The sequence below is a fragment of the Lycium ferocissimum genome, chromosome 12 (genome assembly GCF_029784015.1).
Source record: "Lycium ferocissimum isolate CSIRO_LF1 chromosome 12, AGI_CSIRO_Lferr_CH_V1, whole genome shotgun sequence".
NCBI classification, from domain to species: Eukaryota; Viridiplantae; Streptophyta; class Magnoliopsida; order Solanales; family Solanaceae; genus Lycium; species Lycium ferocissimum.
In genome coordinates this window covers 50,574,479-50,646,567 of record NC_081353.1, presented here as the reverse complement: position 1 = coordinate 50,646,567, position 72,089 = coordinate 50,574,479, and the positions used below count along the sequence as shown (strand labels likewise).

Here is a 72,089-nt window from a genome sequence, read left to right as displayed (position 1 = left end):
TGTTTGATGAAGACCACTATGTGTATATGAAGCGGTTTGAAAGTGATTTTGTAATGTTATCCCTTTATGTGGATGATATAGTATTAGCTGGAAATAGCCTTAATTTCATAAACAATATAAAGAGTTGGTTGTCCCTCAATTTTGAAATGAAGGACATGGGTGAAGCAGATTACTTCCTTGGGGTTAAAATCCATAGATATCGCTCTAAGAATCTAATAGTTCTATCATAAGAGTCATATATATAAAAGGTTCTTAAGCGGTTTAGGATGAAAGACTGCAAACCAATAGATACTCTTGTAGCTAAAGGTGAAAGTTTGAGCCTTGAAATGTGTCCCACAACTCAAAGTGAAAAAGAAGCCATGAAGAGGGTCCTATATTCAAGTGAAATTGGGAGTTTAATATACGTAATGTTGTGTATACGTCTCGACATTTGTTATGCAGTTGATCTTGTAAGCCGTTATCAGTCCAATCCAGGACAAACACATTGGAAGCTGTATAGAGAATCTTGAGATACTTGAGGGGCACTGCTGATTATAAATTATGTTACCAAGGGAGTGACTTACAATTGGTAGGTTACTCTGATGCTGACTGCTGATTATAAAGTCCACTTCTGGCTATATATTCTTGCTTAATAATGGTACCATTTCGTGGAGTAGCAAGAACCAAACATGCTTAGATTTGTCAACTATGGAAGCAGAGTTTGTCACATGTTCTGCAGCAGTACAAGAAGCTGTGTGGATAAAGAGATTCATGGAACATTTAGGGATCATTGACAAGCCAATGGATCCAGTGAAACTCTTTTGTGATAACCAAGCAGCCATAGCTTATACAAAAGATCCTAAGTATCATAGTAAGACTAAGCACATAGATACAAAGTATAACTTTGTTAGAGACATCATAGCACATAAGGAAATCACTCTACAGTACATTTCAACAAAAATGGTGGCTGATCACTTGACGAAACCAATACCTAAGGATGTGTTTATTGAGCATGTGAAATCTCTAGGCTTGCACAAATTGTAGAGTGTTGTATTTCCTTATTTGAATACTTTGAATACAACACCTATTTTTCTTTTTTGGAAGAATACGTATATTTGTTTTGTTTCCTGAATATTCCAATCATATTTGTTAATTGGCACATTCACCATATTAGAGTATGTCGTACAGGATGATAAGGTTGGCTTTCTCACACGAGCAACCGCCTTGGGCGCTAATGGGGAACGAGCCAAGATAAGACATTCGTGTTTCTTACAACTAAAAGGTCAGTTAACGAATGTCATACTGCATATAAGAACACATCATTTAATGTCGCCCTAGTGGATGAGTAGGATGAGATCCTAAAGAAATGTCAAACATAAGGATCAAATTATGGATTCCCACCATCCGTAATACATGTAGCCAGATGTGAGATCTCTTCTAGAAGCCATGAGAGGTTAGCATAGTGGTAGCACTCAGGTAAGGTAAACGGTTTACCTGGACCAAGATCTGTACGGTGTAAGAAAAGAAAATTGACATACACTCTGGTAATCAGAGTTACACCGTAGCATGCATTTCATACTGCATGTGCTTTATAACCACAAATTGGGGGGTAAGTGAATGAATCCTGCTTCACTACTGTGTGAGACCCAGAAAGGAATTAAATCCTTTCGTTGGTGCCCTTATGACTTTGACAATATCATGAGGTGATCAATTAGTGTATGCTACTTTAGTATGTAGTATGTATCCAAAGGTTGTAATAATACGACCTAAAGGAGTAATGCTAGGAAAGCAGCTAATCTTGATCTTAATGATATGTGGGCGAAAGGAAGATATGGCAAATATATACATATTTTGCTTGTGTCTTAGACCGGTCCATTATGAAGCCTACTTTAGATGGCATCACAAGTTTGGGAACAAGACATATTTGAATGGAGAACGACACGGGGGTTAGAGAAGTCGTATATATATAGAGATGTCTAGGGCATCTGAGACACTTTATATAACATGATATGATATCATAAGAGATAAAAGGGTAGTAGGCTTTTATACTGATCCTGAAAAGGATTTCTAGTTTAAAAAGCTCCCAAAATTAGTGTCCAAGCAGTCACGACAACACACTCTGTATGAAAGTCCAAAAGGAAGTTTATTTTTAAAAGGCTATATGTGATTCATCCCATCATGTGTGAGTGCGAGATATTAGAACAAACGTACACCCATAATGGATGATACATAAGTTACAAGTTCAAGAATGAACTAACATGTAACTCTCTAATTAAGATAAGAGTCATGTTATCTACCATAAAGTGGGAGTTAAGTATGGAACTCTTTATGAAATAAGAGTTGTCATTTGGTTATACTATAAAAGAGAAGGACTTGTGGTCATTCTAAACCATCACATTTGAGCTAAAAAATTCCTTTAGACTAAAAGTGTAGTTGTAGTGGATAAGTTACAAGATTCCACTAGTGATCTTGTAAGAAACCGTTTGGCAATTGGTGGTGGTAACACACATCGATCCTAGATAAGAAGGTATGTATTATTCCGCATAAATCTCCAAGTTCAATTCCTTCACCTATATAAAGCTGAAGTACCCCAACCAGCTCTACATCCTCAGGACATAGATCCGATTATTCTTGCCCCTGATATTATTCCTCAGATTGATCGAAGGAAATCAAGCATAGATAGGAAACCACCCTTATATATGGATGAGAGATTTTGTCTCCTTAAATATTCAGGAGACTTCATATGCTATTTCTAAACACCTGTCTTATGATAACCTGATACCAGCATACCAAGACAATATGTCCACCATAACAGAATAAAGTACTTTCTTAGAAGAAGTTGCAGATTCTAGATGGAGGGATGCTAGGCAAGTTGAAGTTACTACACTTCAGGCCAATCATACATGGGACTTTTTCTCACTCCCTAAAGGGAACCAATAGGGTGCAAATGGATTTATAAGGTAAACTATAAGTCAACAGGAGAAGAAGAGAGACTAAAAAATAGCTAAAATGCATCTCCCGTAATCTAACAGACAAGTCTCCCTGACACCTGAGTTGTTATTTCAAGTATATGTCTATATCTCCTCTCTACTACCCCATTCTATTGGGGTGTATAAAGATAAGACTTTTGATGAACAAATCCATGTGTCTTGAATAGCTCATTACATTGTGCATTTAAAAACTCACCACCATAGTCAGATCTAAAAACCTTCACCTTCCTGCCAAACTAATTTGAAACCATAACAAGAAAATCTTTGAGTAAACATCAAATATTAGACTTAAGATGCATCAAGAATACCCAAGTCCATCTAGAAAGATGATCAATCAATCTGAGGAAAAGATTTATTTTGTTATGAGTAGCAACTTTATAAGGTCCCCATACATTTATGTGAACTAAGTCAAAACAATGAGATGCTTGACTATTACTAGTTGGAAAAAGTAGTCTAATCTATCTTGCAAGTGGCCATATATCTCAATGTTCCAAGATAAGACTACATTCTCTCCGTCCCAATTTATGTGATATAGTTTGACTGGGCATGGAGTTTAAAAAAAGAAGGAAGACTTTTGAAACTTGTGGCCTAAAACAAGACATAAATGTTTATGTGGCTATAAATTATTTCATTAAGGGTAAAAGGGAAAGTTTTAAGTTAAATTATTTCTAAATACAGAAATGTATCATTCTTTTTGGGACAGACTAAAAAAGAAAGTGTATCACATAAATTGGGACAGAGGGAGTATTTATTTTCAACTATATCAAGTTTCCTAGGAACATCCATGGGAACATGACCCATTCTCTGGTGCCATAATGTGCCCCCCTTTGAGCATCCAGTTACTGTTAAGGAATTTATTCTTCTCGCTTCATTTTTTCTCTGAGATCTGAGTACATAAAAGCCATCATGTTCTTCATCAATCTTCTTCACCCTCATAGTGAGAAGATCCTGGAAAATGAAGAAATCAAGGAAAAACAAGGCACAACAATTCAATTCTTTGATTAGCTTTGACACATATAAGAGATTGAATTTGAAATTTGCCACACATAACACATTTTGAACTACATCACCTCCTTCCAACTGCTAATATCCAGACTGAGTAATCACTGCTGAATCACCATTTGATAGTTGAACCTTTCCTGGATTATTCACTGTCAAACCAGTGTTTAGTAATGTTTTATTACTCACCATGTGATTAGTAGCACCGCTGTCTGCTATCCATTTTGCATAAGCATTTGCTATAATATCACGTTGTGAAATTGTTGCAAAAGTACCTACCATGTTTGTAGTGGATTCATTGATCATAGGTTTTTTCAGAATCTTCAGGATCTGATTGTATTGATCCTGTGTGAGATATGGTTGAGCATTTTTGGGAGCATAACCACTAGCCAGAATCTGTGGCCCAACAACAGTTGCATTCACCTTCTTCTTTCCTTTAAAATCAGTAGGGTATCCTATCAACTTGTAACAAGCCTCCCTTATATGCCATTTCATATTACAAATACCACATTGTTGCAACTTCCAAGATGTTTCCCTTTATTGACCTCTCATATTGTAATTATCACAGCACAATTGTGGAACTCTCATTTGTCTCTGAGAATTACCTGCTCCTCGTGAGAAACCTCCACCTCCTGAGGGTCCTGCACCTGTAGCTCTATTAGAAAATAATGCAGTAGAATCCATTACCTGTCTAGAAGTATAGTGTTCCCGTATAATGCCTTTTGATTTTCATCTTGACTTATCATCCCATAACATTAATTAACACATGGTGTTGGACTCATCATGAGAATCTGACTCCTTGCCTGTCCATAGTTATCATTTATTCCATTCAAGAATTGCAGCAACTTCTGTCTCAATAAACTTTCAACATAATCCTTTAATTTCCACAATCGCAAGACGGCGGTGGTCTATTCGAATCGAATCTAGGAGCCATAAGGCCATAAGGCCTATGCTTCAGTGGCTTGGGCCTTCAGCCCGCTTTGCTCTAGTGATTATTCATATGTAATTTATTTTATTTAGCACTCTTTTTTTCAGTCTAATTTAAAATAAATGTTTTTTATTTTATTTTCTAAGCTTCTTATTTTATACTCCTATTTAATGGCATGTTCTTATCTGACATAAAACTATCATTATATATACATCTAATTGTACAAGTCCTAAAAGTAATTTCAGCATATGCTAAAATATTATCTTTTCACTTCACTCAAATAATTTAAATGAAAAGCGGTATACGATTCTGATCTGGAACAAGTACATGTGGTGGTGCAGCATATTTTAAAACCCAAAAGGAAAAAAAAAGGTAACTTACATAAATAACTACCTTTTAGGAGCAATTAACCATCCATAACTACGATTTTCATATTCACTGTATTTGAATGTATCTCATATGTATTTGCGCCCGATTCCTCTCATTTCCCTCCCTTTTCCTCTTCTGAAGGACAAAATAACTTAAAACCAATTTTTGGAAATCAAAATTATTTAAATCAAGATATGTATAGTAGGCTAAAGTATAACATGGAAGTTGACAATTAGTATTCCCTCCATCCCAAAATAAGTGTGTTTTAGCTCATTTCATGCACATTAAAACCTAAATACAATGTATAGCTTATTACTTTTGACTATTGCTAATGTTTCTTGAGAATTGAACACTGCTAAGAAGAAGTACTTCTTAATGTAAAGGTATAATTGCAAAAAATACTTCTCCCATTTCAAATTATCTGTCGCTTTTTTGTTTTACACTCCCGTGAATAAATATTAATTAGGAGGGATATTTGACTAACTTTATCCTTTTTTATGTCTAAATTATAATTTCTCTCTATTAAATGCTTACTTTATTTATGTGTCATCCCCTTTAATGACAAAATTCTACTAAGAGTAAAATGAGGAAAAAATAATTAATTGTGCCTTGAACTTGTAAAATGATAAATTATTTGAGACAACTATTTTTAGTAATCACAACAGATAATATAACGACCCATTTGGTCGTTGTAGTATTTTCGGCACTTTCGATCCTTTCCGAGCTTGGTTAGCTCACTTTTGACCCGAGGAGACTGTTGGCATGCTTCCCGAGGTGTCTTGATTTGATTCAAGCCACTTTTTGTGAAATTTGGGCTTTAAGCGAAAAGGAGTTGACCCAAAGTTGACTTTTGGGTAAACGGACCTATTTTGGAAATTCGTCGATTCCGAGAGGTCCGGATGGTCGTTTAGAACTTGTGTGTATATCTGGTTTAGTTCCCAATGCACTCTGATGCATTTTGAAACTTGGGTTAGGAAGTTGGAAATGAGGTATCGGGGGTTGACTCGATCAACGAGACCTCCGTTGGAAATTCTGAGGCCACAAGTGCGTTTGTAGCTATTTTTATGTAGGTCTGTGTATGTGGATTGTGAGCAGATGGCCTCGGGAGTTGGTCAGGATTTCGGTTGAGACTTGGAAAAATATTGAGATTTTGGTACCTGGTGTCCACCACAGCGGCACTAGTGCCGTCCCAGCGGCACCGCCGTAGCGGTGGGATGGCCGCCCTGTTTTGCCCAGACCGCCTTGACGGTCTAAGAGGATGCGGGGCGGTGGCACTGTGGCGGCCCCGATGCCGCCGTAGCGGTATCGGGCCTGTTATTTCATTAAGTGTGTATTAAAAAGCCCTTAGTCTATCATTTATTACTATTACAAAAATTGAGCTCTTGGGAACTGTTCTAGAAGATTCTTGGTGGTAAGTCCTGCTAATCTCCTTACTAATTCGTTATTCCTAATCATCCTAGAATTCCTCTTTCCTTATTAGTTCCTTAGTAATGGAAGATAAAAAGTGGATTTAATGGATATTCTATTTAGGCTTTTAAATGGTGAAATTGATTGGGTTTATGCTAGATTATTATGTATCTAAGGTTGTTAATCATATATTTTCCATTATTAGTGTTGAATCCTTGAATCTAAGAGTTAGGGTTTATACCCAAAATTGAGGGTTTTGCTTGAATTTCGAAATTGGGGGAATCTTTGAGTTAATTTAACAATTAGTTGATGGGTTTTGATCACCTAGTGTTTAATTTGATATTTTGCCTCGAATTTCCCATTTTGTCCTTGCGGGCCCCATTTTCCCAAATTCTAAGGTTGGTTCTGACCTAATTTGAATGATAGCAATATAGGTATCGATCTTCATGATTTCTAATCTAGATTTCGAATATGCCTAGACTTCTTTGATCTTAAGGCTCAGCGGACTGGCAAGGCTAAAGAGTGATTGTTGATGTATTGATGTTCGGCCATCCAGGTAGGTTATGGCTTACTCTTAGTGAGACTTCGTGTAGCGAAGCATATATTTAGATGATATTGTCAGAGACAGCATGCAAACTTTCGGGTATGAAGTTTGGTTGGATATTGCCTTAGGTTGGGCCTTGTTATGTGATTGGGGTTAGCCACCCCGTTGTGTTGTGACTTGATTGTTTTATAGTGATTGGCTTGATGCCACGTGATTGATAGTAGACATTGGGAACTGTTATTCCATCTTAATTGTTCTATGGTGATTGGCTTGATGCCACGTGATTTATAGTAGATATTGGGAACTATTGTTCCATCTTGATTGTGATATTGTAGTACCTCACTTGTGATGTTGATACGAGGATAGAGTTCCATTTGACTTGTGTAGTCTTTCATGATATTGTTGGCGTACCTATGTTGGTACTTGTGATATTGATCTGATTATTGATGTTGACACATACATTGCACGCATTCTCATCCTTCATGATATACTGTTGATATATTATTGATACTTGATGAAACATTGTGATGAGTTAGGCTCGATTTTGGATGAGAGTGATGTGAGAGTCTGATATCCGATGTTTATCCCGGAATGGTGGATTGAGTGAGTGCATGGACTCCGCGGGTCCCCCAGGGTAGTGCTGGTGAAAACCCTCCGTAGGCAAAGATCCGGAGTCTCGTCTGTCTGTTGGGCAAAGATTTGGGATGAGTAGCACTTAGACTTCGCGAGTCACCTTGGGTTATGCTGTCGCGATGTGGAGGTATTCCGTCCGGAGTACATGTGTACACAGCATTGCATGGCATTGCATTTGCATTCATACATTATTGCATTGCATTGCATACATAGCTTATATAAAGATGATTTGGTGCTTTACTTGTGATGTTGGTTTTGGATTGGACATATTGAGACTTGACACATTTGGGTTTAGATGCTCTACTTTGGCGATGAGGTGTACTTGGTTTTGATTATGTTTGACTTATACTTGTTGATTATCTGCCTATCTTGCTTTATTGTCTGGATTATGTTAGCTATACTTAGTCGGCCTATGATACCTATTAGTACTGTGGTTTGTACTGACCTGCACTTGCTGCATTCTTTTGTGAGTGCAGAGTTGCAGGTTGGGTCTTCTTCCGTCTCCCGTGGCTGATAGTCGCTATCAGGACTGCTTTGAGTTTACAGGGTGAGCACGAGACGTTCGCTGCCTTGAAGACTCCTCTTATTATGTCTTACTTTTCCATTCTGAGACATAGACAGATTGGTGTATTATTATACTCCAGACTTGTATATTTTCATTTAGATGCTCTTGTATGGCTTAGACCAGACCCTGGGTGTATTTCTTATTTTCGCACTTTCTACTATATTAATATCGTAAGACTTACGTGATTATTCTCTTCTGCTTAATTGTTTTATCTATTTATGTCTTTATTTTTGCTGGGTTAAGGGTTCACTTATCGAGGTGGGAAAGGTAATTGATCGCACGACTTAGTCAAATTGGGTCGTGACAGATAATTTGAGACGAAGGGAGTAGTAAAATTTTTCATAAATTTTTAAAGCGACTGCTATTTTAGGATTATATTTTTTGCTAAAATGATATTTATTTTTAGGACGGTGGGAGTTGTAATAGTCATAATTTCACCCATACTATTTAAATGCAAATGTTATAAAATAATAAAGCTAGAAGAAGAATATTGTAGAGAAAGAGAGAAGAAAGGAAAATTCTTTTATTTCTCTTGAGGGGTGTCTATACAATGAAGGAGAACCTCTCTATTTATAGGGGAAAACTAACTTGTTCCCAAAGTCACTAACATTAAAATCTTGTTCTCATTTCATGCACATTAAAATCTAAATACAATGTATAACTTACTTTTGACTATTACTAATGTTTCTTGAGAATTGAACACTGTTAAGCAGAAGTACTTCTTAATGTAAGGTTATAATTGAAAAAAAAAAAACACTTCTTCCATTTCAAATTATCTGTCATTTTTTTTTTCGTTTTATACGCCCCTTAATAAATATTAATTAGGAAGGATATTTGACTAACTTTACCCTTATTTTTGTCTAAGTTATAATCTCTCTCTATTAAATGCTTGCTTTATTTATGTGTCTCTCCATTAATGACAAAATTCTAGTAATGGTAAAATGAGGAAAAAATAATTAATTGGGCCTTGAACTTCTAAAACGATAAATAATTTGAGACAACTATTTTTAGTAATCATGACAGATAATTTGAGAAGAAGGGAGTAGTAAATTTTTTCATAAATTTTTAAAGCGACAGCTATTTTAGGATAATGATTTTTGCTAAAACGACATTTATTTTAAGACGGAGGTAGTTGTAATAGTCATAATTTCAACCATACTATTTAAATGCAAATGTCATAAAATAAAAAAGCTAGAAGAAGAATATTTTAGAGAAAGAGAGAAGAAAGGAGAATTCTTTTATTTCTCTTGAGGATGTCTATACAATGAAGGAGAGCCTCTCTATTTATAGGGGAAAACTAACTTGTTCCCAAAGTCAAAAACCCTAACTCTTCTCTAAAGATAGACATTCACAATAAATAAATAGTATTTTTAACACTCCCCTTAATTATCTATTTGATAGATAATGTGCCTCATTAAAACCTTACTAGAAAAAAACTGGTGGAAAAAATTCTAGTGAAGGAAAAAGAGTACACATTTCTAGTAATACGTCTTTTTGGTTGCCTCATTAGCAACCTTACAAGGAAAATCCAGCGGGGCAAAAACCTTAAAAAGAAAACAGAGAGTACAATGCATATTAACTTTCCCTGATGAGAACTTCAATCCAAAAACTTGAATCTTCGCATCTCAATCTTGTGCACCATCTTCTCGAAAGTTGTAGTTGGTAGAGACTTGATGAAAAAAATTAGACATATTATTGGTCGAACGAATCTGTTGCACGTTGATATCACCATTCTTTTAGAGCTCGTGTGTGAAGAAAAACTTTGGTGAAATCTGTTTGTTCTATCTCCTTTTATGAATCCTCCCTTTAGTTGAACTGTGTCTATTATATTTGCACTCTTTTGATAGAGTTGCATCATCGACATATAATATTTTTGGAATCACGCCAAGTACATTTCTGACTTGCTTTATAAACTTATGTGAGTTGACTATCGTGTTGAACAATATCATATGACCGTAATCCTTCATGGAAACAAATAACATGTCTAGATCGAATATTTTTATCGATTAGATGAATGCTCTGTATATCTTTAGGATAACTCATTCATATTAAACTTGCAATTGATCTTATTTCGATATCTACATGTAGGAGTAAAACTATATCAGGCTCATAGTTATAGCAAGATATATAAATACATCAATTGAATAAAGGTATGATACTTCAAGGCCAAGGATTTTGCATGTTTTCTCATTTTAACTTCTTTCAATAGATAATATAATACTTTTGAGAACTCTTCAAGAATTTCAATAATATTTAAGTCATCAACTTGCACCAATAATATGACGACATATTTTGATTTCCACAAAGTCGTAAGGATAAATAGACCCTTAGTTATTGAATATTCATTAAGGTGGTCAAATTGAACTCACCTTGCTTGATTTAATTCAAATATGAATTATGAATAAATTTCTAGAATCTGTATATATTTCAGGCACTTAAAATTCTTCAACAATTTTCATATAAATTTTGTCAAATGACAATATCCATTAATATTTAAATCGTGATATTTTATGTTGTATGGACTCCAAGTCCAATAAGCTTGAAGCTTACCAAAATGCATCATTTCACTTAGTGATTATTTCTATGTCAGCATGCTTGAACAAATGTAGAATTCAGATCCTCATAATATGTTGCAATATTGTGCGCCATATTGTGTTGTAGATATCACTGATGATATATTATCTTGTGTCGGTTCGCAATAGAACATATCTTATTGAAATCTCACCACTTCCATTATTTTTAGGTACTTAAACCTCTCATAAGGTTTCATGAAGTGTTATGTCGTAAGCTCTTCAAGAGCACACTGCCACCTTATTATGACCATTTTGATCATTTGCTCCTCTTTCTTTTAAAGGCTTATTCAACTTGGAATTGATTGATCTACCATGTTTTATGCATGTTGTAGACTCTATCCTTTAGGGACATTAATATTAACAGGAGCATTTTGCAGCTGAAATATGAAATTAGTTTTGGGTCAACAAATGCTTCTAGCACTTAGCTTGAATTACTTTTTGAATGAGGATCATGCTATTGATAATTCACAACATATTTCTGATGGTTATATATTTCTCGAGTTTTAAGAGCTTATTTGACGTGATTTTTATGTAAATTCTGAGATAACATGTATGGATTGATAATTTATGTCGTTTTGTATCTAGGTGAAGACGAGCCTAACTAGAGAGCAAAATGGATGAAACAAAGAAGAAACAAGTGAGAAATTGAACATGAAGTGGTGCACGACCGCGCGGGACTTCGCGCAGAGGAAGCAGTGACGGGAAATGTTGGCTAAGCTGCTGCACGGTCAGTTGTGCGACCGCGCAATGAGCAGACGAGGAGTTTTAAGTCGAGGCTAATTTTGGAATTTCACGGACAAACCCTAGATTTGTATAATGTTTTAGCTCATACAAATTAGTTTATGAAGGAACTTTTGACCTAGGAGGCATTGGAGGCACGTAGAAGGGTTCAGACGCTCGAATTCATTACAACATCATGATTTGATTCAATACGAAAGTTTGGATCAATCGTCGGTTGTGATGTTTTCTAGTTCAATTTCTTCTATGTTCTTTTGTTCTATTATGGAGTAGTTTCTTATAGGGTTTTGACAAGACATTGTATTGATTGATAATTTTTTATTCGATTCTTGTTTTATTGCTTGAATTTGCTAATGGAGTTTTGAATTGAATTGGAGAGTTATTTACTATTTTATTTAATCGAAAGAGGAGTAGTTTGGTGCATATCTTTGCATTATTTTGTTTGGTTTTAATTGGTGATTCTTCTAAGTAATCGAAAGAGCTTCTTGAATTATTGGTTGAACCAACAGAGGAAAATATCCAAGAGACGTTTTCCTTGAGACTAAACCCTTAATGTTTTCTTGAGTATATTCGCAGTGCTTTTCATTAGTCTTGAATTCATGGATAGTAGTTTTACTTGATTGTTGTGATATTCTTGAATGCTTTAGTCAGAAGAGAAAGTGTTTTATGAATTATCTTAATATAAATCTGATTTTGCTCATGATTGAATGATTTTACTGAGTAATCGGAAGATACTCTTAAATAATTTATCTTGAGTTATAAGCTGATGATATTCGTCAGAAGTCGTCTGAAGATCTATCTCTATCCATAGTTTTTGAACATTCTCAGGGTTTGCATTAGTTTAATTTGTGATGTCTGTATAAATAATCGGAAGATGTTTATTAGATTCTTGAGTAAACTAACTACTTATTGAATTCGAGAGACCCAATAAATATTTGAAGAGAATGATAAAACGAATCAGATCTAATTGCTAAAATCTTGCATCTGTCTTGTCTACTACCCTTACTTCTCATATTAATAGTAACCTTTGCTTTCGTTGTCAATTGTCTTTAATTACGTTGTAGTCGATAATCGTCATTTGTAACCACAACAAACTCAAGTTTTAATCACTTGAATAATACTGAGCAAGATTTTGTTTGAGTAATTTTTTGTACCAATCCCTGTGGAGACGATCTAAATACTATACTATCTTTGACTAGCGAAGCGCTTAAATTATACCGTGTTTTGCGCTCGTCAAATTCCTGACTACTTATTCTCTCCATCTTATGTTAGAAAAACTAACATATATCACATCTTCTTTAGGGGATTCCGTCTTTGTGCATCATGGTAGATTAATTAATCATATTACCGCACATAAAAAACTGTTAGATGGAAATATCTGGTTTCTAACCCAATCAATTGTGAGGGGAGAATTAACATAATTTATTGTCTGAAGCATACAAGTGATGATGTATGCAATATATCATATCTCAGATCGGCACATGAAGCTTTGTTCTCATAAGCAATGGTTTAGTTATATATCGAAGGCTTCAACGCCAAACCAACTTGGATACAAACCAACATTATCAAGATAGATTGTCTTGATTACATAATCTGGAAATTATGCTCTTAGCTCAATTATTTTGAGCAAGCAACTTTGTAAATGTCAAACTACGTGTTGACAATAAACGCTCAGGTGACCATTTTATTGATGCATCTATAAATGATTCATGTGACAGGTGAATGGGGCCATATCACCTTTATATGTTCCAGAACTTAGGGGATTCAATCCTAACATTAGCCGATATAAGCAATTTATCATGAGAACAAGAAACACAAACAAATTCCTGAAGAATCTTCTAGTTCTTCCGAGTATGTCGAACACTCAATCTGCACATCATATTTAAATCAGGATGACAAATTGCTCATGCCAGCTGATAAAATAATTTGTACCAGTAAACTTCAAGTTTACATAAAATGTGTTGTTTGTTTTAGTAAACTTCTAATTTACTATGACATAAATTTATGTTAATATAAACTTCTGGTTTACTGTGGCGTGTTATTTATCATGCTTATATTTGTATAGAACTATTTGGAGAATAAGGCGGGTAACCTTTCACATACATATGTGGTACCCGGTATGATTTTGAGGATATTTATTCCTCCATCATTTATAGTTTCAATATGATAACCTTTTTTTCTTTAGTAAATTTTGGGCTTACTACAACTTATATTTCGATCAAAACAACTCTGTTTATTACAACTGAGATATAATGACAAGCAATATATAAGCTCTTCAGGAGCCATTAATTTATTCTCCATAAGCAGATATTAGTTGAACACTACTGATGTTATTAAGAAAAAATTACTATTGTTGTCATTAAAGAAAATAGTAACCAATTGTTGTCACAACGTATTAAGCAATTTAACACATACCAGAATAACTTGATGACACAAACCATAACAACCCTATTGTGAATTTTGTACTGCCATTATATCATACTATATGAATATTATAACGTTATTGTTCACAATATACCATGCAGTATATGTCTACCAACCTTGTGTGTCAAACTAAACTTAATATTGTATCTGTGCCAGCTTATTAAGTCACAATTGATAAAGCAATAATACAATTACATACCGCCGTGCAAATACAATCTTTCTTTTTACAACATGTCATTACCTTTAACTCACAAACATAATCAACACTAACCATAATGTATCAATGTAGCTATAGTAGAATGCATTCTACTCTACTTCCTTTTGCTTTAAAATAGTACTTAATAAAATTATCTCGAGATGTTCTATGTACGATAGGTACCTGTTGCATTACCTTAATTTCATACCACAAAAATAACATGTATAGTCTTTTGTTATTTTATCTCTAGGAGGTAAGTTATGGTATTTCTTCATTCATTTCGGAGAATGAAACTTAATTATTCAAATGTACTTGAAATACGACGTTCATCAATAGCTCGTCTTTTTGCTCAAGCACATGAAGACATTACTTGTAATTATGTCTTACTACTTCAAGATTTACTAATTCGGGAGTAAATTGCAGAGTCATACTACTTCAGGAGTAAGTTGCAGAGTCTTACTACGTCAGGAGTAAGTTGTTGGGTCTACTACTTCGGGAGTAAGTTTTGAAATTCTACTACTTCGAGAGTTGTCACGCCCCGAACCATGGCTTAGGCGAAACACGACACTTGGTGCCTTACTGCATGTGACCGAGCAAACTACATGGCTTGCTGAATCATCATGAGGCATACTTGAGCGGAATATAATGTAAGCATGATGGACTTTAGTGAAGCATGAGAGATGATGATATATAATAAAAAACTTGTTCAAATCATAAATGCGGAAATAACATGAGCGGAGCCAAAGATGGCTAAACACCTTGCATGTCTAACATAACTAAACTGACTAGTCTATGAAACCTCAAATCATGAGCCTTGACTGGATAACGTACTTGTTGGGACAAGGCCCCCAACATACCTTTAAATGCATAACTAATAAAATAAAGATAACTGACTAAAACCTCGAATGAGATGGGGCTCACCAATAAGCTGATACGAGCGAATCCTACTGAGCAGATGTGGCGTCCTGTAAATCCATACCTGCATCGTGAAATGTAGGCCCCCGGGCAATAGAAAAGGGACGTTAGCACATTGAATGTACTGGTATGTAAAGCAACTGAATGAAAATAACATGAGACATGGAAATAGCATAATAGAGACTGAACTGAAACATGATCATGAACATGAGTACATATACATATATAACATGGGTAAAATATCTTGAGTAGGGAGAGCAGTAAATATAACCGACAACATGGTCTGGTACTTGCGTCCTACCAGTAGAACACTCATACCTTGCCAGGGACATGAGATTTAATAATATTATGAAAGGATCCAGTCATTATGGGAGATCTTCCTAAGCATGGGTGGAGCGATCCTCATCCTATAGTGGCTATGTAGTTTCAGGTTGTTTGAAGCCTTCTCGGTAATTAATGCAACTCCCAAAAACATGAACATGGAAAATAAGTGGCACTTGCTGCCCATGGCTTTTCATGAATCATAACTTGTATGTACATGGATATCATTCGTATTATTCTTGCACGAACTTATAAAACATAAATAGCTTTTCTTGAAAATATCATAATAGTTCATAAACTTGCATGTAAGAACCCATGGAATGTAAAGTATGGGTTTTCATGGATTACGGACGGATTCCCAATAATCATAATGATGTATCAAGAACACAATGAAGAATTTATAACAATTTAATACATAATATAACATGGGGCATGGACCTAGGGTTATCATGAACATGGTTAAAAACCCTAGTTTTCGTAAAGCTTCATACTTTATGGAAGAAGAAGCGTGGGGAAGAACAATGATGTTCCCACACGTAGATAGCAACCCTACATACCTGGTAATGCTCCAAACTCGTAATGACAATCTGATTTTGGAAGAAAAATTCCATGGTTTAAGTCTTGAGTCCTTTAAATGGGTTTTCTTGAAAACCCTAAGTTAAGAACAATGATTTCATTGTTAGATTATGAGAACACATGTTAGAATTGATTTGAAAGGGCTTGGATTGATTTACCTTGATGCTTTGGATTGTCGGGAGAAGAACACCTTCGTTCTAGGGCTTGGGGAATGTGAAAAGTGGAAAAAGAACTGTACATGACGTATTTATACTTAACTGCGTCGGGAAATTATGTGGTCAATTTATACGGTCCGTATAATATTATACGGTCTGTATAACTCGGCCGTATTTGACAGTGACTAAAATTATAGAAACTGGAATTTCCCAAATGAGTTCCACGAACTTTATACGGTCCGTATAACTTTATACGGTCCTTGCAACATCATACGGTCCGTATCCAAGTTTTTCATAAACTTGGCAGAAACTTAGAATCTCCACCTATGTTTCACGAACTGGTTATACGGTCCGTATAATTGGTCGTACAACAGAAATTTTGCTGAACTGAGATGAATTATTTCCCCCACCTCTCTTCTAGTCTTCTAAGTCTCAAATCATGAACGTAGCCTAGTTTAAAGGTACGAGGTGTTACAAGAGTAAATTTAGAAGTTCTACAACTTGGAGAGTAAAGTTCGAAGTTCTACTACTTCGTGACTAAATTTAGGGTTTTACAACATCGGGAGTAAACTTCGGAGTTCTACTATTTCAGAGTAGATGTCAGAGTTTTACTACTTCGGGAGTAGATGTCAGAGTCTTACTACTTCGAGAGTAAAGTGTAGAACGTTCAGAAAATTTTCCCCCCAATTATTGTACCTCTTCTGGAGGTGAGGCGTGATATTTTCACAATCAAAAGCACGTCTGTATTTCTAATCTTTACTAAATATCATCGCATTCACTTCAGGAAATGGATCTGTATTTGTAACATTTACCAAAAGTTCTCATTCTCCAAGAATGAAACATAATCATCTGAACATGCCTTAACCATATAAAATTATGATGGCTTATAACCTCATTTAAGATGTTGCTACTTTAGGAGCATATTGAGACATGCATGTAATGTAGCGAAGTTTTCTCTAACGTATCTTCAATCGTAATCACAACAATATTAATATGAATATATTAGCACTTCTGATGGTTATGGGCATAAATGAATTTACTCATAATGAGACTTAAGAATATTGTCAGTTCTGATGATCACATATTTCTTATAAATTCTGTTGGAAATTAAGTGGATCTATTATTATTATTATCCACTTTATGATCATTCGTATGAGTCACAGTGATAGAAAACATTACTTCCTGATAATTTTGTATATGTGATACCATAATATTAAGTACAAGTGCCAAAGCGTAAAAGAAATCCAAAATTAATTAGAACCACATGATAATGGCCGTATATATGCTGATATTGTACTCCGTGTACTGGATCTTCCTTTTCATCATTAGCCAAGATGCAATACTTCTCACTTTACAAAAGTGTTTCACCTCTCAAAGCTTAAAATGGTCATTCAAGTACCTTAAGAACCAATATAAGTACTTAACAAAACAAATCATACCTTTTGGAACGATTAGGTAGCGGACGTGAAACATTCGCCGGCTTTATACTAATGTTCAATTTCTCAATTGGTTAGAGTCTCATGTGTTATAAAATAATAAAGCTAAAAGAAGACTATTATAGAGAAAGCGAGGAGAATTCTTTTATTTTCTCGAGGGATGTCTATACAATGAAGGAGAACTTCTCTATTTATAGAAAAAACTAACTTGTTCCCAAATTCAATAACCCTAACTTCTCTGATAAACATTCATAATAAATAAATAATATTTATAACAGCAAATTTGTAATTCAACCGAATTTGCACTCTCTTCTATCTTTTCGTGTTATATTCTCGTGTCTATCCACCAAAAAGAGATTTTAATATAAAAATGTTTAGACCATCGAGAAGGGAAATTAAAATAATGAGATGCTTTCTGAAGGATGAAAATAATGGCATGTGAATTTGTTAAGCACGTGGATATTGGATACAAATTGTAACGTGGTTTCTGGAGATCCTTATTGTTTTGTGAGGCTTCTACCTAATTTAAACGAATATTTTTCCAGGTTTATTTGGTAATAAAGAACAAGAAATTAATGACAAGTTCCACACAACACAAATAAAACTATACAGTCCTGCAAATTAAAGAAACATTTTAAGAGAATCGATACTCATATTACAGTGGTGTACTTGCTTTTTGGTAAACAATGGTGTACTTAATTCCTTTTTGGTAAACGATGTTGTACTTCTATTTCCTTTGCATATACAATAAGTCAATAAGATATGCATACTAGTAGTTTAAATATATAGAGAATTAATTACGAATATCCAGTTATGGGGATGCTTGACTTCAGTCACTTTCATAGTCTCATTTAATTGATCCATATCTTTGCATATTTAAATGGGTAAAAAGTAAAAAATAATGCTTCTTGATTATGTCGAATGAAATAATTTTGCCCCTATTCTTGTGAATTAACGGCGGCAATTAAAGGGTGAATTTGGAACATTGGCAAAGTTCAAGAATAAATCCGACGACCCTTTTTTTATATAGTTTATAATTCAATGCTAGTGTATTACTCATTATATAAGGTACGTCGTTCAAAAGATATTTACTGGTAATTATTCACGAAACAACATGAAATTCAGAATCTTCAAAATAAGTCTACAATTAAACTTGCTCTTTTGTTATTATCCAAAGGATTTAATTAAATTATATACATTTTTTTGCGCGGATTGCCCTTCGTTTGGGGTGGTCTTTAAATTTTGCCCCTCAAATTTGTGGTCTTTAAATTTTGCCCTTCATATTTGTGGTCTTTAAGTTTTGCCCTTTGCTTGGAAAGGTGGAAGAATATATGAAGTTCTGGGTTCGAATCCCCGCTCAGGCATAAAATAAAAAAATAATTTCGCAAGGCAGAATTGGGGGAGTGTATGCCGAATCCAGCATACAATCTTTAAGGAAAAGTTAAAGTTATCTTGATCCGGCATAACTAAACATAACTAAAAGTACGCCTCCCTGGCGGACTTTTAGTTAAACACAACTAAAAGTCGCCGGATCCGGCATAACTAAACATAACTAAAAGTCGCTTCTCCAAAGATATTCGGCTTGCATTTCTAAGAAAGTATGCCTCGGATCGAGCTTGCATTTTAATCTTCTTATGCGAGATATTGTTCCAACTCACATGCTTAATCTCGGTTTACAAATTAACAACAATTAACATAAGTATGAATTCACTTGAGACAAGCAACCCAAGCGATATGTCCAACTTAACGGAATATAGAGTACTAGATTTTTCGAATGCGAGCTATTAAATTTAAAGTAACCATAAAACTTTGCGTCCATGACGGTGAGTTTGTGGTAATTAAGTTATATCCCAAAGAAATTAACAAATCAATATTCTGTGATTCGTGTGGATCCTCGTATATATACTTCAAAACCTAACAATAAATTGTTCGAATTAAGGGAATAGTAGTTAGTATCTCACGTTAATGACAATGGGTTCGTGCCCGCGTGGTGTTTAACAATTAACATACGCTATACAACGCAACCCATAATTAGTTTGGAATGACAAATACATATATATGCTTCGAGGCAAAGTCGCCCATAAGGCATAAGTATGCCCCCATCGGCATAAGTTTGATAATTCGTTAACAAATTTATGCCGATGGGGGCATACTTTTAATGGGCAAACTTGTATGCGGACCGGCATAAATTTGTGAAGGAATTACCAAAGTTATGCGGAACCAAAGCATACTTATGCCAAGTCTGCCCATGAGGCATAAGTATGCCGTGTCCGGCATAACTTTGGTAATTCCTTCATAAGTGTATGCCGAGGGGGCATAGCGAAATTTAAACTCTGCCTTGCGAATTTTTTTTTAAAATTTTGACTGTGTGGGGGTTCGAACCTGGAACCCATGGGGTTTATGCGAAGGGCAAAATTTAAAGATTTCAAATATGAGGGGCAAAATTTAAAGACCACCCTAAAAGAAGGGCAATTCTGCGAATTGCCCAATTATATATACCCATAGTGTAACAATTTTTTACAGTATGAGTATACAAAAATCTTTAAAATAGGTTATTTACTATTTATTTTAGATTACTAATCAATGCTATTAAATAAAACTATATATAATTATCTGTTAAGCGTGAAGTGATTGTGTAAATATTTTTTCCACCATCACCACATAAAATATAAACTACTCTTTTTTAAGTTTGCACTAAATCATAGATCCATTTGAATGGTTTGGTTGTTTCTTTTTCCTTTTCTTGTTTAAAGTATGTGCACCCTAAACTCGTGGGAACATTAAATTGTTAAACAAGAACAAGTGGGAGCTTTTTAACTTGGTTTTGCCTTGGATTGGGCGCTGTTTAACATGGCTTAGCTTGGATTGGATGAAGATCACAAGATTAATTTGAACGGAAAAGGACAGATATGACCGGTCGGGTGAAACTAATTCCACCCGCTGGCCACAGTTCTTCTAAGCCCAAATTAAACCCACTAAACTAATTCCATCCATTAGCCAAAACTTAAATAAGACAATTTTCAAATAAAAACCCAAACACAAAAACGTTTGAGGCAATTTTTAGATATAATATGTGTCATTTGTGTATAAAATATGTATCAGTACCTATCTGTAATATATAAAATATGAATACTAAGGTATGTATCATTTTTGTATATAATATGTATCATTTGTGTATATAATGTGTATCAAAGACACGGTAACCGGCCCGTAAAGAATAGAAAATTGTATCATTTTTGTATATAATATGTATCATTTTTGTATAGCAAGTGTATATACAATTCCAACATGTGTATATAAACCATATCAGTCTTGTATAAAAAATGTACCATGCGTATAAAAAATGTATTATAGAAACCGTATCATTGTGGTATATAATATGTATCACTATTGTATATGTTAAAAATAAATATCATATCATTATTGTATAATATGTGTATAATAAATGTATAATTAACGTATAATTTATTTAAAATAAATGTAAGATTAATTCCAAAGATATGTATATAAAATGTATAATTCTTGTATATAAAGTGTATATATAATTCCAACATATGTATATATCGCGTGCTTGACCCTTTAGTGGCGACGTTTTTGTGGCGACTTAGTTACCACAAAAAGTCTTTTTTTTTTTAAGCGCCTGGGCTGTTGGGCTGGCCAGCCTTGGCATTATTTTGAGCCGACCGGCCATTTTTTGGCATTAATTTGGACTGACCGGACGCCTAGTGGGATTAAGCCCAAAACAGTGGTTAAATGTGGGATTAATTTGGTGGAGTGGACACACAGTGTCCTTTTCCCTAATTTGAATGGATTGTCCTTTTCCCTAATTTCAAATAACACTCTATGCCTATTTGGAGAAAATATTTACCCGAAATGGCCCTTTTATATATTATTATACACTTTTATACAGATTTATACATTGTCTACAGTAAGTGTATAATGTTATCTAATGTTGTATATAGTGTGTATAAAAGTTGTTGCAAAGAAAAGTTGGCTATGCAGATGTAAATTAAAAATATGACTATGTGGATATCATATTTTTATGCTAAATTGTATATTAATGAAATCATCCCTTTTTTTATTGTATCTATATCTCGCAGCCTCTTTGGTTAGCGTGCTATTCAATTTAATGTTCCTTAAACTAACATGCTGTTTAATTTGATTGCCTAGCTAGTAGAGTCTAAGTTCTCTAGTATTAATTTAATCCCCTCACAATTGCTTAAGATTTGGATTAATTCCTCTCAAGATAAAACTTAATATTATTCTGCACTGACAATCGAAATCAGCGAACTCAATCACACAACACTTACTTTGTTTTGAAAATAATGTAGAAATGAGGGCAAGAAAAAGAAGAAGAAGAAGAAGAAGAGTATTTTCTCTGTATGTTTCGGTGTGTAGAATCTAAGGCAAGACCTCTGAATTTATAGACAACGAAAAGTTGAGATGGAAAAGTGCAATCTAAAAGGTGTCTTTTAAGTGAATCCAAAAGGTTCATTTTCTCATTTCCCGTTTACACCTTAAAACCCCAATAGCGGTGTCCATAGTACAAGAAAGAAAGAATGTTTGTGAGTTGTTTGTGTGTTGGCTTCAATGGGATTAGCTTACTTTCCAGATGATGGAAAAGAAATGGAAGGGAAAGAGGATGGCGATTGGCATTGTCACGTGACATCCACCTCAATCAAATATCAAATATCAGGTCATGTGGAATTTTAATAGCCCTGGGGGAACACCGTTAGAAATAGAGGTATTTTTTTTATTATTATGCTAATAACATAAGCAATTTTAATATAACGGACATTAGCTATAGACAATAGTTAAAAAGTAGAGCGGTAAATTTGATCCCTTTCCCTTGATGGTTTGCTTTCACGTTCCACTTTTTGTGGAAAGCACTAAGCACTACCCATAAATCATATCCAAAACACAGAATCTCCAATGCGCTAGCAATAAGCATTTTTCTAGTACTGTAATGTGAATGAAGAAAACAAACAAGAATGATTAGAAAAAAGTGTGTGGCAGCTTTTCGAGTTTTTCTCTAATTATATATATATATATATACATATGTTATATACATATACTACCAAGGAAAAGTCTTGCATAATTTTGTGTTCTTAGTAGTGGGGAGAGATGAGCATGTTGCTACTAGCAGTAGTGTTGTTGGGCATTCTGGCAAATTTCTCTAATGGCGACACTGATCCAACTGATGGTTAGCTCCTTTAATTTCCTCCTGCTTTTATCATTCTCTTAAGCTCTCTCCATCTTTTTGTGTGTATATGTTGGAAAATCGGGGAGTAGAAGTAGTCTCAACTACCCAAATTCTCTCTTGAAGACAAGTGAGGCAACGATTCTTCTTTGTTTCACTTAACTGGACTAATATAATCAATCATTCTTTTCGAAAATAAGTGAGAAACATTTTCTTCCATCAACTTAACTAACAGTTCGGGTTTCATTTTTTTCTTCTCACATTATATGACTATAGTACCTAAATATTTATAGGACTATCCTAACATGAACCTAATCTAGGGAGTACATGTATCATCATTTAATTCTATTCATCCTCCTTTTTTCTCCAATACATATATTAAACCATACATATATCCTTACACTAATATTCAAATACATGTACTAACTGAATTCATGTATCACATAAATCAAAAAATCTTTTTCTTCTTCCAAGGAAAGGTTCACATTTCAACAGTTTTAGTTTTGCGTCATAAAGATGTAGATTTGAAATAATATAACTAGTAAAGGTTCCGTTTTTCTCGTTCGCAAGGAAAATTTTAGCTGAGAGTTGATTCGAGAACAGTTGCAAAAGGATAGTTCCATTGGCAAACACGAAAAAGTGGTAAATGAAAGAGGAAGCTCTCTTGCATTGGAAATTGGTAAAAAGTGAAGTAATCTGCCTCAAAATACTTGTCTTGTTTTTCATTTACACGCCCCTTACGGAAATATTAATTAGGAGAGGTGTTTGATTATTTCTCTATTTATGTCTTAAGATATAATCTTTAAATATTTATTCTATTTACATGTCATAATTGAGTATTTTTAGTCTTCAAGAACAATTACTGCTAATGATAAAATGAGAAAAAGTTACTCAATTAATTTTGTCTTGAACTTCTAAGATGACAAGTATTTTGAGACGGAGGGAATGCTATTTGAAATTGAAGTTGTAAAATAGTAGTCCCTCTGTTCCATTTTGTGTTGACATTTTTTTTTAATTCAATCCCAAAAAGAATGACAGCTATTTATAGTATTTAGTAGTAATAATTTAACTTTAAACTTCTCATTTTATCATTTGTGAGATAATTTGTAGTCAAACAAATATCTATGGCTTGTTTTAGACCACACGTTTCAAATTTGTTTCTTTCAATCTTAAACCGCATGCCCAGTCAAACACCTTCACATAAATTCGGAGGAAATATTTGAAAGTTGATATATAAGTTGATTAAATTATGTTTGGAAAAAAATTTCACTTGGGAAAATTTGCTATTTAGCGAGTAGAACCATTATTGCATTTGAAATACTTCTCAAACAACAAGTTTTCCAACATTTCAACAATATCAGGTGGATTTTAGATAAAGGGTAGCGGTATTAAAAAAAAGAAATTCTTTTACTTTATCTGTTTCAATTTGTTTGTCTTAGTTACTAGCTGCACAGTCAAACTGTTTTTTCTTATCTTAATTTTTTAATTTTATTTCAAAAAAATTTGAAACTCACACCGAACATTAGTTAGTTTGACCTTCATACTCCGAATCAAGACAAACAAATTGAATCAGAGGTGGTTTTCCGGTGCTTCGTAGGTTCCCATCCATGTCAGATTTCCGATGCCGAAAGGTGGATTTTCTGGTTGGAGTTACTTTGTAGGAGACAAGATTTAAGTTGAGTGGCTTTATTGATACAAAAATAAGATAAGTAATTTTACTACATAATTTCACTAATCTGAGTGACCATTTGAGAAATTTACTATATTTAGTCTTGTTGGAACACTTATCAAAAAGCTCAATCTTTGCACAATAATTTTCTTTCATTAAACTTGAACTAGTCTGGGAACCTCCTGACTGATAATTAACTTGTGGTTTGTGAATTTGGAATTTACATGCGTCTAGCATGATTGATTTATTTACTATCTTTGGCATATATAAGCAATTATACTCGAAAACGGTTTCTATTTTTGCTGCAATGTGACGTGGTAGGGATGACCAAAAACAATGAGTTTCAACTTGATAAAAAAGACTTCATAAAGCTATTTAATTTACTTTTTGGATTGCTGATGATCCAAAGAGTTTCTTGGTTAAGTTGCTCACCACTTTGTACCATGCTGGTCAAGGTGACAGTTTGTCCTATGTAAAATCCTTCTATTCTTGTAAGCAGTTTCTTGAAATGTCTTGATTTCAAAATAATCTAGTTGGCAGCACTTTGATTTTCAGCATCTGCTCTGAGAGCCCTGTATACCAGCCTAAACTCCACAAGGCAGCTGGCAAAATGGAGTGCCAATGGCGGTGATCCTTGTGGAGAGTCCTGGACAGGCATTACCTGCTCGGGCAATAAAGTAACTGAAATGTGGGGTTCGGTCTTCCTTTTTATCTTCAAATTTTTGAAATTATTGACTAGGTATGTGCTGATGATCAGGTTTCTTTCATTTTCCTTCAGCAAGATAGCAGGTCTTGGGCTCTCAGGTTCAATGGGGTACCAGCTAGTTAGTCTAAAATCTGTGACCGATTTGTAAGATGAATGACCTTCGATTGTTTGTTCCTTATTAATTGGATTTATGTTGAATTCCTTAATGTGTTCGTCTTTGGGAATGTTGCAGTGACATAAGCAATAACAATATTGGGGGGATCCAGTTACCTTACCAGCTTCCTCCAAATGTGCAAAGATTGTATGTGTGATTATTTGCATATCTTCTTCCTTCGCGATTCTATTTTCGTCCTCTTATCTTTCTTGGAACTTGCCTTGCAATGCAGAAACCTTGCTGATAGTAGTTTTAGTGGTGGCCTCCCACGTTCCATTTCACAGCTGACCTCCCTCCAGTATTTGTAAGTAAAATGCTTAAATTTGATATTTTTTTAAAAATTTAGATACTTGGGTCCTCTTCATTCTCTACGGGGATCCTTATGATTCTCTGCAATGTTTGTGTCTGGTTGTAGAAATGTCAGTCACAATAAAATCCAAGGATCAGTGATTGTCTCGTTTGACTCGATATCTGCTCTTAACACATTGTAAGTCCTATCCATCTCCTGTCATTTCATCATAGTTTTGATATTGCCTTATTATGATCTGAATGAGAATAATTTTCTGTTCTAAAATCTTTTCATGAAAGTACACTTATTCTGTTATTTAAGTTGTTGCCTTGATTGGAGAAAGAGGTTTAGACACAAGTATGTCGTTTCCCACATTACTGTGGAGAAGGGAATCATGTCTTTGGTCTGATATCGGTGGCAGATCTATATTGATTGAAGGATGGTCAGTTGAACACCCCTTATCGGTAAATCATATTATGTCTATAGAAAATCATACTACGTATATAGGTCAAATTTTATTTTTTATAACTATGAACACCCTTAGCGAAATTTCTAGCTTCGCCACTGCCTGTTCTGTTGAAGTATTAAGTTATGCCAATTGAATTAATTTGCTACTTGGATTAGACTTGTTCTTAACCAAGTATTAAAAACCTCAAAATGACATCTAATGGTCCACCTTTTGACATGTACCTTGTTGACACCCAATTTTGTCCCGCCTCTCCTCCGAAATACCTATTTATGCTTCTAATATTTTTTAGAAAATTAAAAAATATATATTTATATTTTACTATAATTATTAGCCTCTTATCAATACCGGTGTTTCATTATTCTATTACAGTTACTGGCTATTATTGTTATTATTATTATCAGTTCAAATACCAGCCCATTACCCATTCCTACCCGACCAACCCAAATAATTCCCCTACCCGGTCCAAACAAATTCCATCCGACCCGCCCCGGCCCAACTTGTTTGATTAAACAAGTAGGGTTTTCTTTTCTTTCTCTCATCTCAGCCGCACGCCATCCCTTCTTCCTCTCTCCTCCTCTCTCTCGCCTCACCCCTCTCTCTCCCGTCTTTTTCAACGCCATAAACGGCAAAATCCCAGAGCTCTTTCGATCTTCGCAGTCCATGCATGGACAATTCGGGAATAGTAATTAATGTTTGTACCTCACCTCATCCGGATTCAACCGTTGAAAAGGGGTAAGATTTGTCTTCTTCTTCCTTTCTCCCTGATTCAATCTGAAATTTCTTAATGAACTTTGTCATTTGCGAGCTCAAATTTCTCCTTTATCAGCCCTTTTGATTTTTCGGGTACAGGATCTTAATGAGTCTTTGTCTCCTTCTTCTTCGTTTTCTGATCAATGTCATAAAAGAGACTCTCCAACGTTCAGATTGAGCAGAAGTGTTGACTTGATTTGAATCTTATTTCTTTCAAATCCCGCCCATTTTCAAACCCCAGAAAACCCTAGATGAACCCTATAAATAATCTTTAGTTGGAGGGTTGAGGGGGAGGTTTTTTTTTTGTCACGGAAATTCCCTCAAAATATTGAAGTTTTCTTTAGCAAAGACAAAATCCCCCTAAAAAATTTGAAGTTGGCCAGTCGTCAATAAATCCCTAAAAATATCAGTCCTTTAGTAGTTGTGATCTTATTTCAATATCGAGTCAAAATATTACATCAATTTTTAATTTTCATTTGCTTTGGTACTGTTTCGAATTCGAGCCACGCAAACTCAGAGGTTTGAAGTGTTCGAGTTAGTTTTGGAGCCGCCTGGAACCCCCCTGGGAAAAGCCGCAAAAACCCCCTAAGACACATAAGTTTTAGTCGCCTAGAATACACTAAAATATCCGTCCTTTTAGCAGTCTCAATCTTGTTTCAATATGGAGTCAAAATACTAAATCAATTCTGTTTTTCGTTTGCCTTAGTACTGCCTCGAATCCGAGTATCGCAAGCTTGGATTTGATAGTGTTCGAGTGGATATTAAAGTCCCGTCCCCCACTTCGCTGCACCCGAAGAAGGTAAACCCTTTCCTTAACCAATTCTGTTTTGTTTGAATCGTTGTTTATGCTGTTTATGCTATGTGTTAGTCCTGTGATTAGAAATAAGCTTGATTAGAGTAGTTATGTTTTTTTTGGGGTTACGTTAGTGAGCATGATTAGGATGAAGTCAGATTAGTTGTTTAGTTATAATCATAAAAGCAAGCATGATTAAGTGATTAAATACTTGTATGCTTATGTTTGCTTAACTAGAGTTATGATTTAGATGTTATGTGATGAGCATGATTAGGCTAAATACAGGTCAATGTGATTATGCTGTTTTGATTAAATTATAAGAATGATTATTAATCAGCCTGATTAGGAGTCCTCAGAATGTGGTTTAATCAAATGTTTTCACTAAATGTCCGTTCAAATGGCCTGTCTGTTGGTTAATCGGACCATGTTTGGTGTAAAGCATTTGCTAGTTTCCGTTAGCATGTTTGATCTCCATATGGCAATGTTTGAACATGTCTATATGTGTTTTGGGACTGGTCCTCTATTAATGTAGTTGGTAACCCAAAAGCGATGTTGATCTTAGAATGTTTGAGCTTTGCTCTTTTATCCAAACATGAAGGCTCATATGCTTAACTTTAAAATGGAGGATCAGTTCGATTCGATCTGTTTAGTATTGGTCTGTTCCAGAATTGTGTGTGCTCCTGGAAGCGAGTATGAATACTGTTTTACTTCTGTTTGGAACCATAAGTGGTTGCTTGTTCTTGGGTCAGGGTATCCCTTGGTTTTGATTCGAAGACAGTGGGTCGATTATGATATAAGTTGTTTGTTGGTATTGCTGCTTAGGTGAAAATTCACTTCTAGTTTGTCCTAAATTCACATCACCATGTAAATTGCTCTTTGTTCAAACCTATAAACATGAATGGTCTGTTGAAATCCCAAATAGTCTCGACATGCTCACTGTTTAAGACCCCTGAAATAAAAATGAGATTTAGAGTTAGAATACGCGCATCCATCCAACTGGTTCCTATTTTTTTTTTAAAAAGATGAAAAAATCTGTTATAGGCTTGCTGTCTTCCTAAATGTTAGTATTAAGTCCGTAAGTTGGCATCAAAATTCTGTGGTTGGTTAAATATGGCTATCTGATATTGTTGAGTGTAGTTTAGCATATACTCGTTCAGTTTTTGATATTTCAGTTTGGATATTTCTCCTTCTGATAGCACATTTTGTTGTGACAATTCAATATGTTGGTCAACTTTGGAATGGCATTCTGCCTAGTCATCAGCTTGCATACAATTCTTTGAATGATGACACAGTCCAAGCCCATGTATACACGAACTATGCCTAAAACATACATAGAATATATACAATTTACTTATCTGTTTTGAGTTTAAATTCTACATGTTTAACTTCATCTGTTGATTATATACTAATCTCCTTTCCTTTTCATTTTGCATGACCACCGCGTACGAGTCCGAGGGACTCGCTCGTCTTCCGCATTCGATGTTGGGCCAAGGCCCAACGAAATATCATTTCCCCCCTCTGTCCAATTCCGTCCGCAGCCAAGGAAATAGAAAATGAAGTCCTGGGTCAAAGCCCAAAATAAAAAACAGCAACAGCCACAGCAGTCTAAAAAATATAGTTGGGCCAAAGTCCAACAGTAATGGATTTGCAGCAGTCCAAAGAATGGGCTGAACCCATTCAATTTTATTATTCCTCCATTTTTATTTCTTTTATGCATTTAATTTGTATTGCATGACTAACTCTTTACTTTTGTCTTATTTTCTTAATTTAGATGAACCTTAGTGAATTAGTGGGTTTTAGTTTAATAACGGGTAGTTGAGTTAAAGGGAAATTAATAATGAATATCACCAGCTTCCTTTTCTTCTATTCATGATTAAAACTATTTATAGTATTTACAATATTTGTTTTCATTAGAATAGTTAATTTTTACAAAATAGCATTATTACATAGGTTGAGCTAAGGAATCATGATTTGTTATTACTATCTTAAAAATTAAAATGTCACCAATATGCAAAGATGAATTTAAATGTATTTTAAACATTTTAGATTAATCCATTTATACATTTCTTTTAGCCAAATACAGTTAAATAGAGTTAATGAAAAGAAAGAAGACCCATGCTTTTTTTCATCATATTAAAATAAGTCTAGGATTTTCTATTCATCTAATATAATTTTTAGTTCGCATTTGCTAAAACCTTCTCTTTGAAAATTATTATGCGTAAGTAAATAATTGTATTTTCCACAAGTATTATTTATATAGCATCATTATATTTTCCTTCAAAATCTTAATAACCTTTATAAATTTTATTTTAAAATAGTATTTAAAGACATCTTTCATGCAACTTATTATTTTTGTAAATCCTATTTTTTAACAACATTATTACATTTTTCTTCAAACTTTAGCAATATTGGTAAGTCATTTTTAGCTTTAATTAATTAACCTAAGTTTGGCCGGATAACCGTGAGTTAACGGATCCTAGAGGATGCCTAACCCCTTCCCTTTAGGATAATATAGAACCGTTACCTAGAATCATACTGGTTAAGCAGACTATTAACGGAGGTTAGTTTTACCTTAAGTTAATAATTAGGTGCCCTAATTCACCTTAGAATTAATTAGGTGGCGACTCCTTAAAATCAATTAATAGGAATCACCAATATGTTGTACCTTAATTTAACCCAGTTAAAATAGGGTATAACATACCTTATCAAATCTTCTTGTTTAATGATAACAGTTTTGTAATTTATCACTCTCATAGTTTGTTTGATCTTTTTAATGCTTCAGGGATTTCTCTTTCAATTCTATGAGGGGTAATCTTCCTCAAAGCTTCCAGTCACTAACGAGTATGAACAAAATTAAGAGTTTTCGTACTTCCATCTTTTTATTTGCCGAGCTTCTATCAATTATAGAAGTTTTATTGTTATAATATGCAGGTATTTGCAGAACAATGAGTTTACAGGAACTATTGACGTCCTCGCCAATCTTCCCCTTGACGATCTGTAAGTTGTGTCCCAAATGTGTGTCGATATTATATCTGATGTTAAGTCGATTGTTAGAAAATCATGTTGATTCCTTTATGCTTTAGGAATGTTGAAAACAATTGATTTACTGGCTGGATTCCTGGTCAGCTAAAAGGGATAGTGCAGCAAGTGTCTCAGTTTGCAATAATTATTATTCATCTTTGCAAATTCTTTGGGGAGTTCTTTCTAATTGTTATCGCGATTTATGAAGGGAATAGCAGCAATTCGGACGGTAATGGCAGTGAGAAATCAGGTATAGGGGGTGGAGGTATTGCAGGCATAGTGATATCCATTCTAGTTGTTGGAGCAATAGTAGCATAGAAATAGAAAACTTGATAATCAGCCATTTGCTCCTCTTATTACTTCACAAGAAGTACAATGTATTTTTCTTTCTCAATTCTTGATTTTGTAAGAAATGTATTGAATGCTCTCTTAACTCTTTGGATATTTCCTAACCAATAATTATAATCAATTGTGATGTACTGTTCACTTACATGATCGGGAATATGGAAAATGATGCCTAAGCCTCTATGCTTAACTTGTTAATGGGTCATAAACAAAATACAACTAGTAATAAAATTTTACAAGGGATTGTCATTGATACAGAAGGAAGCAGCAAAGCAGGAAAATATTTATCATCAAAGTGTAAAAACTGTTTGGACGTCCGGTAGGAGGATGAAGTTAGAGACACCTCAAGTTGACTTCCAATCTTTGTGCAACAATGCTGAAACACCATCAAACCTCTCGGGACTAACACCAATCATACACACAAGTCCAGAAATGTCATATGAACCTATACAGGGTCTTGAAACACGAACTGGAGAGCAAATACTCAAATCGAGGCTCAAAGTCATTTTCTTGCAGTCCTTAACTCACTAGTTGCATGCAATGGTACTGAATTCCTCCCCAGCCTCCTGGGCGTCAAACCAAACATGCGTACAGGTCCAAATACGTGATATGAAATAATAGGAAGCCTGAGATCAAACGACGGAATATAAATACTCAAAAGAAGGGGTTGGGTCGTTACAACAAATAGTCATTTTGGACTCTATCTGAAGAATAGCCAAATTTACAAAGTTTTTAAAGTTTGATCTTTTCAGAATGAACTTAGACTCTTATTTAAAGAATAGCCAAACTTTATAAAGTTTTTAAAGTTTAGCCGCCTCGGAATCAAACTCAGATATGCAAGGTGAAAATCGCACATAAGTTTCAAACTTCTATCTTTCTGATTTGAAGTGGAATTACCAAAGCCTTAACATCAGCCACGAGGCCTGAAGTGGTCATACATCATATATGTATTTCACGTTACTGAATTCATCTTGTCTAGGGAAGCCGATATTCTTAGTATTCATAAAGATGGTATGAACAACATGCATAAATTGAGGATTGGTTATGCATAATAGCATGGTTTCTTAACTCATAATGGTGGAAGGAATAGAACCCTGCTAATCAGCTAAATGTTGCCAAGACATTTCCACTCTTCATTAGTCAATAAAGCAACTTACTTCTGCAGGCATGTAATTTATGTACCCTGCTCAGATTACAAGTATTGCTTACATTGTATCAATGAAAATAGAATTCGCGAGTACTCGGTTTTGAATCTTAATTTATGAATGACATATCAACAGGCAATTTTTGGGCCTTTCTTATGGATAATGTTCTCTGTGTCACTCTCTTACTAAAATCATTAATGCTTTAACGGGTTGAAGGATTTGTCAACTTAATTGCAAACTTCTTTAATGGAAATGAAGAGGAGCTGGTGCATTTAATTCAGATTCTTCAAAGCTGCAATACTGAAAATGCCAAGGGCAGAATCTATTAGAAGCAACAAAAGTACAAACATTTTAATTCCAGTGGAAGAACCTGCTTAAAGTCATTTAATGGAAGTAAAATATTGTCTAATCTGCCACTATTTTCTCTTAGTATATGTTTGCTTATAGTTAATTTTTCTCTGGTTAAGATCTCCTTGGGCATGGAAATTTTCTATATCCTGTGCGTTCTGGTATTTCTCTGTAGTCAATGGCTTAACCAACATAGTTTAAGTTGATCACATTTGAGAGAAGCGTCACGATAAATGAATTCGTCATTAAGTAATACAAGGTGAAGGGGACAGAAAATTAGATGCATAGTCAGAATCTCAAAAAAAAAAAAAAACAAAACAAAACAAAACAAAAAAAAGAACAGATTTTAACAGTAATTTTTGTAGGTCTATCCACAATTTTTCTTGTTAGTGGTAGTGATCAGTTTTTGCTCATATCCTGATGTTTAATTATACATACACGAAACTTCAATTGGGATGCCAAATACACGCAACTTTAGTTGTTTTTCCTACATTTGTTCATCGTTTTAGTTAATTGTTTCGTTGGTAAGTTAGAAAGACTTGGGACATAAATGCACCTTGATATGAAAAGAAGTTTATAACATTCACATCTGTGTAAAACTAAGGAAATACATCTAACAGCAAACTTTGTAGCTACAAATGAACAAAATTGGATGCTAAGTGGTGCCACTAGTTAGCTGTCCTAAGAAGAAACTAACATCTAATAGCAGCAAACTACATTAAATATTCAACGAAAAACTCCTCTGAAGACACTCTTCTTTGCTCTATGATCCTTCTTTCAGTCATCCTATTCTATGGGGGCTTGGACCCAGCACAAGATGAATGTGCGATATATGAGAAAAACTGCTTACTAAAGAGGTAAATCTTGAACATTTGGGGTATCGAAATTACTTGTTTTGTGTAGGATTAGATCTGCTTCGTGGTATTCTTCGAAAGCTTGATTTAACTTTCTTGAGTGGTGGTTGCTTCTCACTTCCATGCTCGTGAACTTTGAGCGTTTGCGACGCTGAAGGCAAAGTCTCTGATGATGATTGTTGGCGTTGCTTTGAGAAAACGAATCGAGCTGCTTCTGAATGTTGAATCAAGATGAATGCTAGTACAAAAGCTACAAGTATTCTTGAATGGCACTTCATAGTGTAGAGCAGTAAGTTAAATAATACAAGTGTAAATAGCTGATCAAGATTTTGGTTTATGAGATATATATGTATGTTGAAATGAATTAAAATGGAGTGAGAGATCCAATGCTTGTGGGATCATGTGATGGCTTGGTACTTTGACTGTTTAATGTATTGTGACTCTGATTTGCAGATTAGTTATTATAGTTTTCAGAGCGGTCATGTGACCAGGCACGTGAAAATATTTTATATATTGGAAGTCTGATGGAGTGATCTGCTATATTGTTTTTAAATCTCTATATATATCTAGAAATTTGAATTCTTACATTAAAATATTGCTTTCATTTTGTTGCAATCCATTTAAAACTAACTAATAACTACTAGAATCCAGAGAGAGGTTCTGTGATATTTGTGTTGCTCTTTTTTCACCCCAGCTAAAATTCTGTGCTTCCATTTTGTTTGTTTCCCCAGTCATGATTTTTCTGTCTCAGAAGGAGAACAATTAATTACTATAAGGAAGCAAAATGTGTTTGTCTTAGTAAAATTCTGTTGTAAGTCAAAAGATGCTCTTAATTTTTAATTTCTCTTGTTGCAGTCTTGGAAATGTAACTCACTTGTTATTTGGCTTTATGATAATGATTACTATTATCGTAATACTACTAAATTTAAAGAAAAACAGAGAGGAGGGTGGGTTGGGGCGTGGGGGGAAGGAATTAGAGTCCTGAAAATAGAGTGCCCTAAGAAGTGCAGATCCAGACAGATGGAGCATATCCCTTGCATTTTTGAGACCATTGGTGCTTTCTTTTTCAGTTTATACGCATTATCGAATGGTAGCAACTTACCACTACCCGGCGTTTACATCAAAACAATACGTATTGTTATGTTCCATTTAAGTTTATTTGTGTGAAAGGTGGAATTTTGGACTCTGAGCAACAAATAAATTTGCAAAAAGAAATTGGTTTTTGGGGGTAAACTGTCGATGATCATGGCTTAAGATCAATCAAGAAGGGTGATAACTGTTGCCTGTTGGGATCGAAATAACGGGGCGTCATGCGGAAGCTTATAATTGCAAACCTTGAACTCGATAAATTAGATGACAAAGAAAACGTATAAAAAAGACTTTAATGATATGATATGAGTTTGGTCAATTGACCTATATATTGAAAAACTAATATACATAAGCATAAAATCTATTGGGAGAATAATCTCCCCTAAACAAGACTCTTTTAGGGACTACTGATAGGCTCCTCACAATTGAATTACTAAATTGGGAAAGAATTGAGAACCTAAAGAACAACTTGTTCTTGAACAGTTACTCAAAAGCTCAATCGAACTCGAATGGAATAGCGAATGTAATGGATTTCTTGTTGATCTTGATCTTTTCTAGATAGCTATTACAATTGAGGATTGTAGGTATTTTTTTTAATTTTTTTTTTTATGACATGGGAACTCGCAGCCGCTACCCTTCGGGTGCGCACAAGGTAAACTCAGCTTCTGTGCAATAGCTCGCAAACCACACAGAAGAGGTAACCCGCACTAGGCAAGCCCGGTGCGACGAGCTTGACCTAGAAGGTAAATCTCCTACTGTCGTAGGGAGGATTGTAGGTATTTAATGGCACAATTCCCTCCAAATGCTAATTTCCAAAAGTTAGTTATAACTAACTTCCGGTAACAGCCTGTCAACCGCAAATGGGACTGCGTACGTGTCACGTGCCCAACTAACTCAGTCCTAATCAGCTAACTAATGTGATTAACTGCTAATTAAACTAACTAACTGAAAAATGGAAAGTAAAGGAACACTAACTAATTAGGATCGTATCAATGGATGCTATAGTGTTTAGTTGTGAGAAGAGGTCTTCAATTTATAGATGTCCAAAACTTTTCCTCCAAGGCAAGGAATAACTGGAAGAAAATTGTATTTTCCTTTCAAGAAAAGTAAAAGCAATTATATTAATACTTTGACTATCCTTCAAGAGAAAATTAAAACTCAAATTTGGGAAGAAAATCAAGGCAAAAAACCCTAACAATAACTAATAAGTAATGTAGTTAACAAATACCAGCCAAACCGAGTACTCTTATTGAGCTTTCATATTTGCAGCATTTGTGTCTATATGCGAATAGATAACCTATACTACATATGTGAGAAGAAAGTGACTTCACTGGCACAGAGCGAAACCAACAAGAGTTGCTACAGCAGTTGATGTGAATTTTCTTTACAGAAATTCGGGATAGGAATAGGTAGCGTATGATCTAGTTCCATGGAGGAACGTAACATAATGTTGGGTGGTTTATCTCCCTCCTGGTTATACTTTAGAGGTGTCAAATTTAACCTATGAAGATATAAACCGTCCAAGTTAAGTGATCTAGCAAAGCGAGCTAGTTCCACGGGGGGACACGCTTATACTGTGCCCAGGAGAGGGAAATGATGTAGTCTTCGCGGCTAGCAATTTATATAAAATGCATTTTGGGTGGAGAGAAACTGTATGCTAAAGATAAAGATACGTAGTATCTACTGCTGTTCCGTTATATCATTGAAGGATCTCTAATGTTTAAACCGAAAGGATTATTCTTGACTATGATCAAGTCATTCAACTCTGTGTGTGTGTGTGTGTGTCTTGTAAAAGAGAAGCATAAGCAGCCATTAACGAAAACAGGTCTAAACTAACCTGAATTCAGCAAATAAGTAGCAATTGTGCTCTTTACCCTCACAAGCAAACATTTGGACGTAAAATTCTATCTTGTTGTACTGTCACCTAGCGATAAGCCTGCTGGCATTCGTTTGACTGTAAGGGAATATCAATTCTAACCATTAGATGAAATAATTGCTTGCAACAACTGCTACGAAAATCTGGAATTTTTTGACTGAAACAGGATTCACGCGAAGATACTTCAAGTGAAGTGTAAATTCATCTAAATGTACCATCCAGAAAATACAAGAAATCTCACTGCTCACATTAACAAAAAGAATACTTCTAACACTCTTCTGTAAGGGAAAATAGATTGCCTCTATTCTCAAACAGAGAAGCCGTCTACAATATGTTTATACATGTACAATAATTCATTGCCTACAGACACCTAAAGAATGTAGAAATAGTATACCATTTACATTACATCATGTACTACATTTTATAGACATATATAAATTGAACCAAGCTCACTTCTTCAAAAAAAAAAAGAAATAGGTGTAATGACATTTTGTTCCTTTATACCTATTAAAATTTCAAATCCTGGATCAGCCTCTGAGTCTATGCTAACTCGGGCTTCTACTCCCTTGTTCTATATCTATATTTCGCGAACTATAAGGGTTAATTACCCTCCTATTCCCGCTCAAAAGCCTCACCAAACGCTTCAGTCTTTCAGGCATTACATATCTCGATTCTTCCTCTTCACTAACCCGCCCTGGAATATCGACTACCAACATTCCATGTGATCGATTATTACTCGTCGAAGCTACTGTCGAGTCCAAACAAGGATTACACAAGGTACTAACTTGAGTCTCATTTCCCCAAAATAACACATTGGTTGGGAAATTAGGCAACTCTGCGGTACCCGAACCCGAAACCTCTGATTCCACTGTCTCCAATGGCAATTCGCCAGTTGTCAAAATGGGGTTACGACAAAGAGGACACGTGGAATGACACTGAAGCCACGTGTCAATACATTCAACATGAAACCCATGATTACATTTTGGTAAACATCTCATCTTATCACCATCAGTAAACTCACACAGACAAATAGTACATTCCAATATTGCTCCATCTTTAAACTCTTTAGAATCAAATACAACGACAGGAATTGTTTCAAGAATGGTGGGGTCCAGTCCCTGACCATTCACTTTTCGCCAAGTGTCGCCGTTAGAGTCATCGCCTGTATCTTGCTGTTGCTGGCGATTCAAGAACCATTTAGTGTAAATGTGGAAAAACAATATGAAAACCACTACTAAGAAGATTAACCCCACCATAATCTTTCCTAGAAGAGCTAATAAATCAGACTCATCTAATTTACCACTAGTATTGCTTGAAACATCTTCCATTTTCAAGAACACAAAGTTGATTTTTTCACTTTTGGATACTTACAAAATAACAAAATGGTTGGGAAATTCAAAGAATCTAAACCAAGAACAAAATTGTAGGAAAGGTGAATTTTTTTACTAACCAAAATGAAAAGGAGGACAAAAAAGATTTTAAGAAAGACTTTGAGTTTATGTGGGTTCTAACCTCTAATATCAAAACACTAAATATTGGCTAATTGTTTGAGGGAGAAAAAAAAAAAAAAAAACAAGATTTGAAGTTGGTATTTGGGGGAGAGAGAAAAAAAAATGTTGGGATGGACTTTGGTTGGCTTAATAGGATGAGAAATTAAGTTAAGATCGTATATATAAGAGTAGTATTTATGAGTTGGGTGTAAGTAGGAGAATGAGAGAAAAGTCTATATAGAAGAAGGAGGAAGTCTAAATGGATGGCTCAGAGAATTAAGGAGAATTCAAACAAGAAATTGTCACCAGACTTCACATATTCTAGAGGGTTATTATTGTTTGACTTGGCTTTTTCTACATGTGAAACATACTGTTGGTAAGGGCAAGGTTGAGGTGTGGGCATGGTACGGTATATACCGAATATCATATCAAAATTAAAATTTTTAATACCGCGATTTCTATATTATGGTATTTGGTATGCATTTTAATATTATTTGGTATTCGGTACGGTATTCGATATTTATAAAAAGAATACCGATATACCGTACCGAAGTTTATACTACATATACAATCCATATATATTATATTTAATAGTACTAGTTTTTGTACAAAAATATACATCTCATTCAAGTTAGATTTTGGATGTCACTAAATGAATTTTTGGTGTAAAATTGTACAGGACTGAGGATTATGCTTAATTTTGGTTAATGTTGTTTAGACTTTGTAACTTCGATAACTCTATCGTGATTCAAATATCATTTTTGTGTAATTGAATAACAAAGAAAATTGCTTGTACTTTCTTTTGAATATGTATACATGTGTAAGGTGTTACTTTAATATAATTGAGACATTCCTTGAAAAGTCGAAGTCATAATCCTTTATTAGATGAGTATATATGTAAGTTGAAGTCAAACAAACTATGGTTATCGAATTACCGTACCGAAAAATACCGAAACCGAACTTAGAAATACCGAACCATACCGAATTATTTTGGTATGGTAATGATATATATTTTAGAAACCGAAAATCAAAGTTACCAAATCAAAGTTTTAAATACCGTACCATGCCCACTCTTAGTTGAGGTCATGGGTGAGAAGTGGTCTTGAGTCTTGACTTTCACTTATCCATGCCAAATTTGATGTTTGATGTTACAAAAGAAAAAGAAAAAGAAAAAAGAGAGAAAATGCCAAAAATGGTACCGACCTTATGTATGGGAGAAACATAAGAGAAAATTTATACTATATATAGCTATATCTGGTTCAGGCGAAAGAGCTGTATCATTCTTTGTTGTACAGGCAGATATGAACTGTATTAGCGCATAATGTATCAGTTGAAATCGGGCAATAAAGTTATAACAACGGATAGTTATCAGCGCTGATTAATACCCATGTTTCGTAAATACAATAGCTATGTTTCGTAATTTTTTAAAGCTATAACTATATTTTGTAAATACAGTCTACATATTTGCTCAGGTAATTTTTTATATAAATCTCAAGTATTCTCTTAAACTGAAGGTCGGAGCCCGTGCCAGGTGTCAAGTCCAACATAAAGCTTAGTACTTTCATATGGTTTTTTTGTTTGCTAATTTATGTCTTTTGTTCAATTAATGACAATAATTTTAATAAAACCAATTTTAATCAATTAAGATGGAAAATGAAGATTTGAGAAGTCGTTTTCATCAACAGAAAACTAAAAATATCACACTCCATATTATGTGATTATATTTATTTTAACAACCAACACTACGTTTTATGGCATTTAATCTTATTAATATTGGCAATTTAGTCAACATATTTTATGAGACACTCCATCACACCTTAATTTATATTATGAACCATTATTTATATGATTAACTTTCATATTTAACCTTTTAAAATTGTGTGTAATTGTAATCTTATTTATTTGCTTAATCTTTTCTAATCATACTATTAAAGTCAATTATTATATGTATAAACTTAAATAAATAAAACAAAACCAATTTTTTGTTTTGTTTTGTTTTGTTTTGTAATTGACCTTGTTTATCTTTCGAAGATTTCAGTTAATGACCTAGAACAAAGAGGGGGATGCTGTTGGCCTTCACATGATGTACTTTTAGTCTTTTCTATATCGATAAAGCAAAAAGTGACTCCATAATTGCTACTGGAAATTTCCTTTGTCATTCGGATATTTCGATGGTACAAATCTTAGCATTAGAAAATATCCAAAAACTGTCAGTTCACTATCACTAATTGTAGATTTGTAATACAAGGTCCAGTGAAGCCCACTCAGGGAAGTAGTTTTGAAAAAGCAGCAAGACTCAATAAAAAAGTTTAAGTGGATCCCATATAATATCAAAAAATTTATCCCTTGATTGCAAGCAGATATGTCGAGGAATATCTGTGTGTTTCTAGCCTTTTATAATTAGTAGTAGGAGTAATATATTTCGGAGCATTTTAAATTTATTGAAAGTGAATAGTTTTAATTAACGTCAAAATATAAATTTTTCCTTTGACATCGATTCTACTTATGAAACATGGGAAGGGAAGGTTGAAGATTGAAGATTGAAGTTAAACATTGTACTACATAAGTAATAACGAAAAAGGAAATTTGTGCTTATAGTTCTTTAAGTTTTGATAAATTATTATTAAATTAGTTCTTGTAATTTATTAGGTTAAGCATAATTAAATTTAATTAATTAGTATATGCACTTTTCATTTTCAGCTCGTACGTGAAACCTTTTAAATTTAGCAAATTATTAAGTGATAAAACAACTAATTATGTGATATGTTAAGTTTATATTGTTACTTCTTATTTGAAGATAATATTATTTTAGAAATTAATTTAAATTGTCAATATCACATACTTTCTTTATAAAGAGATTAAAAATACATAATTTAATTACTTGAAGTTAAAGTACTCAGCTAAATATTTAAAGGATCAAAATTAAAATTTATCTAGTAATTGAAAGATTAAAATTGAATTATCCCTAAAGAAAAGAAGAAAAAAAAAACTGCATAGTACTCAGCCGGTTTATACTAAGTGTCCTTCTGGGGGCATCCTTAGCACCCACTCTTTTAAGGAAGAAGATACTACTCCTAGAAGAAGAAAAAAATTGACAAATTTACCTTATTTAAATGATACCTATTTTATACTCAATTTACTTATTTAAATAGAGATAAATTTGAGAAAAAATAATTAAATTTTTTTTAATGTAAAAAATACTTATTTGAACCAGAACAGGCCAAATGACATTTATTATGGATTGGAGGGAGTTATTCTTTTCCTAGGTCGGTAGATGATTTTTATAAAATCGTGCGCTTTAAGAAAAGAGGTGTTGAGGTTGAGGATGTGGTGATGTCATGTCAAGCTCGACGGCTCTTTGACACGTGTCCTTTACATAGTGATGAATTGTGACAATTTGATTGGCTATGACGACTGTGGGGTCTGATTTATTTGTGTCGACAATCGACATTCAAGTTAGGCAATTAAGGTAAAATTGGTTTTGTAAAGTCCTCTGTCAATTGTCATGTCAAATGTCAACTGCCGTTGGGAAATTACTCAGCATCATCCACTACTTGCAGGGGTGGACTTAAATAACCGAAAACCGACGAATCAAAATTTATTTGATTTATCTAATGGGATTAAATTTTGAAAGTTTGGTATTTGATATTTACTTTCACGAATTAGCGAAATCAAACTTTAAAAATATCAAATCGAATACAACGTCCACCCCTAACCATATATATAGATAACATTAACGAGTAATTTGAATGTTTTGATAGACGTGTAATGTCAAAGTTATAATGTTAAGACTTGAGAGTGGAGATCTAACTTCTATATGTGATTTCTCTAGAATTTAAAATGTCAAATGTTAGATAAATTATGAACATATCTTGTTAAGATATCTTTTCCTTCAATTATTGAGTTACCGTACTGAAATTTACTGTATTGAAAATTTTGATTTACCATACCACATCGAATTTTCAAAATTTGATATTTGATATCTAATTTTAATTACCTATTACCGAATTAGCGAAATCAACTTTAGATATCTCCAATCGAATATCGAACCACCCCCATTCACGTACGAGTGACCAAAACTAGTCATGGTAGTAGGATTTACTATTTTTGGTTGGGGTGGAGTTGAGGGAGGTTATCTCAGTCCACTCAATCAAGGAAGATTCAATTATAGTTACTTCCACTAAACGGTCTAGATATTTTTTTTTTTTGGCTCCTGTTGCTAAAAAGAAAATATGAGATATTTGCATAAATAGGATGATTTGAGGCTACTGTTTATATTTAGTTTCATTTAAGGAAAAAAGGCAGACAATGCAAATTATCTCGCTTTAGCGGAGTCTGGAGAAGGGACCGCATCCAAAGATTGTGATATAGACAGGCTACCCTAATGCAAGTATTAGTGGTTGCTTTTACGGTTCGAACCCATAACCTATAAATCATTTGAAGACTGCTTTAGCGTTGCTCCAAAACTCTCTTTCGTCTCGTTTAAGAAAGTTCTGCAAAAATAGTTTTGACGCTATACACCTGGAGGCTAGAATAGTGAAAAAATTGAGTTTTTTAATTGCTCACAAGTTTTGTTTGGTTGGACATTACTACAGATATCATTCTACAATCTTGTTAAATTATTTACACTTTTTTTTTGAGATGGACAACTATTGTCTTGTTCACAATTCAAGAGTTTTTACCCCTTGAAAAAGTCACGAAAAATACTTGAAGGTTCTCTTTTAACTTTAGGTGTGTCGTGGATGACACTGTTTTTAAGGATATGTGTATCCCCATAATTCAACAATCTCTTCTATTATAAGATTAGTAGCAAAAATTAACATAAAATCATTTTGATAGAAAACACAACAGAAAGAAGGAGAATATTTTATGTCATTTGGTCTAACTCATTTTTAGGAAAATGTTTTGGGCGTGTTTAAGCCTTCCATTCTGTGTTCATTGTTCATATTGTCAAGCCGTCATTTTTGTGTTCTTCTTCACATAATTTTGTGCTCTTGGTATGTATTTTCCAACAGATTCCTATTTGTTGATACACCAAAAACACCTTCAATCGCACCCACAGCCACCATTGTCGTTGCCTCTCAACAGTGCACATAATAACCATATCAATAGAGCCCACGTGTTCTGGCACTGCGCCTCTAGCCATCGTCCATGATGGCTCAAGTGGAGACTAGTAAAGCCTTTGCGTTACGCCCTAAAAATTTGAGGTCCCAAATTTTTTAATTAATATTGAATTTTATGATTCTATTTTTGCTTAGACAATATTGAAGTTGTAAAAAAAGTAAAAAGTAAAACATATTTAAAAAAAAACCAACTACTTTTTATAGTAGAAATATTTTAGAGTTTTGAATTATACTACTCACATCTTCATATTGGAAAATAAAATTTTATACAATAATATCGAGGGATTTTATTGCAAACATATGACAAGCATCTTAATAACTTGAATCAATTCTTACTAACATAAATAATAGGCTTAGGTGACTAAAACGCCCCCAAACTAGGCACGAATTGCAACTTTAGTCTCCAAACTATTGCTGCACTTCAAGACACCCCTAAACTTGGCAAAATGGGTTTTAATTCATCCTTGAGCTGCCACATGGCACAACAAGTGTAGTCACACGCCAACAGGCGCGTGAGAGGTGCCACGTCAGCTTTTTTTTTTTTTTTTAAAAAAAAGAAAAATCAATTTTGGAAAATTCATTAAGAAGTGAGTATATTTTTTTAAAATCAGAAAAAACTATTTTTTTTTAAATGTGGAAAACCCATTTTTTTAAAATAATTCTGGACTAGATTTTTTATTAAAAAATCTGGAACTTTTTAAATCTTGAAAACTGAGAAATTCATTATTTTTTTACAAAAAATCTGGAAAATTGATTTTTTTTAATTAAAAAACCTGGACTTTTTAAAAATCTGGAAAATTCAATAAACCTATTTTTCTAAAAAAGAATATGAAAAATTGAATTTTTGATTAAAAACTTGGACTTTTTTAAAATCTGGGATATTGATTTTTTTAAGAATAAAGTGGAAAATTGATAAAATTTTCCTAGATTTAAAAACTTATCTAATTTTCTGGGATTATTTTTTTTAAAAAAATGGGTTTTCCACATTTAAAAAAAAAAAATCAGTTTTTCCAGTTCTTTTTTAAAGCAGTGTCTTAAAAGAATCATGAAAATCTGGATTTTTTAGGACACTTTTAAAAAAATGAAAAAAATATCAAGTTTTCATTTTTTTTAAAAAAAAAAAATCATTTTTTACAAATATTTTAATTAAAACTGTAGGCTTTCATTTTTTTTTAAATCAAATTTTTTAGATTTAAAATAAATATTTCATTGTTCCAGATATTTTATAAAAAAAAAATTACATTTTTTTTTCAAAACAATTTATCTATGTGGAGGACACATAGGATGAAAATGCCATGTGGCATTAATATTTTACACATGGAGGGCCACATAAGCCTTATTTTACAGCTGGACCGGTGAGTGACTACACTCACTTCGGGTCATGAGCTCAGGGGTGTAATAAAACCCATTTAGCCGAGTTTAGGAGTGTCTTGAAGTCCATCAATAGTTTGGGGACTAAAGTTGCAAAACGTGTCAAGTTCAGGGGCGTTTTAGTCACTTAAGCCTAAATAATAGCAATAATATTACTATGTAGAGTTAAAGTGTTTATGCTTTTAAGGACCCTACAAAGAACAAGTATTGAAAAAGAAAAAATATATATAGACCTCTTATTAAGAATTGGCTTAGATTACTAGCTTTATTGAGCTACCCTTGTTGAGATCTGTTGAGGGAAAAACTTAAAAACATAGATAAGCATGAAAAAAAGATATGGCTTTCGAGTTGGAGCGCCAACCTATGGTTGGTGCAATTAGAGTCTATGACAGTTTCGTGCATTTTAAAGGAGAGGTATTTATAATTCATATTCTTATATTTGGTTGTTGAAAGAAAATGAATCTAATTTTTATTATTGTAAAGATAAGTTAACACCTCCACAATTTGTCTTGTTTTATGTCTTAATATTTAGCTAAAACTGTTTTTTTTTTTTTTTTTTTAATATTATTGTAGGAAGTTTATATGGGACCTGTTGGAAATGAGGATGCAAATGATAAACATCACAGGGGAAGAATTAGGAATAAAATGGAATTTTCTGATTAAGAATCAATGGATTGATGAATAGGGTGATAACGGGTACGCTAAAGTTAGAAGAGATTTGACTTTTAGATTAGCTTATCCTGAAGGTATTGTTCGATTCAGTGGTGCTGTAAAAAAGGAGAAGGGAAAAAAATATCTTAGCAATGGCGGAACCAAAAAATAAAAAAGCCCGATAAATTTGTTATTTGGATTATGTTTTTGTTGTTAGGAAAAGGAGAATCATTTATTTTTGAACAAAACTTTATTTCTTAAAAGGATGTTGTTGTTGTTGTTAGGAAGAGGAGAACTGTTGTTTTTGCTTTCCTTTTTGCTCCTTTATCAAATATTTAACATTAAAGCAATAAGATAGCTACTCCTCCTATCTCTCTTGAGTTTCTAAAAATACTTATTGTCTCCCTAAGTACACGTGGAACCTGTTACAAAACTGCTATTAACAATTTGAAAATTTTGTGATTTTTAGCATTGCCCATAATAATGTTATTGGGAAAGAAGAGGGGTAGAGGAAATGGTCAACTCATCAAGCTCATTGCTTGAAGATTTTTGTTAATACAACCTTATCCGACTCAACTTAAGCTTCACTCCAACTTTTTCTATTGATCCCACATAAATCAAATTGGTTAAGATATTAGGAACATACAACACCTCAGTTGATGTCAATATTTTTGTAATGTTAGTTTGAGAAGAGTTATTATTTTCCAAGCAATTGAGTAGTTCTCAAATCACGAAGATAAATAAATTCATTTTCTTTAATTTGGATGTAAGACACAAAATTATTGCATTCACTTTGAGAAGATATCAACATATGTAGAGTCATAGAAGGTCCCTTTCTCGATTTGTCCAAAGAACAAATCGGTAATAAAAAGAAATAATGTTTACTTTAGCTGGACAACTAGAACCAAACTCAGCGCAATATGTACCGTTTGGCACCACAGCTTCATTCTTTGATGAACAAATCAAGGAAATGACAATTATGTTGGAAAGAAGTAAGCAAAATTCATTTTTTTCCTTTTCTAATACTATGGTATACAGTTTGAACTTGGCATTAAGTCCAAACTACAATAATCTCCTTGCTAAATTTCAGACCAAAATATCAAATGTTAAAATATTTGCTGCTAAACTTCGGACACAATTTTTTCAACTTCAATCTTGAATCTTAAAGTTGATTTTGAAGAGGCTACTTGCAAATGTATTAAATTGCGACTATGACTTAAATGAAGACCTCAAAATCGACTCTCCTTGCACTTCACCTACAGAAGATGGTAGCAGAAAAATAGTTATACTTTGTAAATACATTGTAAGTTGTCAAAAAAAAAAAAAAAAAAAATTGTGGCTACTTGTTTATTTGGGTAAAGTTCAAGTCGGGCCTTTTAGGCCCAATTGAGTGAGTTAAACTAAACCGGCCCCCTAGCAATTGCATTGGACATACTCGTTCCTTGGTCTAGTACAAGCATTGCTCTGAGTAGACAATCAGGTCACACATCCATTTCTGTGAATTTTAAAGTTAAGTTTTAGAAATGTGATATTTTTTTTGGTATAGAAAAGAAAAGTATGCCACAAAATTGAAACGGAAAGTAGTGTATATATATAGGAAAAAGAACACAAATGCCCACTGCAGGCAAAACAATTACCCGAAAATGTTCCTTTACTTTCATGCCCCAAAACATTTTACCCGGATACCTACAAAACTATGATACTATCACGATGTATATCATTTACTGAGATGGTATCATAAATGACTGCTTCAGTCCTTCAATTAGATACTCTCTACGTCATCATGATAACATCATGGTTTATAAATATATTTAGATAGTATCATGGAATAAGAGTTTTGATCGAGGGGAAACTCGGGTAACTATTTTCAAAGTAGAAGCGAGACTATTTATGAGGGGATATGGGGGGATAAATAATTGGGAAACTTTCAAAAATATACAGCCCAACATAAAATATTACGCCACGTAGCCATATTTTCAATTTATATAATATTATACAACATTATACCCGAGGGAAAGCATTATACATAATGTATCAACTTTGTATAGAAATGTATAATAGTGTATAAAAAGTGTTTATATACAAATATGGGATAAACTGGATAACAAACTCAAAATATGGGCTGCGTGGCATAAATATTTTCTTCCAACAAACATAAAATGTAATTTTCCCTAATTTTTTGCCTTTTTATGGATATTTTGTGTTGTTCCATTTTTTTTTTTTGTTGCATAGATTGCCCTTCAAAGCCGCTGGTCTTCAATTTTTGCCCCTCAAATTGGTGGTCTTTAATTTTAGGGAAAGATCACGCATGCCCCCTCAAACCAAAATAATTATCCGCCCATACCCCATTACTTTCGTACCCCCAGACAAAAATTAAAAGTATTTACCTAAGATGCCCCCAGTTATGATACCAATATAGTATATAAATATACTGAGATGGTATCATGAAAGATGTTTCAATCCTTCTCTCAGTCCTCCGTGATACCATCATGGTATATAAATATATTGAGATGGTATCATGGAAGGTGCTTCAGTCCTTCTCTTAGTCCTCTATGATACCATCATGGTATATAAATATACTGAGACGGTATTGTGAATGATCATGTTCATTTACTAAAAATGACACACTTTTCTCGAAAAAAAACCTCCATGATACCATCGTCTTATATACATATACTGTGATGGTATTATGGAGGACTGCTTCAGTCCTTCAACAAAACACTCCTCGGGACCATGGTATCATCGTGCTATATAAATATATTAAGATGGTATCATGGAGGACTACTTCAGCCCTTCTCTTAGTCCTCCATGATACCATCATGATATATAAATATACTGCGATTATATCATGGAGGAAGGGGTTTGGGTGAGGGGGGCACGTCGGGTAATTAGTTTGGGCTGGGTTGGGCAGAAGCGAAATAGTTTGGGAGGGGGCATGGACGGGTAATTAGTTTGGGTTAGGCGGGCAATTAATGATGTTTTCTCTTTAATTTTTGTCCTTCGCTTAAAAAAGTGACCGAAAATAACTTGAGATTTTGGGCTTGAACCCCTGCTCAGTAAAGAAAAAAAAATCACAAGGCAAGGCTTCCCAAAAGTTTGCCTTGCGAAATTTTGCAAGACAAACTTTTTTTTTTACTCTGCCGGAATTCTACAAAAGTTAGGCTGCCCGAATAGGCCTAATTTTGTTACAAAAATTTGCCTTGCAATTTACATTTTAACTGAACAGGGGTTCAAATCCAGAACCTCTTAGGCGAAAGACAAAAATTTAAGACCGGTAATTTGAGAGACAAAAGTTAGAGACCGCCCCCAGATAAGTGCAATCGTGCAAATTGCCCGTGTTGCTTTTCCTATATATTTGGGCTATGTTACTCGGACTCGGGTGCGGGTGTCGGATATGGGTACAGATCTAGAGGTCGGATTCGTCACGATCTAACTTTTAAGATACGAGGGTACGGATCCTGGTACGGATACTAAAAGGGATTCGGCAAAAAATAATTCAAAATCCTAAAAAAAAGAGTTATAAAACCTAAATTTTGAGATATTATGTGAAAAGCTTGAGGAGAAAATATTGATCAAGAGGAGAATCTCGGAAGGAGATAAAAGGAAAAGGAATGACATAGAAATTTCTATATACAAGTTATTCCGTTTTCTTCAATTCACCGTAGCTTTTTGTTTTGATTACATAAATCATCGAATCGTCCTAATTTCTCCCTCGATTTTGGTCAAAGTACCCAAAATTGGTTGACCAGATTGGGTACGGATCCCACACCCACACCCATGTCGTGTCGACACGGGTGCGGCACCAAAAGTGAAGAGTCCGAGCAACATAGTATTTGGGTAAGTTGAAGTCGGGCATTTTAGGCCCAATTAAGTTCGGGTAGCCCACTTAGCAGGTGCATTAGACAGTAGAGCTGATTCTTCCATTCGTGTAAATCTGCAAAATCAATGGCACCAGCAGCAGCTGCTGATATCGAAGATGAGATCAAAGACGAAAAGAACCCACCTCCTCTTGATGAAGATGATATTGCTCTTCTCAAAACTTATGTATGTCTATCTCTCTTCTTTTAATTATCTAATATATAATAATCCCTATATCTATATTCCTTGTGTCCTCGTGATAGTCTTATTCGAATTACAATTCCTTTTTTGATTGCCAGAAATATCACCAATTTCCTTAAAATTATGATTTCTCTTTTCTACGCTTAATACATAGGTAGCCCCCTAAACTGAGGATATTCCATTTAGACACTGGAACTAAGTCCTGTTCCAATTGAATACCTCAACTCTTAATAAAGTGTTTCAATTAGATACTTTCACTTCAAATTTTGAATTTCTTTTTAATGTGTTTTCATTTGTCTATTAGGTACTCCCTGCGTTCCAATTTAAGTGTCATATTTTCCTTTTTGATCTGTCCCAAAAAGACTGTCTCCTGCATGTCAAGTTTATAACAACAAGATTAGAAGGACATTCTAGTACATTATACGCATCTTTAATTTCGGTCCTAATTCAGGACAACAAAATTCAAAAGTCTCTTTTTTTCTTATACACCGTGCCTAGTCAAACTAAGACACTTAAAATGAGACGGAGGGGAGTAGTTATAAATTAACTACATAAAATATGTTATCTGCTTTAACATTCACCTCAATAAACCGTAAAACCCCAGACATTTTGTATTTGAGGTTAATGCGTATAATTATGTGAGATTGACATATTTTATGTGATTATTCAGCTACCTAATAGATGAATGAAAACACGCGCAACAAAAGTTTATAGAATTTGAACCGAAAGTGTCTAATTGAAACACTTTATTAGGAGTTGAGGAGTTCAATTGGAACAGGGCTTAGCTCGAGTGTCTAAATGGAATATCCTGGCAAGTTTAAGGGGCTGGCCATGTGTTAAGCCTTTTTTCTATGATGAGATTTTTTTTACTAATTCATGGAAATGATTTGTGCAGGGTTTGGGACCTTATTCAACAAGCATAAAGAAAGTTGAAAAGGAACTCAAGGAAATGTCAAAAAAGATAAATGATTTGTGCGGTACGATTTTTTATGTCTTTGATTCTTTGTGCTTTACAGTTTGGACTTGTGGTACCTCTATTGCAAAGTGATGTTTTTCTTTTACTTTCTCCCCAAACCATTTAGGGGTGGCTAGGGCAAATTAAGAATGCAGCAAAATTTATTGAATACATTGAGGTTGTAATTGTCCATTTATTTATTTATGTTTGTTTTTGATGTAGGAGGGGTTAGAGACAAAATAAAAAGGACACAGAAAGATCTTTTAGGATTTCCCCTTTTTAATTTGTCAGAATGTCTAATGTGTTTAGAAAATATACATAATTTCTAATTTATTTGTATTTGGATAATATTGACATGAGACGAGTCTAAATTGAATAACACGGTCAGTGAGGATTCTTATAGCCGTCTGCAACTTTTTGGGACTGAGGCGTAGTAGTAGACTAGTAGTTGTTGTCCAATGTGCTTCTTCTTATTATTGTTATTTCCTTGGATATTCCTTAAAATATATAGCTTTCTTCAATTGATTGTAGGTATTAAGGAGTCTGACACTGGGTTAGCTGCACCAAGTCAATGGGATCTTGTTTCTGATAAACAGATGATGCAGGAGGAGCAACCTCTTCAGGTGTGGTTTTATGAGAATAAAGATGCATGATCATTCATTAGTTAAATGTCTTGAAGCTATAAGCTAAACCTTTTGAGCAGGTAGCAAGGTGTACGAAGATAATTAGTCCCAATACAGAAGATGCAAAATATGTGATAAATGTCAAGCAAATAGCAAAGGTAATGTATCATGGCTTTCACATACAGTATTGCTTTCGGTCGTAATGTGGTTCAATTTGTGAAGGCGTGACTTAATCTATGGCACGTTGCTTTTTCTTTTGGGGTTAGCAAGACATAAGTAAGAAGTATGAAGCTTAATAATTTGGAGATATATTGGTAATTTACCTAGGGTTGATATATGAAATGATTTGACTACACTTACAGTAGGAGACTTATTTGCCCCATATTACGTCTTTTCCATCTTAGAAAGTACATCGATTAAAGAAATGAACCTGTTCCATAACTTTTTGTCATTAGCCTGAAGGTTGTCTACTTTCTTCTTTTGGTTGTTTATGGGTTTATGTTGTTTCGAAATGACATGAGTTACACATTGTTGTGGTTGGATATAGTCTTCAGTGGAGGACAATAAACACCCTTTTTGACAGTGCTCATTTTATACCTGCAGTTTGTAGTTGGATTGGGAGACAAAGTTTCTCCAACTGATATAGAAGAAGGCATGCGAGTCGGGTAGATTCTTCTCTTCTCTCTCCCCCTCCTGAAGTTGTACTTTAAGCAAAAGCAGTTATCACCGTGGGCTTATAACTTGAAATAATAAGACTCACCTGCCATATTACACAAATAATAGGCCCATGGAAGGTGGGGTGGGTAATTGTTATATAAACATCAATATCTCTTGCATGTTTGTAATGGACTTCTTTTTCGGATACAGTAATACTTTGTATGATGTGATGTGAAAGATTCCGGTATATGAGCTGTATACAAAAAATAGAGAACCTACATACAATTTGGTAATGGATTTGTCAACTACAGATAGGGATAATTAGAAGCAACATGCTGTTATCTTGGAGTCAATAAAAGAACTTTTGTAATATTCGTGGAAATCCTTGTGGGACGTTACCTTCATTTTGTGTTTTTTATGCCTAGCGTAGGATTCTTGGGCTTTTAGGTGGAACAAACTTTTGAGTACAAAATCTTCTGTATGGAAGATTACTTAACAAGTCCAAGCTGTTGCCTTTTTTGTGAATTTTCATTGGAGGGTTAGCTTGACCTTGTTTTGTTATTATTGCAGAGTTGACAGGAATAAATATCAAATCCAGATTCCGTTGCCTCCCAAAATTGATCCAAGCGTTACCATGATGACAGTTGAGGAAAAACCTGATGTGACATATAATGACGTTGGTGGATGCAAGGAGCAAATTGAAAGAATGAGAGAGGTACTGATGATTGTACATGCTTTCGTTGTGTTATTTTCTTAGTAGTATCTGATTGTGATCCTGCTGGTTGAAATTCTTTCTTTGACGTGGAAATTTTGAATTTTAACAACAGGTTGTTGAGCTTCCCATGCTTCACCCTGAAAAGTTTGTGAAACTTGGAATTGATCCCCCGAAGGGTGTTCTCTGCTATGGTCCTCCTGGTACTGGGAAAACACTGCTTGCCAGAGCAGTGGCTAATCGAACAGATGCATGTTTCATTCGTGTTATTGGTAGTGAGCTGGTTCAGAAATATGTTGGCGAGGGGGCTAGGATGGTGCGTGAACTGTTCCAGGTCAGATGCGCTCTTGCTGTCAAATTCTAATTCAAGTTCTTCTCGTAGCCTTGATAACTGACTAGTGATTTCGTATGGCAGATGGCACGCTCCAAGAAGGCATGCATTGTGTTTTTCGATGAAGTGGATGCCATTGGAGGTGCACGATTTGATGATGGTGCAGGCGGGGACAATGAGGTTCAGCGAACTATGCTTGAAATTGTGAACCAACTTGATGGATTCGATGCTCGAGGGAATATTAAAGTTCTCATGGCAACCAATAGGTTAAGTTTGCCTTATGTTGAACCCTTCTTTCAGTTATTCAGTATATACATCTATTCTTTTATATGGTAAATTATATTATTAATACTAATTAATAAAAACATGTTTACTAAGTGTATAGAGAATTGTGTTGTTCTCAGGGATTATGGTGTAGATTCTCTACTTTTATATACCGCTTGTGTATGGGAGATGTTATACCAAAAAGTAGAGAATTTACATCATATTCACTGAGAACAACACTCAATCTTCTATACGACTGGAACCTCAGGGGTCCATCAGAAAGGAACAAGGAACGTGAGGTTACTTTCTCAGAATATACATCTATTTCTTTAGTGGGTTCTAGACTCTGGGATACTTCGGGTGATTAAGCAGCTATAAAATGAGGCTCGGTGGATGTTATATGCTTCATGCTTGCCTTTGGTCTTGTACTTTCTTTCTGGCAGATCATCTATTGCTTTCTTCGTTTGCTCATCTTTGTAGACTCGCATCAAATGTATGATTTTCTCGCACACAAGATGTCCATGACTTTTGCTTATAAGTACAAGTTGAGTGTCTCTTATTTCGCACCGAAAGGCCACGTCTGACTGAATCTTATAAGGTCCTCTGAGGCTCTCCCTGAATTATATAACTCCTCTCTCGTGGAGGGGATTAGGCAGTCCTCCTCTCTTGATCTTGTGGAGTTCACAATTGTTTCCATTTGTTTGAAGTTAATTTATGGTGATAACAAGTGTTTTCAGTACATTGATATTGATGGCTAAGATACTGCCTTACAGCTTGTTATCCTCTTGCTCAAATTATAACTCCATTTTCCTATTTTCTTCAGACCTGATACACTTGATCCTGCATTATTACGTCCTGGGAGACTGGATCGCAAAGTTGAGTTTGGTCTGCCTGATCTAGAGAGTAGGACCCAGATATTTAAGATTCATACACGGACGATGAACTGTGAGCGTGATATTCGGTTTGAACTTTTGGCTCGTCTTTGTCCAAACTCTACAGGTAACCTCTCATTTACATTGCTCCATGAGTAGCATATTAAATTTATTTTATATAGTTCTAGCTGATATATAACCTATGTGTATTCAGCTGCTCGCTGTCCAATTCCTATACCTGGCATTTATTTTTCTGCTCCTAAAAGCTCAAGTGGTACCATGTCACGCTTTCCTTATCAGAAAAAGAAAAGAAAAGGAAAAGAACCAAGTCACGCTCCTTTTCTCAACGTTCTATTTAGTATCTGTCAAAATAAACACGTTAAGAAATTATTGTAGTAGATAGTTTTAAGATCAAATTTGTTTTGAAATTCAATTTGACCATGTTCTGTATTTGTTTTTTTTTTTATTTTTTTATTTTTTTTTAATAAGGAAAAACATTGTAAAAACATATCCATTCTGTATTTTGTTTATCAGCCTAATTGTCAACTACCTGAATATTTCTTACATGCCTAAGTAATATGCTAGCCAATTTTAACTTCTATAACATATTTCATTATAGACTTTTTGGGGGGTCCTGAAGGTACAAAAAGGTAAATTGGAGCTTACACGTTCCCTTATTGAACACTTAATATTATGTAAATCCAACATTAAGTTAATTGCTGTACCAAATCAAAATGAGTGTTAGGGAGAATAATTTTTTTGATAATCTCCATTTAGCGTTACCTGAACTTCTGAGGTTGTCTTTGTGCAATGTTTAATAGCTTACTGTCTCATCCCTTCATTGCTGACACCAATATTATCTGGTCTATCTTGTTGCAATTAGTTACTGACATTCCATGGTCATGGACTCTGTCTCTTGATTTTTTTTTTTTTTTTTTGAAGTGTAATCGCACCTCTTTGTCAATGAACAATCCTTTTGGCCCATCAAATATTTTTGTCCCTTAAATAATGAAGGTTTAAATACCTAAATGTGGTGGGAGAACTTAGATAATTGGCGTCATACCCTCACTGTTGGATGGATCTATCAACAGAGGTCATAGTGCTAATGACTTGCAGGATGCAGTCTTGGTCAGCTAGTGGCCATTAGTTAAAACCACTCTTTTGGCAGCATTAGTAGTGTCGTAGATGGTGATATTATCTATTGAATTTGATGTACTGGAAGGCTAAATGGGGCAGTGACCTACTTTCTTTTCTTGCTTTATGACACTCAAGAATATGGGGAACACGACTTAGTGGTGAATAGGGGTCTGTGAAACAATTTATGTCGCTGAAATTTCATGAACACGAAGGTTTACATTGGAAGGAAGTTATTATAAATATATGAATATCATGATTTACTATATAGTTAGTCCACATCATAATCAGTAATCAGGTGTGTGTGTATATTTATTTATATTTTATAGCCAAACAGTGAAGGCCCTGATTCGTAAAGTTTATTGATTCTTTATTTTATAGGAGCTGACATCAGGAGTGTGTGCACGGAGGCTGGAATGTATGCTATTCGAGCAAGAAGGAAGACTGTTACAGAGAAAGACTTTTTAGATGCTGTCAACAAAGTTATCAAAGGGTATCAGAAATTCAGTGCAACGCCGAAGTACATGGTCTACAATTGATTGTGCTACTTTAAACTTCCTTGACGAAGGAGGCCTGGGCAGTGACAGGAATGGAGTGACATTGTTGGATAGTCGATAATTCTTCTTCCCTGTATTGAATCTTAGGAATATTTGTGTAGCTTCACTTAAATTTGTACACATGAGTTATGTTACGTTTATATTAAATAGATGTTGGATATGTATTGATTTCCGCGGGCTTCACAAGGTTGGTGTCTTAGGCTCATAATGGAGAAACAACCAAATGAGCTCGTGTTTTGGGAACTTTAACATTTTTGGCTGGCTCCTCCACCTTACCAACGGTTGGCTAGATTTTGTTATATATCTGGAGTTGCCATAAATGACCCCATTTCCTCTTTTCCCTGTATATACACTCTCGTAGACCACTAGATGGAGGGGCAGCTGTCCAGCGCCACCATTGTCATCATAGCTCCACTAGGCCTATTCCATTTCAACTCACAGGAAACACTTCATCTTCCTCTCCTCACCAACACTATATTGAAACATCATATCTTCCAAATTATCATTGAAAAACCCTTACCATTAAACAATGTATAAGTATATACATTGTACAATAGGTTGTATATTGTAGATGCATCTGTTATACATTGTATACACATTTGTGCCTGCCCCATCCAAATCACTATTAAAACCCCCGTCCAATCACCATGACACCTCTATCTCAAAGAAGTCGATTTCACATTAGAATGATGACGGAGTCGCGACTATGTTCCTTCTGCTAAACTAAAAGAAAAGTGGAGAGAGGAGAGCAAGGGTCAAGGTCTACTATGGAGTCACAAATCTGCTCCTTTTTCTTGGCGACAATGAACTTTTCAAGTGAGGTCTGTGAGGATGAGGCGGAGAAATGATGGTTTTTAGAAAGAAGTGAGGAGAAAAAGAAAAAAAGAAGGGGAGTGGTTCAACAGCTGCAATTGTTCGGGTAATTTAACAGGAATGCGGTTATTTTTTTGTCTTGGACTATATTGAGAGGCCACACTGTGCAGAATTCCCTGTTTCTTTTTTTACTAGTTTCTTTCTTGTGTCGGCATCAACTCCGCCACATGTTACCATTTCATGAAGAGTACTGTTATTTGAGTTATAGCTTCTTAATACATAGTTCACCAAAGATTGTCTCTGACTGTGTTATGAGAAAAAGCAAAATGCAGGAAGTGAGGTGCCTGGCTTGTCCTCCATTTCGTCAATAAAGTTGCTGCTGTTGACCCAACTTCTGGCTACACCGTCCATACTTGATAGTTGTGCTGAACAAAGACGGATTATTTGGAAATGGAAGTACAGAACTCATTCATTTCATCGTGTGTGGAAGAGGAATAGGAGTTCAGATACAGGGAAAAATGAAAATTGAATATGCACTATGAACAAATTTTAGTATCTAGCAATGGTACAATGCAATGCAACCAACAAGATCTTGCTGAACAGATCAGCATCACATTATATAACCCACAAACAGCAAAGAATAAAGAGAGACATTTGTAGAAAAGGCTACAATTACATCGGAACTAAGGTTGGTTTTGTTGAGCATCCGTTTCACCCCTCGAACTCCGATCAAGACTATATGTTCTCTTGCTCATATTTGCTCGTTGAACTAACCGAACTAAGGCTTCAACCACTTCTGACATAGGTGGCCGGAACTCAGGCTCAGGCTGCCACAATAGCATACAGGACAATGAGATAATGTTGACTGAACTAAAGAATCTAGGTTCTTGATAAACACAGCAGAATTATGAATTTGTCTCACTGTCCATTCAAAATATTACCTGGACACAAAGCGCAAGTACATCAGCAAAGCGGGAAATAGATTTAACTGGATAGAGCCCTTTGAGCGCTGGATCAACCATCCTAGCCAATGCATCAATATCATGCAGTTGAGGTGTTGCCCATCTAACTAAAGATTGTTCAGATCTTGGTCTCGCACTGCATTAAGAGCATACATGTTGATCAAGAAGTTGAAATTTCTGAATTTCCTCCTGTTTGTATTCAAGTAATTTGACACAGTATCATAGTGCCTAAGTAACTTTACCTATCAAAAGGTTTGCGTCCGGTAAGAAGTTCCAACATAACAACTCCAAAGCTGTATACATCGCTTTTTATGGTGCATTGCCCATACATAGCTACCTCAGGTGCTCCATAACCAGACCCTGTATTATGGTTTTGTCCCTGCAAATATGATCACGTTGAAACATCTTGGGAAGATGATAGTGACGTGAAGCTTTTAGGAAGAACAAACAGCTAATACCAATCGAGCAGTAGAGAAGAGCAGGAGATAAAAGCACCAGGGACCATTGAAAGATTAGTTCATTAAAATGAGTTATATGGTAACATGTTCCTTCTATAAATTACTACTGGACAATTTCATGCCCAAGATTTGAAAAAGGTTCCTGCTTTTTACGTAACAATTTCTCTTTGGGACCCAATTTATGAACCACAGAAACTGCTGTAAAAGATTCCATGTTTCAAAGGTTTGTGCACAAAACAAAGCTTCCCCTAAAGCAAATGACGTTTTAAGCTTCAACCATGTGATTCGTTGATATTTCTTGTATCTCTTTGAAAAGGACAAGTTAGCAGTCAATAGCATGTCAAACACGCCTATATATACATGTACATGCTTATATATCAAATCCCTCAAAACACTTTGCAACAATGCGTAAAGTAAGGAGCTCAAAGTCACCTGATCTGCATCATCAATAAGGCATGCTAATCCAGAGTCTGATAGATGAGGATTGAGTTCCAGATCAAGTAAAATATTTGCCGATTTAATGTTTTTATGAACCAATGATGGGGAACGAACTTCATGCAGATACCTGCAAAGGATGCCAATATTAGCTAGTGAAGAAATTTGCTTATGGAAATGAAGATATGTGGAAACTACATAAATTTGAAATTTAGTGACATGCTTTTATAGCTACACAAATGTCAAAAGGAAGGAGTATTAAAGTTTTGATTAACTTTATACTGGCAAGGCCAGCATATTTAGTATCAAACTGAGCTCTAACTAAAAGGAGCAATGAACTCTTCTTCATGTTAACTTACTGGTCATCAATGTTTAAGAAAGACTAAACTCTTTAGTGGTCATTCTAGTCGCAAAAAGTATGATCTCCAAATGCAATTATACCATGGATCCGTTGGTAAAGTTTATCATAAGTCACGACTAAGTGCTTGGTATTGACTTTCATAGAATATCTTTCTTTTCTACCCACAAGATCTCTTCTATAAATCTCGGTATAGATAAACAAAAGATTTATGTAAACTACTAGCAATTAGCCATTAATAAACAAGGAGAATAACATAGCATTGTTGCACGCTCCACGAACTTTACTCCCCCGTTCCAATTTATGTGTCATAGTTTGAATCGGCGTAGAATTTAAGAAAGAAATGAAAGCTTCTGGTCTTAAACGGCGCATATCATTTGTGTGACTATAAAACTTTTGAAACTTGTGGCCTTAAATATACCATAACATTTGGGTGGCTATAAAGCTTGTCATTAAAGGATAAAAAGAGAAGTATAAAGTTAATTGTTTAGAAATATAGAAATGTGTTGTTTTGCTTGGAATGGGGTCAATAAGGAACTAGTGTCACATAAACTGAAACCAAGGGATATTGCATAAAAATAATTCTGAAATTACATAAACTCACTCTAGTGCTCGTGCTGCACCAAGTGCAATCTTGACTCGGCTATTCCATGCTAGTGGCTTGCTGTCCTCATCTGACAGATGCAGGAAATCATGCAAAGAACCATTTTTATGGAATTCATTAACCAGTAAGTACTGTCCATGCTCTGAACAATAACCAACCAGCTCAACTATATTTGGATGATGCAGCTGGGCTATCTCAGAAACTATTGTGAGAAAATCTTCAGTATTCTGGAGCGCAGACGAATTAATTTTCTTGACAGCAAGAACCTACAGCATTTCAAGTAACAGAAAGGAACACATAAGGGTGTCTGTCACTTAAATGAGCATAAAATCAAACAAGCAAAATTGTTCAACAAATGATTATTTTCTTTTTTGAAACTTTCTCTAATATGTTGTTTCCTAATCAGACTTTCTATAAATGTAATTTTGATTAATTAGCATCGCCAAATCACCACTAAAATACAGAATCATAGGAAAGAAATACTCTCTAATTTTTGATAAGTCAGAAGTCTTCTTTTAATGTGTATCCATAAGAGACAAATCAGATTCCTCTTACGAGGGTGTGGTCCACTAACATAAGCACAGATACTAGTGGCTTAAAATAGTCCGGAAAAAACAAATTGTTCAACAAATTAACTTTTATGACACTTAGAAAAGTACACAGTTTTTCTGATAAAAAATTTATCTACCATTTAATACCATCCTGCTTAAACATGCGTTAGCATCACTAAATCAAAGGATTTATATATGGGTATTCATTGACAGAAGTATTACTTTGCCATCATCAAACTGAGCGCAATAAACACGACCAATTGATCCCTCGCCAATAAGGTTTTCAACATTGAAGCTATCAGTTGCCATCTGTAGGTCTGCAATTGAATATTGTCTAGCCTTGATTTGAGCTGTGTTAATTTTCTTGGGAGGAACAATGGCTTTCGGTGACATGTCAACCTCATCAAAGGACTTAAGGCGATCAATAGGTGGAGGTCTTAGATTTACGGCAGTGGGAGTTTCAAATGTGCTCATGCTTACTGTGGAGGAGGTTTTATAAGGTTTAATCTCTGCAGCCAAAAACAGACAATGAGTAGTAAATCCAGGAACAAAGAAAACATAACAATGAGAATGTTTTACATCAGCAAATAAAAGCAAGAGTTCTATGGGTTAACTACATTCTGAAGAGTTTTTGTTTTCCAGGAAGTTAAACCATCAAGGGTAGCTGATGTTAATTCGTAAAAACGATCATAAGCTTTAAAAGCACCAGGTAACTTAGGACCTCCTCCACAATCAGTTTGAATTTCTACAGATTATACTTCTGAAACTTCCAATAAATTATGAAACTTTTGTCTCCTCAGAACTTAGGATCTTTCACGTCCATACAGTTTTTTACACTTCGATGATATATATTTTCCTGCTTTGCTGCTTCCTTCTGTATCAATGACAATCCCTTGCAAAATTTTGATACTACTTGCATGGGTTATGACCCATTAACAAGCTAAGCATAGAGGCTTAGGCATCATTTTCCATACTCCCTAAGCAGGTAAGTGAATCGTAACACCACTATTGATTACTATTATTCGTTGACAAATATCCAATGAGTTAAGAGAGCATTCAAAACATTTCTTACAAAATTAAGAATTGTGAAAGCAAAATACCTTGTACTTCCTGTGAAGTAAGAGGAGCCAATGGCTGATTATCAAGTTTTTCTATGTCTGTGGACAACTTTCTTGATCTTCTCTTTTTGATAATAAAGAATGCTACTATTGCTCCAACAAATAGAATGGATATCACTATGCCTGCAATGCCTCCACCCCCTATACCTGATTTCCCACTGCCATCACTGCTCGAATTGCTGCTGTTCTCTCTGGATTTGTGATTTCCATTGGGGTTGTTTGCAGGAGGTGTACCAGGTGGAGGCGGGGGTGAAGGTCCTGAGTTCCATGGATTACCATTTGATCTGTTATGGAAGATTCATAAATCCCGATAACAATTAGAATTTACTCCCCAAAGCATTTGCAAAGATGAACAACAATTATTGCAAGATGAGAGACTCACTGCACTATCCCTTTCAGCCGATCAGGAATCCAGCCAGTGAATTGGTTGTTTTCAACATCCCTAAAGCATAAAGGAATCCACATGATTTTCAACCAATGGATTTAACTGAAACTCTAGAAGTGAGATATAGACATAAGACATAATATCTACACACATTTGGGAGTTGGGACACAACTTACAGATTTGCAAGGGAAAGATTTGCGAGGACGTCAATTGTTCCTGTAAACTGGTTGTTCTGCAAGTACCTACATATTACAACAACAACTTCTATATTTGATGGAAGCTTGTCAAATGGAAAATAGAAAGATGAAGTATGAAAACTGTTATCTTACATTTTGTTCATACTCGTTAGTGACTGGAAACTTTGAGGAAGATTACCCGTCATAGAATTGAACGAGAAATCCCTGAAGCATTAAAAATATAAATCAAAACTATGTGACGGAGAATGATAAAATTCAAACTGTTATTTTTAAACAAGAAAATATGATATGGTACATGTCAAAAGGTGGACTATTAGATGGTATTTTGAGGTTTTTAATACCCCTCCGTCTCAATTTATGTGACACTCTTTCCTTTTTAGCCAGTCCCAAAAAGATTAACATCTTTCTACGTTTAGTAACAATTTACTTCAAACTTTCCATTTTACCCTTATGAGATGATTTATAGCCACGCAAAAATTCTACGGCTTATTTAGACCACAAGTTTCAAAAGTCTTCCTTTTTCCGTTAAACTCCGTCTCCGGTCAAACACCTTCACATAAGTTGGGACGAAGGGAGTACTTGGTTAAGAACAACTCAAATCCAAGTAGCAATTTGGCTCAATTGGCAAAACTCAATACCTTGGCACCAGAACACAGACATGATTCCCTTCTCCACAGTAATGTGGGAAAGAAACATGTGTGTCTAAACCTCTTTCTCAAATCGAGCCAGCACCTTAAATAATAGAATAAGTGTACTTTCACGAAAACATTTGAGAACAGAAACTTATTCTCATTCAGATCATAATAAGGCAATATATCAGAACTCTGATGTAATGACAGGAGACGGGCCTTACAATGTGTTGAGAGCAGAGAGCGAGTTAAACGAGACAACCACTGATCCCTGAATTTGATTGTGACTGACATTTCTACAACAAGACATAAACGTTGCAGAGAATCATAAGGAGCCCCGTAGAGAATGAAGAGTACCAAGTATCTTAACTTTAAACAAATATCAAATTTAAGCATTTCACTTACAAGTATTGGAGGGAGGTCATCTGCGAAATGGAGTATGGGAGGCCACCACTAAAACCACTATTAGCGAGGTTTCTGCAACACAAGGGAAGTTCTAAGAAAGATAAGAGGAAGAAAATCAGAAAATAGAACCGGGAAGGAGGAAGATATGCAAATAATCACACATACAATCTTTGCACATTTGGAGGAAGCTGGTAAGGTAATTGGCTCCCCATATTGTTATTGCTTATGTCACTGCAACATTCACAAGAGATGACCACATTCAATAAATCAACATAACTCCAATAAATAAGGAACAAATGAAGGCCATTCATCTTACAAATTGGTCACAGATTTTAGACTATCTAGCTGAGACCCCAGTGAACCTGAGAGCCCAAGACCTGATATCTTGCTAAACGAAAATTAAATGAAAGGAAACTAATCATCAGTACATATCAATAATTTCAAGAAGTTGAAACGAACATGGAGATGAAGATAAAAGGGAAGACCGAACCCCACATTTCAGTTACGTTATTGCCCGAGCAAGTAATGCCTGTCCAGGACTCTCCACAAGGATCACCGCCATTGGCACTCCATTTTGTCAATTGCCCAGGTGAGTTTAGGCTGGTATACAGGGCTCTCAGAATAGATGCTGAAAATCGAAGTTCCGCCAACTAGATTATTTTGAAATCAAGACCTATCTGACTGTGAAAGGAATTTTAATGATAAAGAAATAGATACAGAGAAGGATTTTACATATGACAAATTGTTAAAACAAACGTGCACCTACAACACCTGGTCAACTCTATGACCAGCATGGTACAAAGTGGTGACCAACTTAACCAAACCATTACTGTGAAACTCTTTGGATCATCAGCAGTCCAAAGTAAATTAAAAGCTTTATGAAGTCTTTGATTAACTTAAAGATAGTAAATAAACCATTCCTATTAGATGCATGTAGGTTCCAAATTTCACAAATCACAAGTTTTCAGTCAGGAGGTACCTTTTTTACGAGACTTGTTCAAATATTAATGAAGTTATTGTGCAAAGGCTGAGATTTTCGATTAAGTGCTGCAACAAGACTAAATACAACGACTACAACATTAACTATGAGTCAATCCCAAAACAAGGCACTACTGTTAGGCCATAAATAATTTTCATTATTTGCAAGTACTGAGTACCCGTTTGGCCATGGATAGTTTTCACCTTTTTTCTGGAATTTTATTCCGGAAAACTATCTGGACGTAGAACTGTTACAATTTTCAAGTTGAATTCCGGATTCGGAAAACTCCAAAAAGCTGTTTTCACAATTTTCACTCCTAATCACTCACAAAAATTGAAAAACAACTCCAATTTCCAAATACCATTTTCAACTTGAAAACAAATACTACTACTTTTTTCCAAATTTCACAATTCTTATGTCCAGACACCCACTGAAATTCAGTATTTCAAATTATTTGTGAATGTAACTTGTTTGAGGAGTATTTCAAGTGAAATAATGGTTTCACTCACAAAATACATCAAACTTCTTTCCAAGTGAAATTCTTGTCCAAACACAATTTAATCAACTTATATAGCAACTTCCAAAATACTCTTTCACAACTTCAATTTCAACTACCTTTTTTTTTTTTTTCTTTCAATTACCAATGCAAGAGAACTTCCTCTTTAAACTTCATTCAAAATATGTAGTAGTATTTATATAGTCAATGGAAGTAATGATTTCACAACAGTACTCAAGTCCACTCTCAGTTAAAAAATTCAAATCTATTTCTCTTTATTATACAACATACTGAAAGACACACAAAGATTAACAGAATGATAAAAGTAGGATTAATTAATGGAACTAACCATCAGTTGGATCTGTGTCTCCATCTGTGTCTCCGTCTGTGTCTCCATCTGTATCTCCATCTGTGTCTCCATTAGTGAAGCTTGAGAAATTACACAAAATGGCCAACAACAGTAGTGTCAGTAGCAACAACTTCATTTCTCCCCACCACAAAAAGGTAACACAAAATTATGCAACACTTTTCTTTCTACACATATATATATATTTGTGGTAATTAGAGTAAACTAATTAGAGAAAGATAAAAGAAGACAAGGGGATTGATGCTTTTTGTGGGTAGCCATTTGAAAGAAAGCTGGCAGTATTTAGCCACTGCTGCTGCTACAAGAATCCAAAGCCACACACGTTTTTTCACCCTTCTTGTTTTGTCATACTAACGGTACTAAAAATGCCTATTGTTAGCGCATGCATCACTTTTATTTGAAATTTTTTTGGTTTCTTACTGAAATAACTACGATGAGCTTGGCGTTTAAATATTGGCTACTGCTTACGACAAAAAGTGGAGCGTTTTTCTATATCGTCTGTCTAATATTATTTGTTCACTTTTCTCTTCATACGTCTTTTGACAAATTATAAATAAAAGTCTAATTTGATTATATTATCTTTATTTATCTCCAATAAATTACACTATAATCAATATTGATTATTTTAAATAACAATTAATATTAAGGACACAATTAGAAAAATTTAATTAATTATATCTTGATTTTATAAATAGATAAATATTTTGGAAGGATATTTTGTGGACAACTAATATGAGACAGAGGAATAGAGTTAGTGTCTTTTTTTAAAAAAACAAAAAAACAAAAACAAAGAACAGCTTATATGCTTGCCAAATTAATCAATGATTAGCCCCACCCACTTACATTTACGTTGCTCATGATTGACAAGTTGCTATAATTCTTTTACCAATCATGGTTAATGACGTGGAAAAGAATACTCTGCTCCGTCTTTCCTTATATGCTTATCCCAAAAAGATTGATAATTTAGGAATAATTTAATTTTATAAGATGATTTATATTTACATAAATATTTAAGATTTATTTTGAATCACACATTTTAAAAAATTTCTTTATTTCTTAAATTTTGTGTTAAGTCAAACTATGATAATTTTTTTTGAGACGGAGGGGCAGTACTTTTCACCTACCATTTTACGTGAGATGATTTACACAAGGGTTATATTTTCTAATTTTCAGTCTGAATTTATCTATATAAATCAATTTTCAAGTATTTTGTGAATAAAATTTCTCCCTCTGCACATATATTGGGACAAAGAGAGTAATATATTTAAGGGAAAAGGGTCAAAAATAGACCTTTACTTTGTTCTAATGGCTAAAAATATCCTTCGTTACAATTTTGGGTCATTTATTCCCTACCGTTATGAAAGTTAACAAATATACCCTTCATTTAACGGAAATTTCCAAATTGATTTAAATAACCCGATTTCACAAAAAATAATTCATTCCCATATTTTACCCGCCCCGACCACCTACTAAAATAACCCAAATCTTCCTTCTCTATCATATTTTCTCCTCTGGTGACCGGGCTCTCAAGCCCACCGCTCCGGCCAACTCCATCTCCGACCAGCCACTTCTCCTCTTTCCTTTCCCATGTATATACATAATGAATTTCTTTCAGAATGCAATATACACTGCAGTCAGACTTAAAATCTTTAGATATGACATAACAAGTGAAAAAAGAAAAAGAATTAATGGAATTTCACAGTTAAAAAGACAAACTTTCAGCCCAAAAGCGTGTACATAAAAGAAGATTGTTGTTGGCCAAGAAAATAACACACATATATATATACGTACATCGATTAGATACAGAAAAGGGTTTCAAGAATAGAGTATTTTAGGATTCACCCAATGCAAGTAAATAGGATGCCCTTGTGGTGATATTCGAAGGCATTTGACGATGCTGGCCGACGGGGAAAGGGAATGGGAGAAGCGGTTGGTTGGAGATGGAGTTCGCTAGAGCGGTGGGCTTGAGAGCCAAGTCACCGGAGGAGAAAATGTGAGAGAAGGAAGACTTGGGTTATTTTAGGAGGCGGGTCGGGGTGGATAAAATATGGTAATGAGTTACTCTTTGTGAAATCAGGTTATATCAATTTGGGGATATCCGTTAAATGAAGAAAATATTTGTTAACTTTCATAACGGCATGGGTGTAAATGACCCAAAATTGTAACGAAGGATATTTTTAGCCATTAAAATAAAGTAGAGAGATATTTTTGACCCTTTTCCCTATATTTAAAACACATCTTTCTTTACGACAACAACATCCTCAGTGTAATCCCACGAGGTGGGGTCTAAAGAGATTAGAGTATACGCAGACCTTACCCCTATCATGGAGGTAGAGATGCTATTTCTGAAAGACCCTCGACTCAAAGAAAAAGCAACCGCATCAGTTCGGAAAAAGAAATAACAGTCTGGAGAAATACTAAATAAAGCATGACAAAGTAGTATGGAGAAAAGAAAAAAAAAAGTAACTAACACAAAATCATATGTCAATCTGGGAAAAGGACACAACAGATATTAACTGTCACACCCTAATCTTGATCAGGGTGTGATGGGCACCCGACCCCGTAACCGGAGCCGAGCGAACCCGCTGACCCTTACCACGTACTTAAAAATTTTTTTGGTCGATTTTTTTCGCTGAAAATGAGGGGTTAAGCCCCTTTAAATAGTGTTCAAGTCACCGTAGCGCATCTTGTAGCACCGACTTATCGTAGGCGATCCCAACGTTCATCCGCGGAAATTATTTCGAGACCTAAAACTTTTATACACCGATCTCTTTATTTGCATACTGGATATGTCCAAAACTCCATACCAGATAACTTATTCAACATCCTAAACTTTTCCTTATTCCAAATTTACCCTTAACACTCCATACCAATGAAAAGATGAATATGCAACTTGTGCATTAAAACAAAAACAAAATCGGAAATTAAAAGTCTTATCCACAACTTGTCGCAATCCAACTTAAATTATTCCAACGTACAAAATACGGGATATAACATTAACAAGCATCATAGGACAAGAAACTACAAGAGTAATACGAAATGTGACACACACAACTACCTACTAGCCTCACTACCCTGATCTGTGTCCTCCATAACCTCCTATCTAAGGTCATGTCCTCGGTGAGCTGAAACTGCGCCATATCCTGTCTAATCACTTCCCCCAATTTTTCTTCAGCGTACCTCTACCCCTCCTCAAACCATCCGTAACCAACCTCTCACACCTCCGAACCAGGGCATCCGCGCATCTCCTCTGCACATGCCCGAACCATCTCAACCTCGCTTCCCTCATCTTGTCCTCCACCAAGGCCACACCACCTTGTCCCGAATATTTTCATTTCTAATTCTATCCCTCCTCGTGTGCCCACACATTCACTGCAACATCCTCATTTCCACCACCTTCATCTTTTGAACGTGTGAGTTCTTCACTGACCAACACTCCGCCCCATACAACATAGTAGGTCTAACCAACATTCTGTAGAATTTGCCTTTAAATTTTGGTGGCACCTTCTTATCATTCAAGACTCCAGATGCAAGCCTCCATTGATGTGTGACATCCTCATTAATCTCCTTATTTCCTTGGATAATAGACCCAAGATACTTGAAATTTTCTCTCTTTTGAATCACCTGGGTATCAAGTCTCACGTCCACTCCATCCTCATGTGCTACTCCACTGAACCCGCACTTCAAGTCTCATGTTCACGCCAGGGTCTGTCTCCAAACCTCCAGCTTAGCGTTAACTCCACCTCGAGTCTCATCAATCAAAACAATGTCATCTGCAAATAACATACACCGAGGCACCTCACCTTGAATATGACGTATCAAAACATTCATCACTAGAGCAAATAAAAATGGACTAAGGGCTGACCCTAGTACAACTCCATCACAACTGGAAAATGCTCTGAGTCTCCTCCCACCATCCTTACCCTAATCTTGGCTCCATCATACATGCCCTTAATCGCTCTAGTGTACGCCATAGGTACACCACTGGCCTTTTCTAGGTCGATGAACACCATATGTAAGTCCTTCTTCCTCTCCCGATACTGCTTCACCAATCCTCTCATGATGTTTTTTTTTTTCTTTTTGCTTGGTTTGCAAAGATTATTGGCTGTAAAGTTGTGAAGGGAGATGAAACAAAATGTGTTTGTTCGACCAAAAAAAAAAAAAAAAAAAAAGACACGCATCTTCTCACCCTCATCTCCACCACCCCCTCCTACACTTTCATAGTATGGCTTAGCATCTTGATCCCCCTATAATTGTTACAAAAAGCACATCTTTCTTTGATCATATTTTTTTTCATATATCTTTTAAATATTTGAATTGTTAATCATGTGATTTATAGTACTTTTTATGAGTTTCCATATATGTAAATTTTCTTTCAAAAAACTTAAAGATATCACACCCGAATTTACGGTCAAAATTAAAATGTTTGACTCTCGAAATCTGAATTATGCCATATATATTGGGATAAAGGGAGCAATAAATTTAAAGACTAGATAAAATGCACTCCTTCAAAAGTTACAATAATTAACTATTTGAAAACGTTTATAAAAATATTGCAGACAAAGAAAAAAATTTCTTTTAACTCTCCAAATAGTTACTGCATCACATAAAATGGGACAAAAAGAGTGATAGTATACTGTTAATAAAACAAATAGAAAATCCTTTTGGGTGGTGCATTCTACAGGTATATATATCTGTCCCAATTTATGTGATATAGTTTGACTGGGCAGACTAGAGTTTAAGAAATAAAGGAAGATTTTTGAATCTTGTGGTATAAAACAAGTCAAAAATATTTGTGTAGTTATAGATCATCTCGCTAATTGTAAAAGGTAAAATTTAAAGTTAATTTTTTGCCAAATGAAGAAATGTATCATTCTTTTTGGGAAAGACTAAAAGGAAAATGTATTACATAAATTGGGACAGAGAGAGTATTACGTTTGAATTTATAATTAACTCTCGTATCATCAAAAGGTATGATAGAATGAAAAGTAAATTCTCGTTCCTTAAGTAGAGGTAGTAGTTAGTTCGAGTGAAAATGAATTCCTCTTTGGTAAAGAGGCTAAAACCTTCCACCTCCCATAGTAAACTTTTTACCGCGTGAATTCAAGTAGTCAAGTTAATTAATTTTAAGATATCAAATTCTTGTAAGTGAAAAAAGAATTAACTCCGAAAATGTGCTTTCTTACTTTTCAGGATTTGTGGTATATATAGGCAAAATATTTTGTATGAGAGCTAAGATATGTTTTGCTGAAAATTGCTTTTAGAAAACATTTATTGAAGGGAAGAGGTGCAAATATACCCCTCAACTTTGTGATTTAAAGCATATATACCCCTTGTTAAAAAAAGTGGTACATATATACCTCTGTCGTTACACAAATGGTGTAAATACACCATTTTTGCTATGAACTTTTAAAAAAAACATTTAGCTAATTTTTTAATTTAAAACTGCCACATGGGATTTAAAAAAAGTCTAATCATTTTTTTTAGTAGACGTATTTATAAAGTCACGCGGTTTTGTTCTGGTGGGTTGAGACTAGTTCGTTTAAGAAAAATGGGTAGACTTATTATTTTTAAAGTCACAAAGGTATTTTCTTAAATGAACCAGACCCGATTCACCAGAAAAAAATGAATACGTGGCTATGAAAAAATAAATTTACTCAAAAAAATTGGTAGACTTATTTGTTTAAAGCCACGTGACATTTTTTTAATTAAAAAGAAAAGCTAAATGGCTTTTAGAAAAATTATGTCAGCGAAAAGGGTATATTTACCTCATTTGTGTAACGACAAGGGTATATTTGCGCCATTTGTGTAACGACAGGGGTATATATGCATTATTTTTTAACGAGAGATATATCTGCTCTAAATCACAAAATTGAAGGGTATATTTGCACCTTTTACGTTTATTGAATCATTTTCTGACGTTTAGTTGAAAGGTAGCTGTAATGTGAAAAATGTGGGGAATTATTGAGCATGGACATAATATCTTGATGATGAAAAACTTAGCCGATTGTGAAAAGGTTGCATGTGTGTATCACTAATCAAATATTAGTTTGAATAGCCTCACTTGGCCACTATTGGTTTAACTTTAACCTTTTAAACAATTATTTTTGTGTGTATATGGTTGAAGAGCCTGTCACTTTTGCATGCAAAGTCTTCAAAATTAAGTTCATGTTAGGGACATTTGACGTGGGTGGGGTTTGGAATGGGAACTGAAAGAAAAAGGAAACTGTAGTCTGTAGCAGTCTCACTATCCACAGTATCTATGGATCTAGCTACTTTTCATTTATCTTGTTTCCATTTTTTTCAAGTTCCTGTCTAGATGAGTGACACTTATCTAATTTCATTATTAGTTATTTAGATTTAATTAACTAAATCAAGAAATTCGGCTCCTCTCTCCATTTCCGTTGTCTCCATTTTCCCTAAGTTCCTATCTAGATGAGTGACACTTATCTAATTTTATTATTAGTGATTTAGATTTAATTAACTAAATCAAAGTCTTAACCATGATAAATACAATAGATATTTACATATATTTACTCCAAAAAAGGAGGACAACACCACAAATCTAGCAACACGTGTGATTAAATTCTTATTTGTTAAAATGTGACTTCTAGCATAAATTAAAATCAATATTTTTTATTATAAAACTAAACTTATGAAGTAAACCCAGTAATAGAACTATTCTATTTGTTTAAGCTTGTACAAAACCTTTCCTATTTATCGCAAAAGTGATCGCCTAATTAACTGATCTTACGATTAACAATATTCATTTAGAAGAAATCACTAAAAAGACATCCACAAAAAGGTGAAATACTATTACTTGGTTATACTTACATCACAAGTTTGTCTTTAGTAATTAAGACAAATCATTTTTTTTTTTAACTCGAGACATTCCTTCAAGCTTATTTAATTATACTAAAGATGGTTTTGTGTATTCTCATGCTAAACATAGTACAACAACAACAACAACAAGCCCAGTATAATCCCACCATGTGGGGTCTGGGGAGGGTAGAGTGTCACCTTGAGACCTAGTCCCCACCTTGAAAGGTAGAGGCATTTGTTTCCGAAAGACCCTACCAAGAGAGGAGAAGAGAGGAAGATAAAGAGGAAAACAAGACAAAAAAAAGGTCGATAGGGCTACATATCGAAAACAATATGATAACACGAATACCAAGAAAGTCATGGTAGAACGGTAGAATGAATAAAGGGCATTAACTACTTTTATAGATAAATAAAATAATCAAAGTACCAACGTAACAAATATAAGCAGCAATCGGATGCATAAACCAAAGGTAATAAACAAATGAGCGAAACCGCAACTACTATGGTGAAAGGGTAAGCCACCTAGCCTTCTATCCTGTCCGAGTCCTCCACAACCTCCTATCTAAGGTCATGTCCTTGGTGAGCTGAAACTCGTGCCATATCAGCTTAATCACCTCTTCCCAATACTCTTCTCGCCTCCCTTTACCCGCCCGAAACCATCCATAGCCAACCTCTCACCTCCGCACCGCAAGATCTCGTCTCTCCTCTTCAGCAGCCCAAAACCATCTCGGCCTTGCTTCCCGCGTCTTGTCCTCCACCGATGCCACTCCCACCTTGTCACGGATATCTTCGTTCCTAATTCTATCTCTCCTAGTGTCCACATCCACCGCGGCATTCGCGTTTCGCGACTTTCATCTTCCGAATGTAGCATTTCTTGTTCGTCAACACTCCGCTCCGGCATACAATAAAGTCGGTCTAACCACCACTTTGTGTAACTTGCCTTTAAGTTTTGGAGGCACTTTCATCACACGGCCTCTAGAGGCGAGTCTCCATTTCATCCACCACACGCACCCGATACGATGTGAAACATCGTTGTCGATATCCCCATCTTCCCTGTATAATAGACCCAAGTGTACTTGAAACTTAAACTTTCTTTTTTTTTGAATGGCACGGGTACCAAGCCTCACTTCCTCATCCCCCTCACGCGTACGCCACCGACACTCCGCACTCCAAGTATTCTGTCTTGGTCCTACTCAATTTAAATCCTTTAGACTCCAACGTCTGTCTCCAGCCCTCCAGCTTATCGTTAACTCCT

General features: G+C 34.8%; 4 protein-coding genes across 5 annotated transcripts; 2 read left to right on the top strand and 2 right to left on the bottom strand.

Moving 5' to 3' along the window:
• The first annotated feature begins 25,165 nt into the window (after positions 1 to 25,165).
• Positions 25,166 to 31,308, top strand: LOC132040005 (protein STRUBBELIG-RECEPTOR FAMILY 6-like). Its single transcript, XM_059430594.1, has 5 exons — positions 25,166 to 25,467; positions 25,556 to 25,624; positions 25,710 to 25,781; positions 25,893 to 25,964; positions 30,561 to 31,308. The coding sequence occupies exons 1-5, from the start codon at positions 25,304 to 25,306 to the stop codon at positions 30,700 to 30,702; spliced, it is 519 nt and encodes a 172-aa protein (XP_059286577.1). The 5' UTR covers positions 25,166 to 25,303; the 3' UTR covers positions 30,703 to 31,308.
• A 5,331-nt stretch (positions 31,309 to 36,639) lies between these two features.
• On the bottom strand, positions 36,640 to 38,192 carry LOC132040666 (RING-H2 finger protein ATL3-like). The gene has a single exon (XM_059431323.1). The coding sequence runs from the start codon at positions 37,782 to 37,784 to the stop codon at positions 37,002 to 37,004; it is 783 nt and encodes a 260-aa protein (XP_059287306.1). The 5' UTR covers positions 37,785 to 38,192; the 3' UTR covers positions 36,640 to 37,001.
• A 10,773-nt stretch (positions 38,193 to 48,965) lies between these two features.
• Positions 48,966 to 55,415, top strand: LOC132040714 (26S proteasome regulatory subunit 7 homolog A-like). The gene is made up of 10 exons (XM_059431380.1): positions 48,966 to 49,135; positions 50,046 to 50,127; positions 50,637 to 50,728; positions 50,809 to 50,886; positions 51,332 to 51,393; positions 51,956 to 52,100; positions 52,213 to 52,431; positions 52,513 to 52,694; positions 53,516 to 53,691; positions 55,080 to 55,415. Exons 1-10 carry the CDS (start codon positions 49,037 to 49,039, stop codon positions 55,235 to 55,237), a joined length of 1,293 nt encoding a protein of 430 aa, XP_059287363.1. The 5' UTR covers positions 48,966 to 49,036; the 3' UTR covers positions 55,238 to 55,415.
• Positions 55,416 to 56,508: 1,093 nt separating this feature from the next.
• LOC132040713 (protein STRUBBELIG-RECEPTOR FAMILY 6-like) lies at positions 56,509 to 64,408 on the bottom strand. 2 transcript variants are annotated; one of them, XM_059431379.1, is made up of 17 exons: positions 64,067 to 64,408; positions 63,995 to 64,018; positions 62,666 to 62,798; positions 62,487 to 62,558; positions 62,336 to 62,401; positions 62,171 to 62,242; positions 61,990 to 62,061; positions 61,269 to 61,340; positions 61,116 to 61,181; positions 60,937 to 60,996; positions 60,537 to 60,838; positions 59,659 to 59,945; positions 58,886 to 59,151; positions 57,921 to 58,053; positions 57,273 to 57,409; positions 57,010 to 57,166; positions 56,509 to 56,895 (listed from the first exon to the last, which is right to left on the bottom strand). In XM_059431379.1, the coding sequence occupies exons 1-17, from the start codon at positions 64,128 to 64,130 to the stop codon at positions 56,752 to 56,754; spliced, it is 2,127 nt and encodes a 708-aa protein (XP_059287362.1). In that variant the 5' UTR covers positions 64,131 to 64,408; the 3' UTR covers positions 56,509 to 56,751. The 2 variants fall into 2 exon arrangements, with proteins under 2 accessions (XP_059287362.1, XP_059287361.1); XM_059431378.1 differs by having other exon boundaries at positions 63,995 to 64,166.
• Positions 64,409 to 72,089: the final 7,681 nt, after the last annotated feature.

Bases quoted from the DNA above. Each gene is read 5' to 3' on its own strand.
- LOC132040005 (XM_059430594.1), top strand. From the start codon at position 25,304: ATGTGGGGTTCGGTCTTCCTTTTTATCTTCAAATTTTTGAAATTATTG. The intron at 25,468-25,555 runs GTAAGATGAATG...GGAATGTTGCAG, and splicing joins CTAAAATCTGTGACCGATTT to TGACATAAGCAATAACAATA. The intron at 25,965-30,560 runs GTAAGTCCTATC...TTAATGCTTCAG, and splicing joins ATATCTGCTCTTAACACATT to GGATTTCTCTTTCAATTCTA.
- LOC132040666 (XM_059431323.1), bottom strand. From the start codon at position 37,784: ATGGAAGATGTTTCAAGCAATACTAGTGGTAAATTAGATGAGTCTGAT.
- LOC132040714 (XM_059431380.1), top strand. From the start codon at position 49,037: ATGGCACCAGCAGCAGCTGCTGATATCGAAGATGAGATCAAAGACGAA. The intron at 50,128-50,636 runs GTACGATTTTTT...AATTGATTGTAG, and splicing joins AAAGATAAATGATTTGTGCG to GTATTAAGGAGTCTGACACT. The intron at 52,432-52,512 runs GTCAGATGCGCT...TTCGTATGGCAG, and splicing joins TGGTGCGTGAACTGTTCCAG to ATGGCACGCTCCAAGAAGGC.
- LOC132040713 (XM_059431378.1), bottom strand. From the start codon at position 64,130: ATGAAGTTGTTGCTACTGACACTACTGTTGTTGGCCATTTTGTGTAAT. The intron at 60,839-60,936 runs GTGAGTCTCTCA...CTTCCATAACAG, and splicing joins CGGCTGAAAGGGATAGTGCA to ATCAAATGGTAATCCATGGA. The intron at 56,896-57,009 runs GTAATATTTTGA...CTATTGTGGCAG, and splicing joins TACTTGCGCTTTGTGTCCAG to CCTGAGCCTGAGTTCCGGCC.